The 72,089-nt window shown below is 48.4% G+C and overlaps 2 long non-coding RNA genes across 2 annotated transcripts; one reads left to right on the forward strand and one right to left on the reverse strand.

Annotated features, from left to right (window-relative positions):
- Positions 1–40,902: 40,902 nt before the first annotated feature.
- On the reverse strand, positions 40,903–58,542 carry LOC130708997 (uncharacterized). Its single transcript, XR_009009403.1, has 3 exons — positions 57,888–58,542; positions 57,611–57,757; positions 40,903–42,753 (listed from the first exon to the last, which is right to left on the reverse strand). It is a non-coding gene; the product is annotated as an uncharacterized LOC130708997 (long non-coding RNA).
- Positions 51,811–58,081, forward strand: LOC103002177 (uncharacterized). The gene is made up of 4 exons (XR_450294.2): positions 51,811–51,879; positions 56,425–56,512; positions 57,160–57,184; positions 58,026–58,081. It is a non-coding gene; the product is annotated as an uncharacterized LOC103002177 (long non-coding RNA).
- Positions 58,543–72,089: the final 13,547 nt, after the last annotated feature.

A 72,089-nucleotide genomic window follows, 5' to 3' on the forward strand; every position in this document is an offset into this window, starting at 1 on the left:
TGGGGCAAATCCTTCCAGGCCGTGAGCAATCATTTCCCAACACTGCTGTTTGAAAGTTCAGACTTTCCTATTTGGCCACACCTGGAATATGTTAAGCTGAGAAATAATAAGAGTATCACGAAGGCATTTCACACCTTCATCTACAACTCCAAAGCCAAGAACTCACCAAATATTTATTTGGCCCCTATTAGCATACCACTAGGTGGAGAAGTATTGTGTTTATTTTTACTCTGCCTGTCTCTAAAAGATATTTGTGCTAACTTTACAAAGAAGTAGAAGCAGAAGACAAGGCTTCCTGTTGGGAACAGTATCTTTTCCTCTTTGAATCCCTGGTGCCCGGCACAATCTGAGGGACGTAAGAGTCCCTCCACCCAAAGTTCTTTCAAAGAACGAATGAAAAATCTATAATCAATTCAGCTGGGGAGTCAGGACACAAAGCAATTATATATATACTATAATTTTATAAATCTAATGGCTGCCGAAAGAGGGATAGAGTAAGAGGAGGTGTGAGCCAAGGGGGCGGGGCCAGCATGGGTGAACACCTGCCCTGCCCCCAGCACGTGCACATCCTCTTCTTGCTCCAGTGAACCTGAGACCATTGTCACAGAAGAAGAAACACAAGGTCAGAGAGGTTTGTGTCTTGTACGAGGTCCACACAGCCAGTCACAGAAGGATGGCTAAGTAAGAAAGAGGAAGACTCTGGGATTTCAGTTCCATTTGTAAGTCTCAAAGTCCCTATCTTTCCCCTCTGTTTGCTAAGTGCATTAAAGGTTTTTGGATTGAAAAGAGACCACCTTGGGGCTGGTGTCTGGGAAGTGGAGGGGAAGGAGAGGAGGGGAGACTGCCAGCAGGAGAAGACGGCTCGCCGGGAGAGCAGGAGGCGGCTGTCCTGGGAACGAACCAGATTGTTACAGCCTTGAGGGGCCTCCCGTCCCAGGCCAGAGCTGTTCCCTAACATGATGCTTCTGTGGTCAGCCCCACAGTGGAGGCCCTTAAATGCCCGGCCAAGGCTGAAAATTTATCCTGTAGCAGCAGGAGCCCGTTTAGATTCAAGTCTGATCAACTGCAAAATCATCGTAAGGGGAGGCTGCGCTATTTAATAAGAATAAATAGGAAGGGCATGGGAAAGCCGAGGCTCCTTTGCTGAGGAAGATATCTGAAACACAAGCTCGTCCCTCCCATCCTGCCCCACCCCCAGCCTTTCTGGCCCTTGGCACGTGGCCCTGGTGTGACAGGTGGCCCTCGTGACTACGGCTCAGGCCTGTGCAGGACGCACCTCGGGCATCTCGTCCCGTTTCACTCCCAGTGGCTGCGGCAGGTCTTTCTGTCCATCTCCCTGCATCCAGGGTGGCTCAGCATGTGCGGAGTGACATGCAGTATGAGGCAAAATGACCCGACTTCCCTCCCACAGGCTCTGGGCTCTGACCTGGGATCACCAGGCAAGTCCCAGAGGGCGGGCCGTCCTGTCCCGGGAAGAGGCTCCCCACTGCCCACCCCAGGGCCGGGACCAGGGAGGGAACCCTGGATGGAGGTCAGTTAAAGGACTGGCTTTCCTGTACCAGCATCACGGAGATATTGGTTCGGCCATATGGATGCCAGACAAGACTCTAGATGGTCTCAGATGAGCCGTTGCTCAGCTAAAGCCAGAGAGGGAGGCTGGGTACACGTTTTGAGAACAGACCTCAAAGAGCAAATACTTCCCAGGGGGTAAAAAAAGTCTATATTGATGTGCTGACTTTTCATGTGAAAACCTCATTATTTCATCTATGAAATTCTGCTGACCTGGGGTGTCTGAACCCCGACAAATGACTGCTGACCCCAGAGGCTCCCCCAACTCCCCACACCCTCCCCCGCCCCCAAACCAGCCCTTCAGCTGCGGGCTCACACCCACTCAGGTGCTTTCCCTCCTGCCTCCCCTGCCTTCTCTCATGCCTGGGTGCTCTGATGAGCCCCCTCTAAACCCAACACTGGGAATCCCTTCCCTCCCCGTTCCAGCAGGGCTCACCCACCCCACCAAGCCCTGGGTCAGTCTGTTTGCGTCCCTGCATTTGCCCACACACAATCCAGTTGGAAGAAAACCACGGCGTCACTGAAGGTTTATTGTGTCTGGTCACAATTCGTCCCCACTGCCAGCAAGGCTTTTCCTGTCCCTGGCCAGACCCCTTTCTAGTCCTAGAGGCCCGATTACAAATCCACCGCACGCAGAGGCGCCCGAAGGTCCGGGTGGTGGTCAGCGCACAGGCCTCTGCGGGTGCCCGGGGTCCAGCGGGCGGCCTGGCTCGGTGCAGAGCTGAGCTCCGAAGCAGGGCATCTCCCACAGTGACCCGGGGCAGGAGCCAAGCACCAGGGCAGGTGAGGACAGGGCAGCGGGGCACGGGGACACCCCTCTGGGGACTCACCAGCTGTTTGGGGGGAATCTGAGTGTCCTGGGTTCCCACCCTCACCCTACGCGGGTAGAATCAGAGCAAAGGAAATAGTTTTGTTCCTATTGAAACTCTTTTTATTACCTAGATGTGAGGCCTGGGAGACTCAGAAAACACACAGTTTAAGTAAGAGGCTCTTCATAAACTTGAAAAAGGAAAAATACCTCCTTTATTCTTAGGAAAAAAAAAAAATCTACCAATCCATGTAGTTTGTTTCTTAAAGGGAACAAACTAGTGATTTCATCTTTAAGTCAAAGGCCCAGAGGGTGGTCGGTCATTTCTATAAATTGGCGTCTTTGAGTGCAAATGAGTGAGGGGTGCAAAAAGCCAAAAATTGATATTTCTGGATTTAATAAAGAAGTAATGTTTTTATAATCGAAATACAAAATATGACAAAACCCCAGGGGTTTCCCAGTACCTCTGGGATAGTCTAGTTTCCTCAGGACAGGGTCCCAGGGCCTGAAAACCTAGGGCTGAGCTGCCTCCTCACCCGTGACTGGCCCTGTCCCCCCAACCTCTGCTCCAGCATATTCTGGAAAAGGCCATGATTTCCTGCCTCCCTGCCCTTGGAGGATGCTTCTCTCTTTAATGGGCTGAGTGCTTTGTCCTCCACTAAATCTGTATGCTGAAGCCCCAACCCCCATTGTGATGGTATGAGGAGGTGGGGCCTTTGGGGGGTAATTAGGGTTAGATGAGGCCATGAAGGTGGGTCCCTCATGATGGTATTAGTGGCCTTGGAAGAAGAAGACAGACCTTGCTGCCCCTTCACCTGCACACATGCACCCAGGAAAGGCCGTGTGAGCACCCAGCCAGGAGGTGGCTGTCCGCAGGCCAGGAAGGGAGCCCTCACCAAGAACTGAATCAGCTGGCACCCTGCTCTGGGACTTCCCATCTTCCAGAAATAAATGTCTATTGTTTACACCACCCAGTTGGTATTTTACTATAGCAGCCAGAATGGACTCGGACAGCTGGCAGATAGCTACTCAGCCTGTAAGACCCAGTTCAATCACTGCTCCTCCCCATAGCCCTCCTCCGCCTACAAGATCCAGTGAATCAGTCCCCTTCCTGCGCCAGCAGAGCACCCTGGTCCCGGCACTTCTGCAGCTCTTATTTGATTGCGTCAGACCCTCTGGTTCCTGTCTGTCTTGCCCAGCAGGCTGCACACTCACGGCCGGGGTCAGGTCCTGCTCACCTGTATCATCCCCCCACCCAGCCAATCACCGTCTCCATCACTGTGTTGATGTGTCATAGTGACTTGATAAATTAGTCTTTTGAAGAAACAGTTTCTTTTTATATCTCTGAACTTCTTGGTCATCATTAATAGTGTCACAGAGATAATCTTCGTTATTAAGAAGAATGGCAGGGACTTCCCTGGTGATGCAGTGGTTAAGAATCTGCCTGCCAATGCAGGGGACACGGGTTCGAGCCCTGGTCCAGGAAGATCCCACATGCCATGGGGCAACTAAGCCCACGAGCCACAACTACTGAAGCCCGCGCGCCTAGAGCCCGTGCTCCGCAACAAGAGAAGCCACCACAATGAGACGCCCGTGCACCGCAATGAAAGAGTAGCCCCTGCTCGCCGCAACTAGAGAAAGCCTCCACGCAGCAACAAAGACCCAACACAGCCAATAAATAAACAAATAAATTTATATATATAAAAAAAGAAGGAGAACAATTAGAAATATAATCATCATTAAAACAGGATTTACCTAGTGCCCATGGGCGTGGGGACAGAAGAGTTAAACAGAATTTGTGTCTAGAATAAAATTGACATGTAATCCCTGATATCAAGGACTTTGTGGTCGGATCAGGGTGGCAAGACATGGGATTTAGAACCATGGGATTTTGAGGTTGAGCAGGTGTAGTTAGACAAAATAAAACAACAAACTAACAAGTGTCCAGCTGGTTTTGATGTCGGGGACCTGCTCCAGCACGGTTCCATCTCCTGTAGCACGGCCACTGCAGGCCTGGGGGGTGGTCTCCACTGGGAGCACGTGGAGGTCTTAGGGGGCCCAAGCTGGGCTCAATGTCAAATTTGGGGGAATGGCTTCCCCCACTGGGTTACACTCAGGTAAAGGGCCCCCCCAAAGTGTCACAAAGTGTAATGAAAGTTTTGGTCTTATTCTCTGACCTCAGAACCCAGACAGGAATCCGGGGAGATTGGCCAGGATGGCTGCAAGGAAAAGATGACTTGCTGCACTCAGAATCCCTACTTCTCTCTAGCGAGGTCGTTCCTGGGCCAAGATAGTCGCGTCATTTCTTCTTTCCTTACAGAGTTCTTCCCAGAGAATCCCCTCATTCTCCCTTGTGTCAGTTCAGGTCCTTTGAGACACAGATGCCGAGACCAGAGTAAACATGCGAGAGATTCACTGCATGAACATTTGTGACAAAGGGGAGGGGGGCGCAGGGGTGGGCAGGGAGGGCCTTCACCTGCAACACAGGTGTGACACCTGGGCGGGGGAGCGGGGGCAGGCGGAGCCTCAGACCTGAGTCCTGAGGGTCCCGGCTGGGCCAGTGGGGAGTGGCTGGGCCGGAGCTGCACGATGAGGCCTCCCTTAGAGGGCAGCCTGGCTCTAGGACCCCCTGGGCACCCAGAGCAGTGGGCCAGGCGTGCCGGCACCGGTGGACCCAGAGGTGCAGCACCTGGAGGCCGTCAGTTAGCCGTGCTCCCCGCAGAGGTCCTTCTGGAGGACTGCCCCTCCCTTGCAGCTAGGGCTTTGTTGGAAGGCCTATGAGCGGTGTCAGATCCCCAGCAGTGAACATGACCTGACTTCCCTCCCAGGAGGAGGCAGACCCCCGAGCAAGCCTCAGCCCCCGGCTTAGCAAGAGGCCCACCTGAACCGTAGCAACGAAAAGCAGTAAGGGGGCAATCGAACTGCAAACACCATATAGCAGGCAGGAAGTCCATGGTCACAGGTGTGCAAAAGTAAATTCCGTGATTTACTTAGGTAGTTAAGTAGCTTCTCCGTCAGCTCCAGCTTTCTCTGCCCATTTGGGGCCACCTTCGTGAATTCAGAGTGTTCCTACCCCTGCCCGTCTCCAGGGTCCCACACACGTTCCGTATCCCACCTGTCGTCGTGACACTGGGGGAGGAGGATGGCCTCCCCTGGCTTCACTGGGGGTGGTCTCAGACCAGCCGGCCTGGGGTCATCAGCCTCTGTCTTGGCTGCTCTCCTGCTGCCCCTGGTCCTGCCCAAGGGGTGGGGCTCAGACAACCCCCCTCACAGCCACTGCTGGAGCTTCGGTTGTGAACGTAGCTGACCTGTCTCCCTCTCTCCACCTCCTGCAAGTATCTTCTGCATCACGATGCTTATGCAGCGGCCTCAGGAAGGGCCGTGACCTGGGGCGAAGCAGCTCTCTTCAGCTGTGGCATTTCCGGGAGAGAGCCTGCAGCTGGACGTCTGCTGGTGACACTTCCAGTAGCTGGGGGAATAGATCCTTCCTTCCGTCCGGGACGGATCTCCCTGGCATGAGAATACTTGGGTGCAAACACTGTGGGAGCGTGGACCACTGCGCACTCCCTCATGTGCTGTGAGGGTGTGAAGGTAACCAACGCGGAATTAACACCAGCGTGGTTCGGTCCTGCAGACCCATCCCTCCCCCTCAAGGGAGGGCGTGTTCACGTGACCTCTCACCCATCGGGGCACCATTCACTCCGAGGGGAGGTGTCCCACCCGCCGGCCTCTTGCTTCACTCCCTTACCTGTTCTCCCCCGGACCACAGGCTGTCAGGGGAGCAAGGCAGGGAATGCAAACAGCCCGTAGCCAGCTCTGGCTGAGGCTCAAGTGCCAGGAGGCAGCAGCTGCAGCGTTGGCTACATCGATTTGGAAGGGTTCCCAACAGCCTCTCGCTCCTGTTTCCCTGGATAAGCCTCGAGTCGCGTGGTTACAGTATCTGTGCAGGGCGTTTTCCCAGCATTGCTGCTGCTGAAGCAGAAAAAGGCTCTGGTTCCCTGGGACGGCCCACCTCCGCCCATGCGGAGGAGAATCACGTACTCAGACAGTGTGAAACCCAACCGAGAGCCCAAACCGAGACCCTTCCCTGATACTCTGTGGAATCCGCGTAGCAGGGGTACGCACGTCTCTGCTGTGGGCACAGATGATGAGTCAGAGCTGGGGTAATCTGGTAGCACCCCCAGAAGTGCTGCAAATAAGCCCGGGAGAACTCGGCCTCTCCTCCTGTGCCAGACTCACGGGGGCCGTGCTCTGTGTCGTTTCGGCTCTAGAAGGGCTCCCCTCTCCTCTCCAGCGTCTGTCACAGACAGGACCGCCCGAAATCCCCACCACCAGCAACTCACCCCTTTTGATGATAAGGAGAGTCCTTCTCTCATGGCCTCTTGGTTGAACGTGGAGATTCCCCTGGCAGGGGGCTGCCTGGAGACACGGAATGTAAGAGCCGGCGGGGGGGATCTTGAAGAGAACCCAGTTCTGTGTGCTCAGCACACGGGCCACTGCAGCCCCCACGGAGGCACTGGACAAACGCCTTGCCACAGGGACTTTCCTGGACTCTGCACAGGGAAATCTCCCTTAAGCTGGAGTGTCATTTAAAATGTCATTTTTCTAGGAAAGAAAAACCAGGATACAATGTGGTGCAGAACGCCAACTTTGTGTGAATTTTTAAAGACATTGTGATGTGTTGGCCCCTTTGGACAACTGCTCCTGAGGGCTGTTGAGCGTGCTTTGCCCCAGCAATGCCTTTCCTGGGTGTTTGTTAGGATTTGGATACAAATAATGATGTGGGTTTTTTTCCTCACACCACCAAGCAGTTGGCTCAGTTCTGACACTCTCCACCTGGAGAGAGCATCAGGTCCCACAGACTGCCCTCTGCCCCCCACTTCAGACACCTATCCCAAGCCCGGGAGGTCACCTGTGCTTCTGACCTCCCGGCACAGATCAGAGGTTCCCATGACCCCGTCCTCAGGTCCGATTAACTAGAGTGGCTCACAGAACTCGGAGAAACGTTTTACTTACTAAATTCCTGGTTTATTGGGAAAGGATGTGACTCAGGAACAGCCAGATGGAAGAGGTGCACAGGGCACGGTGCGGGGAGGGGCTCAGAGCTCCCACGCTCCCCCTGAGCAGCCCGTCTCCCCAAATCTCCAAGTTGTCAACCAACCTGGAAGCTCTCTGAACCTTGTCCTTTGGGGGTTTTATGGAGGCCTGATCACATAGGAACTATCGAGTAAATCATGGCCACTGGTGGTTGAACTCAACCTCCAGCCCCTCTCTCCACCCCAGGGGTAAAAGTTCCAATCCTCTAATCACGAGGTTGGTTTTCTCGGCAACCAGCCCTCATCCTAGGGTTACCTAGGGCCTTTCTAGAAGTCACCTCATTAACAGAACAAAAGACACTTTTATCACTCCCAACACTTAGGAAATTTCAAGAGTTTTAGGAATCCTGTGCCAAGAATCAGGACAAAGACCAAATATATATATCTTATTATAAATCACAGTATCACAGTATACACCCAAAAGAATCAAAAGCAGGGACTCAGACAGATATTTATACACTTGTATTCATAGCAGTGTTGTTCACAATAGCTGAAAGGTGGAAACAACCCAAGTGTCCATGGATGGATGATGGGTAAACAAAACGTGGTCCATACATACAGTGGAATACTATTCAGCCTTAAAAAGGAAGGGAATTCTGACACATGCTACAGCATGGATGAACCTTGACGACGTCATTCTAAGTGAAAGAAGACACAAAGGGACAAATATTCTGTTCTTTTGAGGTCCCTAGGGAGGAGGGGTGTTGGGTGATTACTGTTTGATGGGGACAGAGTTTCAGATGGCAAGAAGAAAAGGGTTCTAGAGAGGATGGTGGTGATGGTCAAACACAATGTGAAAGTACTTAGCACTGAACTGTACGTTTAGAAAGGTTAAGATGGTAAAGTTTGTGTTATATGTATTTTTACCCCAAAGTTTAAAAGGTTGGGGAGCATGTGAGATGGGTTTCAAGATCGGGTTGTGCCCGCGTGTCCGTTCACAGGGGGCAGAGGCTGAGGTCGGCGCGTGGCGGTCCTTTCCCGGGTGCCTGGGTGGTTAGTGCAGGGCCTGAGCCCAGGGTCCCTGAATCCTGCGTCCGTGCTCTTTCCTCAACCCTCACTCTTCATCGTTCTTCTCCCCGCTGACCGGAGAGACGCAGGTGACGAGGGCAGTCAGTGCAGGTAAAGGTCGCAGCGTAGCTTGTGCCCGCTTCGACTCCCACCATGCTGTCCAGGCCTCTACCGCCTGAGTCACTGCCACAGCCCCGGCTGGTCCCCCCGCCTCTGGTGGACCGTCTCCTGCAGGTACTGCCACCACACAGCGACAACCACGGCACGGCCCTGTCCCCAGGTGGTCCAGGGATTCCCATTTTCAAAAACAGAAATGGCAAAAAAGGTTTCAACTTCAGTGCACCTCAACCGGTCAGGCATGGTTCCTGCCCTCCTAGAAGCAGACATCGAGATGGGATCAAAGGTCTAGGAGACCAAAGGGGGAGAGAGATTCAGTACCTTGAAGGGTAAGCAGGTGGGAGCGTGGTAGGCAGGGGGGCCTCTGACCACCACGCCGGTCTGACCCCTGTGGAGGGGGAGGGGAAGAGCCTCAGACCTCAGAGTCCTGCGGGTCCCAGCCAGACCGACCGGGAGCCCTCGAGCCGAAGCTGCCGGGTGCCAGTGGCCCTGCCGTGCCTCGTCATGGCCCAGGAGCACCTGGAGGACGCGTGGCCAGCTGTGGACACCGTGAGCACCCACAGGCCGACAGGGAGGAGGGGTGAGCCACAGCCCAAGAGGATCCCTTCTCCTAACCTCTCACGCAGAGACAATTCCTCCCTCTGCCAATGAAGCTCTCCCGTGACCTGGTCCCATGTCCGCTGAGATGCTACGTAGCCCTCAAGGCCAAAGCCGCCTCCGCCTCGCGTCTTTCCTCGAGGCCCCACGCCCTGTGAGCCTATCGTGTGGCACCTGCTACATTCGCCCAGATCTTTGCCGTGTGCAAACTCTACCCACTCCTCTAGACAGCCCCCGGGGGCCGGCCAGCCCTCGCCACCCTCGCCGGGCTGCTCTCAGCACGGCATCTTCTGTCACCCCATCAAGGGCGTGGGTGTGGAGTCTCTAGTCAAGTCAAATTAGCGTCCTCACATTGATGGCCTCGCCGGAGGGGACGCCCAGTCCAGAGCCAGTGCTGGGCCAATGACCGGGCGAGCCCAGCCGAGGACACAGAACGGGTCCGCCTGTGCCCATCCCGCGAGGGACCGCATCCGCGCCTCTGTGCGCTGACCTGTCATCTGATTCACATGGGGTGGACACAGCGAGCCGTCCGGGGCTCAGGAAGAACAGACCTTGGGAGGCGGCCTTTACAACTTAGCATGACACGGAGACCAGTTAAGTAACTATTAAATTTTAAAAACCCTAGCAACATGTAAACAGTAGATAATTAATATCCCTTCAGGAATAGATAAGGAACGCCAAATTTTGAGGCTACAGAGGAAGCGGGACACGAGTCTGAAGACAGCGTTTGCTGCTCCACGGTGTTCCCTGGGCCAGCCTTGCCCCACGATGAGCCCCAGGTCATTGGGTCTGGACGGAACGTCCTTTTACCTCCGTTTCCTCTGCGGCTCTGCTGACGCTGCTCACAGGACTCGGTCTCCCTCTGCTCTCGGTCATCCGCTAAAATGGAAACGCAGCGGACCCCTCCTAATCGGGCAGAAATGGGCAGAATGCGCTAGTGACTTGTTCTCCCTTTAAAAGGAGAAAAGAAGAGAAAGAGAGGAATGAAAAAGAGCCAGAGCCACTTGGGGAAGAAATGAGCCATCTTCACGGAGGCATGAGATGATTCCAGAAATAACCTCTGAAGCGGAAAATTGACGACCGCCTTCTTCACAATATTTACTGGGACTGAAAACCCACTGTCAGCGGGTTACAGAGCAGACAGTTGTACTTTGAGGGAAAAAATAAAGCTTCATGAATAGGAAAAATATTTTTAAACGAGATATTTTCAATAAAACTGAGGTGTCCCTGATTCATCATTGATCTAATTGCCCTTATCTGTTCCTGTGACGCACTCGATACATCCTACGCACAGGGGTGCCCCTTCGCTGCCCACAGCTGCCCTGGACCACGTACAAAGGCGCTGAGGGTGAGCCCTCCAGCACACACCGTGGCAGAGCCTAGACGGGGGTCCTGGCCGCCTGGGATACAGCCCTGGGACAGCCTGGGCCTCCCCTGCCCATTTCCCCGTGCACTGAACAGAGGGCAGCTTCTGGGCTGCCACCTGCAAACGACCCCGGCCACCCTGGCGATCCGTGCTGCCCGGTCACCCGCTGAGCAATCGAGCTGAGCCTGCTGGAGAGCCAAGGCAGAGCAGGAACCCCAACAGGCGGGGTTGCTCTGCTCCCACGCCCCCTCTGCTCCTACGACCCCTGTCCTCGCCCGCTTTGCTCCCCAGGGGCCAGCGCAGCAGTGGCACAGGAATCCAAGGAGGTCGCCCAAGTCTATGGGTGGGGAGGTCGGGGTGGCCCCAGAAGGACCACACCGTGCAGTGGCTGTCACCCCGTGAGGTCCCCTTTCCTGCTGGCGGCCCCTGCTGCCAGCAATGCCTCGGGGACCCCGTGGCAGAGTCAGGCTAGACCCTGACCCCAAAGGAAAACCTAGATGAGAGGGAAACAGAGACAGAGGCACAGAGAGGGAAGGACAGAGACAGAGGGAGGCCGGGAGAAAGCAGGTGAGCAGAGAAGCAGAATAAAGAGAGCGTGGGCAGGCGTGGGCCACGGGGGCAGGCTTTTCCTTGTTTTCTCTCTGATGGCTTGAAAGTTCCTTTCAAATGATTCATTCTCCTCCCTCTCCAGAGGGCAGCTGCCGGGATGCCACGTGCCTCGAAATGTCAGGAGAGAAGTGAGTCCTGTGCTCAGCTGACCCTGCAGGGCCCTTTGGGGGGCACCGCCGGGCCCAGTGTCCACTGGGTAACCACTTCTGGTCAGCAGGTGACCTGCAGTCACAGCACACCCAGTTAGGAAGGCGTCAGGGAAGAGGTCTTCCCGCAAAGGCAGACCCAGGCCTGGAGTACCCGTCGCGACTCTCGCAGCCCCTCCCTGAGGCCCCAGGGTCCAGAGCTCACAGCTGGCACACGGGACGGTGATGAAGGCCTTGAGGAGGAATCAGTTCCCCACTCACAGGCAGAAGTGGAGGGAAATGTCCAGATGGCCAGATTGGGCCTTGCATTAGCTAGACCCAGTCTTGACCATTCACGCGTCCACTTCTTGAGTAACCTCGTGTGACAAGTCCCCCAGCCTCTCGTGACATCTGTGTGGAGAATGGCAATGCCTGTCCCACCGGGTTGTGCTGATATGATCAGAGAACGATCATTTGTGGGAGGACGTTTCATCTGGTGGCTGGAAGTTACTCAAGAAAGCAGAGAGCTAGGTGTGCGGTGGCGGAGGGGAGGCATACTGGAGGTCTGGGGGCTTGGCTGGGGGTCAGGAGCTGAAGCTCCTAGTTGGAGAGGTGGTGCTTTCAAGGCGCCAAACCAGAAGGACACCTGGAAGCTGACAGATCCCACAGACACAGAGGGAGAGCTCCGCAGAGGCCGCGCCTTCACAAGCCGATGCGCGAAAGGACAGATTCTTGGAGTGGCCTTTGCCCACTTAACAAACTTGTTTTAAAGAACAGCCTTTCTGATGATAATCACTGAATTTTAACACCTTCCTCTTCCGCCTTTGACCAAAATTTCAGTGCTTTGCATGGAAAACTTTCTGGGTTTACTCATTTCTTTCTAATCCTTTGTAAAGCCATTTTCTGTCTTGCCAATATTTTAGCATCTTAAGGACCCTTTCCCCAATTTTACTGTCTACTGATTTATCAAAAAAAAAGAAAAAAGAAAAGAAAAAAGTTCTAGCTTTTTATAATGTTTCCAGCAATAGGTTTGGAATGTCTTCAGCAGATCCGGTTTTCGCTGACCCGTCCTTGTTTCCAGGGCTGTCAGGTTGCTGCCTCTGCCCCCTGCGGCTGTGGTTGGACGGGGTTGCGGGGTGGAGGGGGCGCGGAGGACCCCCAGGTGCTGATCACAGAGAAAGGAGAGGCCGCAGCGCAAGGCGAGCGTCAGAGGCTGCGCGTCTGAGGGAGGGGGACTGTGGGAGCCAGCGTCCCCCACCCAGGGCAGTCAGTCCCTCCCACGCTGGGTTGGGATGACGCCTGTGCCCCAAAGGACTGACGGTGCAGCTGCTCCGCCTTGCTGTGTTTCCACCGTGCTCCCCCGGCCCAGCCCGACGCCGTGCGCGGGACACCCGAGCGGTCCTGGGGAGAGGTGCGAGCGGGGAGGACCCGAGGCCTCCTGCCAGCGGCCACGGAGGGAGGGTCTGCGTCAGTCTCAGCCTGCGGATCCATCGTGATGTTTCCAGCTGGAACGCCTGGGGCGCTCACCTGGGCCCCCCTACTTCCGGGAGGCCCCGCAGACATTCCCCCATGGATCCCGCGGTGAGGCTGGCCGCGGGAGCCCCGTCGGCCTCAGCCAGCTGGGCCCTCGGAAGGAGGGTCACGACTCTCGGGTCCTGGAGGAGACGTGGCGCGCCCGGGCCACACATCGAGGTCTTGTGGGGCGAGGAGGGAGAGAGTCTGCGGTTCTGCCTTTTTGAGGGCCCAGGGTGGGGTGCCTAGGGTTTTGCTGGTTCTCTCTTTATGGGTGAGTTTAAAACATAAGAGCAGGAATTACAGCACAGGAAGGGGAAAGCAGGCTTAATTTTATCTTTTATCTTTTTTTAATGTGGGTCACCCTGGCTTTCTAGTAGGGGAGTTTAATGGGTGGGGTGGCGGGCTCTTTAGCTAACAGTGAAGCTGGGAAGGTGTTTATTCGAGATGGGTGTCTTTGAAGTGGAGGCCTCGGCAGTCAACTTAGCGTAGGGCCACTTACATTACCATCAGAAAAGCTAATTGTCAGGCGCTTGCGCTGCAGGGAGCCTGCTGGGATGTAGCTGCTCTCCCTGGGGTCCGTGGATGACAAGTCATCCAAGAGACCCCAAGCCGGAGCCACCAGCCTCACCCACGCTGAATTCCTGACCCAGAGGAGCCCTGTGAGGTCATCCATGGTCCCGTTCCTCTAGGCTGTGACATTTGGGGATGATTGGTTATGTAGACGGAGGAGGAGGAGGAGGCCGACAGCGGGGGCAGGAGGCTGAGGCCCAGATCCCAGGAGCCTGTCCCCGCCCCCGGGGGCCTCTCGGGCGCCAAAGCTTCTGGAATGGATCCCTGTAAGCTTCATAAGCAGGTAGAAGGAACAGGTATTTTGTAAGTTGGGACATATGACAAATTAGTCATTATGGCAATGATCCTTAGATGAACTGACTTTCAGTGCATTGATTTTCTGTGAATAGCCTAGAGCTGGGATACCTAGTGTGCTTAGACTTTGGAATCTTAGAACAGGGTTTTAGAGAGCCTTTCCATTGAAATGTGCTAAGGTGGGGCTTCTTACGAATGAGGAATATTAAGGTAGTTCGTAGCTGAGTTACAAGCCTCGGAGACAAATCACCTCTCTCTCTGTCTCTCTCCCCCCTCCTCCCCCTCCTCCCCCTTCTCCTCCCCTCCTCCTCCCCCTCCTCCCCTCCTCCTTCTCCTCCCCCTCCTCCTCCCTCTCCTCCCCCTCCTCCCCCTCCTCCTCCCCCTCCTCCCCTCCTCCTTCTCCTCCCCCTCCTCCTCCCTCTCCTCCCCTCCTCCTCCCCTCCCCCTCCTCCTTCCCCCCTCCCCCTGCTCCTCCTCCCCCCCCTTCCCTCTCTCTCTGTCTCTGTCTCTCTCTCCATGTATCTGGGTCATTGTAAAAAAAAGGTAATCAATTCCCTATCCAGAGGTGACAGTACTTCTACTTTCAGCTTTCTGGTAATCTGTGATTATGTTTGGGAATAAAGTCGCCTCTACAGGATGATGGTAAGAATGTAATTTACAGGTAGGCTAAAAAGAAATAGAATTCATAAATAACATCTCCACAGATGCTTTAAAAATGACTTTTCCACTCTCCCAACGATGTGGGTGCCTACTTCCTCTTGTAAACACCTAGGATTGCCAGCGAGAGAGCCAGCTGCCACCGCTACGAAAGGTTTCTGCGAAGCACAGTCTGAAAACTCCAGGTTCACCCACTGCAGGAGGGGTGAACCCCGGCCCTTGGTCCCGCGGCTCGCGGTCACCACGTGAGGCCTGCTCGATGGCAGTGTCCCCCCATCTCTGAAGTGTACAGTGGTGAGCGTGCAGTGTTGGCGGCCAGGAGCAGGGCCGCCCCACTGGCCTGGGGGTCTGGGGGGGAAGAGCAGCAAGCTGAGAACTGCGTTAAGGGAGGAGGACCGTCTGCGACAGCTCAGGGATCAGCTCTGCGACGTCTTCAGGAACTGCAGGCTGGGCCCGGTGTCTGACTGCAGCCCCGGTGGGTCTGTAGCATTAGGTTTGTAAATTCTCTGTTTACATCTTCCCCAATCTCCTTGAGGGCAGGGCCATGGCCCAGTTATCCTGGCGTCCCCGCCCAGCACCCAGCCCAGGGCTGGCACGAGGATGGGACTCACGGGTGACTGCTGAGCTGATGGGAGGGGTTAACTCATGGCTCCAGGACAGAAGGCAGAGCTGGGGGTTGGAGGGACCACTGGGGCTGCCCCGGCCTGGTTGATGGCCGGGGACGGCGGCGCTGGGTGGTGGCTCCGAGTGATGAGCCTTGTGGAAGCGCCAGGCCCGGGCAGGTGTAAAATCCGCACCTGTCCCTGTCCCGAGCCGGATGGAGGCTTCCGGGGGCCCTCCCGCTCATGACAGGGTCACTGGGGCCTGGGGGAGCCCTGCTTCGTGAAATCACGGGGGCCTCTGCCTCAAACACATTTCTAGTAGGATGCTCCCAGGCCTTTCCTCCCTTGAATCCCAATAAAGGAGTTGTCTGTGCTGCAAAATACACGCCTGGTGTTTAACACGCCATCTCCTGCAGCCTGTGAACCAGCCAATCAAGACGCCCACTGACAGGTGCCCGGCAGCTGGGGGTGCCTCCCTCCTGAGCTGAGGACCGGATGCAGGGAGAGGACAGACGGAAGGAAAGGACCGGCGTGTGGGGTAGCGCTCAGTCCACTCTCTCCCTCTCTGCCTGTCTGTCACCATCCCTGTCTATGCTGCTCCTTTTCCACTTTCCCCATCTCTGCCTAACTTCCCTCTCTCCTGCCTTCCTGCCTGCCTGCCTGCCTTCCTTCTTTCCTTCCTTCCTTCCTTCCCTCCTTCCTTCCTTCCTCCTTCCTTCCCTCCTTCCTTCCTTCCTTTCCTTCCTTCCTTCCTTCCCTCCTTCCTTCCTTCCTTCCCTCCTTCCTTCCTTCCCTCCTTCCTTCCTTCCCTCCTTCCTTCCTTCCTTCCCTCCTTCCTTCCTTCCTTCCCTCCTTCCTTCCTTCCTCCTTCCTTCCTTCCTTCCTTCCTTCCCTCCTTCCTTCCTTCCCTCCTTCCTTCCTTCCCTCCTTCCCTCCTTCCTTCCTTCCTTCCTTCCTTCCCTCCTTCCTTCCTTCCCTCCTTCCTTCCTTCCTTCCCTCCTTCCTTCCTCCTTCCTTCCTTCCTTCCCTCCTTCCTTCCTTCCTTCCTTCCCTCCTTCCTTCCTTCCTTCCCTCCTTCCTTCCTTCCTTCCTTCCCTCCTTCCTTCCTTCCTTCCCTCCTTCCTTCCTGCCCTCCTTCCTTCCTTCCTTCCCTCCTTCCTTCCTTTCCTTCCTTCCTCCCTTCCTTCCCTCTTTCCTTCCTTCCTTCCTTCCTTCCTTTCCTCCTTCCTTCCTTCCTTCCTTCCTTCCTTCCTTCCTTCCCTCCTTCCTTCCCGTCTGCTTCTCTGCCTTCCTTTCTCGTCTCAGGAGCAAACTTTATGTCTAGTCATTCTCCTCATTTCATAGCCCACTCTCTCCACCAGTCCCTGAGTTTTCATTCTATTTTATTATTTTTATAATACATTTATATGCCATCCTCATATCCTCTCCTCCCCTCAGAAAGGACCTATTCTAAAAGGCTTAATATACGTCCTCAAGTAAGTAATGATCCCTGAATATATGGGATTATGCCATATATACGCATATTTCTAGGCACAATAATTTTCTTTCATTAGATACACAGATCTGTACAGTTTGGTGCACTCTTGATGAATGCGTGCATCAGCATAATCACCCCGTCAAGATGTGGTGGACAACATCCTCTTCTCCCCAGAAAGTCCCTTCATGTCCCTTTCTAGTCATCCCCACCCTCCAGAGGCGCCAGTGTTGTGATTTCTACTCCTCACATTAGCTTCCTCTTCTGGAATTGGATTCACTCGGTGTCTGGTCCGCTACATCCGGCTGCCTTCATGCAACATAATGTTTTTAGAGTCACCCCTGCAGTTCACTCCCTCGCTTTGCTGAGCTGTGTCCCATCATGTGAGTGCATGGACTTTATCCATCCATCAGTTGGCAAACGTTTGGGTTCACTCCACATTTGGCTATTACGAATGAAGCTGCTATGAACGTTTGTGCACGTCTTTACATGGGCATATGTTCTCGGTTCTTTTGGATAAATACCCAGCAGTGGGATCGCTGGGTCACTGGGGAAATGCATGGTCAACTATGTAAGCTGCTTCCAAATCGGGTGCCGTTGGACACCGCCAGCGATGCTGACGTATATCCACTTTAGCGGGTGTGTGGGAACATCTCACTGCAGTTTTACTTGACATCCCCCTGAGGGCTTATGATGTTGGTTATCTTTAATGTGTTTATAGGCCATTTGCATGTCTTCTTCTATAAAGAGTCTAGATCCCTTGCCCATTTTAAAAATTGGGTTGTTTATATTTTTATTGAATATTTTTAGAAGTTCTATACATATTTTAGATTTCTGTATTATAAATATTTTCTCCTACTCCGTAACTTACCTTTTCATTTTCCTAATGGTGTCTTGACAAGCAGACAGTTCTTATTTGAATGAAGTCTATTGTATCAGGATTTTGTTGTGTTTTGCTTTATGGTTGGTGTTTTTTTTTTTTGTATGACCTAAGAAAATGTTGCTTATATTCACCAAAGTTCAAGAAGGTATTCTCCTCTATTTTCTTCTAGAAGATTTATATTTTAATCTTTTGTGTTTAAATCTATGACCCCTCTTTAGTTAGTCTTTGTGTGTAGTATGAGGTAAGGGTTGAGGTTCATTTTTCTTTCCATACAGTTGTTCCAGCACCATTTGTGAAAAGACTTTTCTTTCCCCCACTGAATTTCCTCGAAGCTTGTGTTTATAATTTACATTAATAGCCTTGTACTACAGTTTCCGTTGTTTCTTCATTTTTCTTAACACAATGTTTGTAAGATCCGCCCGCGTTGCTATAGTCAGTCATTTATTTGTCATCCATTCATTCATTCAATCATTCAATAAATGGTGGAGAGAACAGAAAATGTCTCTATTCTCATGAAGTTTATAATCTAACGAGGCTATTGACCAAAGTAAATAAATATATATAGTCAGTAAGAGCCATAAGGAAAAATAAAGCAAGATGAACAGAAAGAGGGTTTTTGATATTGAGTTGTATGAGCTGTTTATAGGTTTGGGATATTAACCCCTTATTGGTCACATCATTTGCAAATATTTTCTCCCATTCAGTAGGTTGTCTTTTCATTCTGTTGACGATTTCCTTTGCTGTGCAGAAACTTTTAAGTTTCATTAGGTCCCATTTGCTTATTTTCACTTTTGTTTCCTTTGCCTGAGGAGACAGATCCCCAAAAATATTGCTATGAGTTATGTCAAACTCTTAGGTTTTCTTCTAGGATAATCTTTTATTTTTAAATAGATTATTTATAGTTGTTTTATACTTTGTTTCAGATAATCCCAGTGTCTGAAGTCTTTGGGGTATAAATCTATTTGGGGGGAATTCCCTGGCGGTCCAGTGGTTAGGACTCCACACTTTCACTGCCGAGGGTCCAGGTTCAATCCCTGGTTGGGGAACTAGATCCCCCAAGTGGTGCGGCGTGGCCAAAAGAAAAGCATAATAATAATAAAATAAATCTATTTTGGGTTATTCCCTCTAACTCTCATTTAGGGACGCTTGCTTCCTCATTATTTTAATATATCCATATATTCAGGATATATTAAAATAATGTTGCAGGGCTTGGGCTCCATCAGAAATCAAGCAATCAGAAGTCCCCACCCCGTGGAGCTTACATCCTAATGTGGGCAACCTTCATTTCCACTGAGGTCACTTGATTCAATGCTTCATTTGTTGAGGGCAGACATACAGGCTAGACTTACTTGCTTAGGGATTTGACATGGTACTTTAAAACATTTAAAAATTTATTGAGCCTCAAGATGTTTTCCATGGGAAGTTTTCCAGGATGTCTAGTCTGCAGTACTCCTGGAAGCAGTCAAATATTCTCTTTTTAAAACCCAGTAACTTCATTTGGTTCTCATTATTTCACCTTCATAGTTTGAGTATCATTGCTCAGATACTTGAAGATATGTATAAGCTTATTTAAATGTTTTGCTCTGTTTGGTCTGTTAATTCTTATTTGGTATAATTTGTTCAGTTTATTATGTGACTTTATGGTATTTGCATTCTTTAAATATCTCATTATTTGTTCCTCTGAGCTCATATTTCCTTGGTTCTGTCAAAGCTAATAATTGCCCCTCCTACCATAAATAATTAGAAAATTGGAAAACAAATGGGCATCATTGTAAAATCTACAAACAACAAATGCTGGAGAGGGTGTGGAGAAAAGGGAACTCTCTTGCACTGTTGGTGGGAATGTAAATTGGTACAGCCACTATGGAGAACAGTATGGAGGTTCCTTAAAAAACTAAAAATAGAATTACCATATGACCCAGAAATCCCACTACTGGGCATATACCCAGAGAAAACCATAATTCAAAAAGACACATGCACCCCAATGTTCATTGCAGCACTATTTACAATAGCCAGGACATGGAAGCAACCTAAGTGTCCATCGACAGATGAATGGATAAAGAAGATGTGGTACATATATACAATGGAATATTAGCCATAAAAAGGAACGAAATTGGGTCCTTTGCAGAGACGTGGATGGACCTAGAGTCTGTCATACAGAGTGAAGTAAGTCAGAAAGAGAAAAACAAACATCATATATTAATGCATATATGTGGAACCTAGAAAAATAGTACAGATGAACTGGTTTGCAGGGCAGAAATAGAGACACAGATGTAGAGAACAAACATATGGACATCAAGGGGGGAAGCAGGGGTTGGGGTGGTGGTGGTGGGATGAGTTGGGAGATTGGGATTGACATGTATACACTGATGTGTATAAAATAGATAACTAATAAGAACCTGCTGTATAAAAAAAATAAAATTCAAACAACAAAAAAGAAACTTAAAAAAAATTGGAAAACAAATATACTAAACAAGTGTTTTCAAACGTTGGACAGCAGGCAGCACAAGACTGGGACCCTCGAGAGAAGGAAACAGTGAAGTGAGTCCTACAGTTGAACCAGCTCATGGCTCTAAGCTCGAGTGCAGGAGCCCAGCAGCCTCACTGAGTGGAGATGGAGGTCAGGATTTGGGGAGAAGAGGCAGCTAGAATTGGCTGGACTCGTGGCCATAGAGGAACAAGAGCTCCAGAGGGCAGAGGAGTCCCCTGGAGTCTTTTACTGAATAGTGACCAGAGCCTCCATGGCACCAAGGAAGGAACCCCTGGAGAGCAATAGGCTGAACAATCCCTGGCGTTCTCACAGGGCCGGGAGGGGTTTACAATCCACCAATCGCGAGAGACCTTATAAGACAGAGGGCACTGGACAGAGTGCTCAGCAGGGCCACACCTCTGCAGCGAGGCTAAGCGAGCCCTAGAATAAAGGTTGCTCTGGGTCCACCCTAGGAAACCGGGAAAGCAAGCCCGTAAAGGATCAGTCTGCTCTGCAAGCAACTCAACAACAAGCCAGGACACAGACCAACACCTTCTAAAGGAACGCAGCAAAATCCAGCCTTCATCAACCTAAAATTCTTGCTGTTCGACACTTCAAATTTGTTTATAATTTGTATCAATCAACCTTTCTTGAAATCATACATCTTGAGTTAAAGGTCAATGAGACTAATTCTCTCTGCTAGAATCTGATCAATACATAGGAAATTTAGAGAGATTGGGTGCCAGAATACTCAGCACAACACTTGTATATTTTAGTGGCATACATCCCAGAAACTATGAACACATTCTAAAGCAGTGTTTCTCAATCATTTTTTTCATTATCATCCCCCTAAGGAGCCCTTTCAAAAACTTTTTTATAATTGTTCCATCCCCATGAAATTTTAATACCACTGTTACACTGACCCCTTTTTATGTACCAGTGTGTGTGTGTTGTGTGTGTGTGTATTTATTTAATAGATTAAAATTTTTCTGCCCCCTTGGGGTCAGTATCTTCTCCACTGAGACCGTATGTGGTTTATTCCTTCAGTCACCTCAAACATTGAAAGTAGCACCTTTACGGTTATTTGCCTGCATTGCTATCTTCTAGCAACAATAAATTAGAAATTAAAGAAAATAATTTAAAACCTTTCTAGTAGCATCCAAAAACATGAGATATTTAGGGATAAGTCTGACAAAAGATGTTGAAAATTTGGACAATGAAAACTATAAAACATTGCTGAGAGAAATTAAAGATATAATTTCAATGGAGATGTACACCATGATCACCCATAAGAAGGCTTCAATTTTATTATGCTATCAATTCTCCCCAGATCAATATATGGATTTGATATCATTCCAATCAAAAGTCCAGCAAATTTTTTAGTAGAAATCAGCAATCTATTTCTAAAATACATATGAAAAATAAAAAATCTACAATAGAGAAAACAATTTTGAGAAAGAACAAAGTTGGGAGACTTATACTGCCTAATTTTAAGACTTACTACAGGGCTTCCCTAGTGGCGCAGTGGTTGAGAATCCACCTGCCAATGCAGGGGACACGGGTTCAAACCCTGGTCTGGGAAGATCCCACATTCCAAGGAGCAACTAAGCCCGTGGGCCACAACTACTGAGCCTGCGCTCTAGAGCCCACGAGCCACAACTACTGAAGCTCATGCGCCTAGAGCCCGTGCTCCGCAACAAGAGAAGCCACTGCATTGAGAAGCCCACGCACCACAACAAAGAGTAGCCTCCACTCGCCGCAGCTAGAGAAAGCCCGCGTGCAGCAATGAAGACCCAAAGCAGCCAAAAATAAATAAGTAAAGATTTATATTTAAAAAAAAAAAGACTTACTACAAAGCTACAATAATCAAGACATTGTGGTAATTGTGTGAGGATAAACATATATATATCAGTGGAACAGAATAGAGAATCAAAAATAGACCACACCCATATGGTCAACTGCTTTTTGGCAAAGCTGCCAAGGTATTTCAATAGGGAGAGGAGAGTTTTTCCAACAAATGGTGCTGGAATAACTGGACATCCATATGGAAAAACATGGGCCTCGACACTTACACCATATAAAAAATTAACCCCAAATGGATCATATACCCAACTGTGAAAGCTAAAACTATAGAATTTCATGACAAAAATCTTTGCCATCTTGAATTAGGCAGAGAATTCTTAGACATGACCCAAAAAAAGAACAAACGTAAAAGAAAAAATGATAAATTGGACTTCATTAAACTCAACAACTTTGAATCTTTGACACTGTTAAGAAAATAAAAAGACTGAGAGAACATATACATAATAAAGTACGAGTATTCAGAATATATAAAGAATTCTTGCAACTCAATAATAAGACAACACAGTTAAAAAAATGGGGAAAATATTTGAACAGTGCCTTCACCAAACAAGATACACAATGTCAAAAACACACAAAAAAGGATGCTCAACATTAAATCACTAGTCACAAGAGAAATGCACATTAAAACCACAGAGAGGACTTCCCTGGAGGGCACAGTGGTTAAGAATCCACCTGCCAATGCAGGGGACACATGTTCGATCCTTGGTCCGGGAAGATCCCACATGCCGCAGAGCAACTAAGCCATGTGCCCCAACTACTGAGCCCGTGTGTCACAGCTACTGAAGCCCACGCGCCTAGAGCCCATGCTCCACAACAAGAGAAGCCACCGCAATAAGAAGCCCACGCACTGCAAAGAAGAGTAGCCCCCGCTCGCCACAACTAGAGAAAGCCTACGTGCAATGAAGACCCAATGCAGCCAAAAAATAAATAAAAATTTATTAAAAACCCCACAAAGATACTAATATACACTATTAGAATAGCTGAAGTTAAAAAAAAAGGAAAAAAACCCTGATCATACCAAGTGTTGACTAGGATGTGGAGCAACTGGAACTCTCAAACATTGCTGCTGACACTACAAAATTGTACAGTCACTGTCAGAAGTCCTTTGGCAGTTTTTTAAATAAAGTTAAACCTCTATGTTCCATATGATCCAGCATTCTGGCTCCTAGGTATTAACCCCCCAAAAGGGAAAAGTTGTACATAAGTGCTTATAACAGCTTTCTTACAGCCAAAATTTGTAAACAACTCCAAAGTCTGTAAACTGAATGGCTAGTCAAATTTTGGTGCATCCGAACAACGCAAGACCCCTCAGCAATAAAAAGAAACAAACTACCAATCCACTCAGTGACAGAAGAATCTCAAAATCATCATGCTCAGTGAAAGAAGCCAGACCCCAAAGAAGCCATATCATATGATCCTATTTATATGAAATTGTAGAATTCTAGAAAAGGCAAAACTATAAAGGTAGAGAGCAGAACTAGCTTTGGGGGCTGGGGGTCAAGGGGGAGTGGGGGGGATAGGGGAATCCTGTAAAGGGTCACTGATGAACTTTGTGAAGTGATGAAATGATTCCATATCTTGACTGTATTGATGGTTACACAAATATACCGATTTGTCAAAACTTAAGTCAATTTCATTTTATGTAAATTAAATAAAGCTGATTTTTTTAAAAAGCTAGGGCCCTAGCTTTTGTGCTGCTTCCTAAACTTAGGAATGAGTGGTAGGGGGAGGGTCTGGAAGGATCTTCCGGGGTTACAATGTGGGTTCAACAGCCCCTGCCCGCTGTTTGCCGCAGGTCAACCTGCGGGGGGTTGGGGAGCTCTTCCGTCTTCCAAGATCCGCCCCGCGGAAGGGTGGCAGACAGGAGGGGGGACAAGGAGGGCTTGGAGGTGGGCGGGGTCCTGCTTCTTCTCCCACTGTCGGCCCTCCTTCCCTCCTTACCCCTGCCAGTCTCCGGGATGTCGCATTCTATCTTCTCACCTTTGACTGGCTCTAAGCTGCTGTTATCGTTCTTACTCCCCATCTCCCCCCGCCCCCCAATAAAAGTGGGAGTGATGCTGGAGAAAAGAAGGGGGCGGGCCATAACGCGGACGCTTTCCACAACGCGCCCGCGCCCCCGGCTCTCCCACTCTGGGTCCCAGGGCCCCGGTTCTGTCTTCCCAGAGGTAGATCACAATTCTTGCTCTCAATTCCGGGAACCATCAGCTTTCTTCTGGCTTCTAGGGTAGAGTTCCAGGGGGAGAGCCAGCCACCTGGGCTCGTCCGTGGTCACTGCAGTCAGCAAATTTCAGGTTAATTTTTGGCCTTGAATCTTCTTGTTTGGATAAAACCTGGATTTGGATTATACCTGTATGAAACAGTCACGGGTGGCTCTGTGGGAAGTCGAGGTGGGGTTGGGTCTCCGAGTGCTGCCCCAGGGGCAGAGCTCAGAGAAGTCGAGAAAGGAGAAGGAGGCACCCGGGCCCAGAGGAGAGTGGGATGAAGGGCGCGGCGACAGAAAGGGTTGCCATGCGCCTGGGGCAACAGGAGCGTTTGGCAGAGCAAAGGATGGTGATGAAGTTGGGAAGGCGGGGTGGGGTCAGTTCAGGGGCTTTAATGACAGGTAGGAACGCTGGCTGCTCAGAGCAAGAGCAGAGCCTACAGCTGATGGGGTTCAGCTCCTCCTTTTACAGCTGAGGAGACAAGGCCCAGGACAGTCAGGCGCTGACCCGTGTCACAGTGAGTTAGTGGCAGACGTGACCCCAGAATTCTGTTCTCCTGACACTCAGACCAGCACTGATGACAGCAAGGCCTTCTCATGGTGTGCAGACAAGAAGTACCAAGTTTTTCTGAAAACGTCTATCCGCGGAGGAAGGAATATGAAGTGATCAGATCATGGGAAAATGACATCGCAGTTGGGTCTTTGAAGCCAACTGGGTAAAAGAGGCTTCTTCGATCAAGTGGATTCACCTGCTGCCTCACCAATAAATTCTTACACAAGCTTCAAGAGTGGGGAGTCAACTTGGTCACGTCCCCAAGCAGGCTGCTTCCTGCCTCAAAAGCAGGTGAGCAAGCATCCAGCCAGGTAAGCACTTTGGCCCTGAAATATACAAACACTGGCTCGACCTCTGGTCTCCGTTTCTCACTGTCAGGTTTGGTTGATGTGCAAAGAACACACTTTCCACCAGTTTGGCCATCGATTAATTGCTCTGGTGGAAAACTTTCGAGAAGTCCTCTTGCCCTGTGCCTCTAGTCTCTGGCCATTACGTTTTTCAGGTCACAAAGACAGAGCTTTAGAGATTGTTTTGCATTCTCAAGCTGGGAGCCAAGTATCTTATCCTATTAATTGTTCTGAAACATTTCATTCTGCCCTTTCTCTTCCAATACAACAACTTTTTGTCACAAACCACTCCTTGTGGCCTGCAGAAATTAGGCACCAAATTCCCAGCTTGGCCATTCATGTCAAATAAGAGACCGTTAGTAGACTTCGATTAACTGAATACTCCTGGAATAGGTCAAGAATGCCGACTGGGTCTCTGCGGGTCTGCTGCAGAAATGAGTCTGGAGACGGAACAGTCCACGTCTTGATTCCGAGCCAGACATCTTCGGAATGACCATGGTGGGCAGTCAGCTTCTCAGCTTCGTGAACAAACGCATCTCCATTATCTACTCATCGATCTGCTATCAGAGGTCTAATGTTGACTGTTTCAAACCTTTGGACTGACTGGAGAAATCAAAATGAAATTTATCTTGGAGGCAGCAGGTATGAACGGTGTGTGCGCCTGGGTGCACGTGCACTAGGTTTATTAGGTTAAAAAAAAAAAAAAAGAGCCCCCAAACCCTTTGCTACGATATGCTCATACACGTCTCCCCACCACACACAACGCGCTTTTCCCCAATACGAAACATGAAAATATAGTGTCAGTCACCCTGGACATGTATGGTGGAAAGAAAATGGACACTCTAGTTAAGATAATCAGCACAGATGACTACTTTTCTAAATGCTTGTGAGGTTTCGCATTCCTTCCATCTAATTCAGTATCAGAGGTCACGGCACGTCCTAGTTCCCTCTGGTACGGAAGCACCTCAATTCTTGAAAAATTCTGCTGCCTTCAAGACTGCTTATCTGCTGCAATAATTACCGATAAGTCTCTCAGCGTGAGGAATGGTGCGGCTGCAGGGCTCTGAGATGGCAGAGGGCGGTCGGCTCCTCTGCATTCATCTTGATAATCTTCATCACTCCGTAAACAGTGAGACACGTTATCATGATTCATGCTCAAGTCGCTTCCCAGCTCAGCACTGATTCCAGAGAAATCCTCCCTAATAAACTGCTTTATTAGGGCTGAAAGGCGACAGCAAGAAAATGTCAAAAGACCAGGACAGTCTGGACTTGGCGAGGTGGTGATGGATCACTGTGCGATCAGACACACGGAGCGGCGGATGTAAACATCCTGCTGAGAACGGGTCACTGACAGCGCTTTTAATTATGCTTATCGGACTCCGTGTTAACCTGAGTTAGCAGACACCAGACTCAGAGGGTAAATTCCAGATCTGTGTTGCAAGTACTTCCTGTTTTAACATCCTAAAACTTACAAGAATTAAATCAGCATGTCCCTGGAGGGCTACTGAAAGGTTGGGGTTAGCGAGTTACTCTAAAAATATATGAGCATGAATGGGATCATATTCCCAGACAAGTCCAGACTTCTCTCCTCTCTGCCCAGTGGGAAGAAAATCCTCAGCGTAGGAAAATGATTCTCAGGCTGGCACCTGGGCGAATCTGTGATTGCCAAGCTGTTTCTAGCGAACCACTTTCCCTCCTGGGAGAGAGGTAATGTCCAGATGCCAGAGATGGGACCAGAGCCTATGAGACGTGCCTGTCTGTTCCAAGCCCAGAGGAAGCCAGACCCTCCCAAGGTTCCTCTCCCTTCAGGACTGCATCGGTTCTCACTGTATGGGGTTATTTTTAAACACTGGTGTAAAATGTACTATGGCCCAGCTGCTCACCATCACGACCAACATAAGGTCAATTTTATACAGTTGCTCTTTCTTGAAGAGCCAATGTTAAGTGACCCAAAAGGCCAATTTTCCCCACTAATAAAGGTATTTGTTCTAGGAAAGCTGCCATTGTGCTGTGAAACTTCTGTGTCCCTGTTTTACTAATGCAAACTTTGAACCTTGAAAATATTGGTGGATTTAATTTTCATACTTTCGGGGCTCGGATTACAAGGTACCGGCATGGCTCAATTATGTCCATTAACAACGAACTGAGCCTGGATAAGTCAAATCCACTGAGAAGCCCCAAACCGTGCAGAGCCCAGGTTTAACCAACCACACTTCTTTTCAGTGTGGTTTGAAACCTTTCAAATGGTAAGAATTTTCATCTCACCCGTGAAATAGTCAAGGGAAAAGCTGTTGCAAAATAGGACGGCGAGGAAGGGAGGGATCCCGCCCAGACCAGGCAGCCAGACTCCCCTGGGTTCATGTCCAAGTCCTGCCACTCACTGGCTTAGCTGAGCACGTGCCTCGGTCTTGTCCTCTCTGGGTGGGGCGGGAACTTTGCAGGACTGCTGTGAAAACTGGACAAATCGCATACGTAAAGCTTCTTAGAAAGGGCTGCCTGGCGTCTGCCTTTAGCATCGTTACAAATGCAGAAGCTCTTTTTTGTTCGTTGACCGTCACCAAGTTCCTGTGAAGAAAGGCTCATTTTACAGATGAGGAAACTGAGGCTTAGGAAGGTTAAATAAAGGACTCAGGGCGACGGAATCAGGAGGGAAGAGCCGGGTGTGTTTGCTGCAAAGCCCCATCTGCAGTAGGTGTTCTACTTCGCTTCTTTTCTGAGCTGAGCAATGTTTATTTCCAGTGCTTTGCATGATCTCTTTTCGCTCCTTCCTTTCATCCCTTCTTTGTTTTCTCCCTTTCTCCTTTCTTCCCACAGAATATTTTTAGCATCTCCCGTGGGTAGAATGCCCTCTTGATCCTCAGGAAACAGTTACACATCATTAAAACGTGGCTGAAAGCTTTCAACTGGCTTTTCCTTGGGGCTCATTCAGTGCCCCAAGGCACTGTCAGAAACTCGGAAGTCACGAGTCCATTCACCCGCCCCCAAACGAAGTTGTCCCAACTCCCTCATCTAAAAGTGGGCCTCCTGTCTTCCAGAAGACACCCGCCTCCGGTTTGGTTCACCCCCAAAGGAGTGTATTTTTTCAAGGAGACACGAAACCCTGCAGGGTTTTCAGCAGCTCAAAGACACTGTATGTTCCGGAATTCCCACAGACAGTACTGATGTCCGTGTCATTTTATTCTTTTTGGGAAAGAGAATGCATGAAATGTGAGCCCAAAGGTGATTTTTAAAGACGTGTGTAACTGCTGCGTTTCCTTAAAAAAGAAAAAAAATGAATGGATAAACAACAAGTTCCTACTGTATAGCACAGGGAACTATATTCAATATCCTGGGATAAAGCATAATGGAAAGGAATATTAAAAAGAATATATACATATGTATATGTATACCTGAGTCACTTTGCTGTACAGCAGAAATTAACACAACCTTGTAAGTCAACTCTACTTCAATAAAAAAGAAAAAGAGGAAGAACATGAAAAGTAACCCCGCCCCAGAATAGGCTCGGGCTGGAATCACGTCCCCGTGTGATCGGCACGGTTCCTTCAGCGCCCACGCTGCCCCGAGATCTCCGCACGCAGGCCCTGGATGTCAGTGTAGCCGCAATGGACTCAGCTCGCCTGGACTCAGCACGCTGTGAGCGTGGGGCCGTGTGCGTTTCCTCCCAGCGTGGGGACCTGCAGGGACTGGGCTTGGAATAGAAACCCCCTGGTTCTCACGGCAGCAGGGCTGCCTGGACACGCTGTGTTGACGGGAAGACAGCACTCCTGGCCGAGGGGGTTACCGAGCCCCTTCTGCGATGTCCCTGCCACTCCGAGCTCTTGAATAACAACGGCAGATGCTGGCTGACTCAGGCCCTCCGGGGGTCCAGCAGGGCGGCGGTGCTGAAACCAGAGGAAGCCAGTGGCAACCACCACCTCTCACCCTGGCCCTGCTCCTGCGCTGCTGTGTGGACAGACGCGGGGCTGGTTTTTCATGAACAAATGCCATCCTTGGGGGGTTTGGAGCTGCTGGTCATCCTGAGGGTTCTCGCCTCCCTCCCACCCAGAGCCCCAGCAGATGCCCAGCAGGAAATGGGGGCTCTGAGCAGGCAGCCGTGCCCAGGGACCGGCCAAGCGATCGGGGGACTCAGAACGGCCTCAGGAACCTCGGATAGAGCTTCAGGGCCAGTGATGATGAAGATGGTCTATCCTGACCCTTGTGTTTCCCTGAGGAAGAGCCTGGCCTGGCAGCTTGTTCTCCTTCCTTGTCCCGCCAACAACCTGGACTTGTTTCAGGATGCTCCAGGCAGGACCAGACGGGATTTAAATGTAACGCGTGTCAAAAAGGAAATGGATTGAAAGTTCTTCTGCTGGATGGGGAGGAGGACAGGGAGAGGCTTTTAAAATGCATCTCCAGAGGCTCAAGGACAAACGTGTGGACAGGTGGCCTGCCAATCCCACCCATGAGGTCGACAGGTCACTGTGACCCCCAGGCTCCACCCAGAAACCTTCCTGGAAACCCCAAATCTGTGAAACCCTGGCTCTCGCGTCTACTGCACAGGGCATCACCTGGGGGGTTAAAAGAGTGCAGATCCCTGGTCTTACCGCAGAGATTTTGATTTAATAGGGTGGGTGGGTCTGGGGATTTCTCAAGGCTTCCCCGGGGGATTCTGAGGTTTGAGAAACGTTGTGAAAGCATGAGCTTCCCTCCGTCCTTCTCTTGTCACCTGCCAGGCTTCCCGAGCTCACCCTCCTCCAAGTTCATCATCCTTGCGACCGTGGGGCTCCCAGGCACGTCCGCAGATGCGGCCACACACCTCCTCGGTCCACCTTCCTGGGCCTGAGCCCTGCTTCCGAGGGGATGGATAGATCTGTAGCAGGGAAAGTGGTTCTTGGAGAGACACGTGATGACATGGCCAAGCAACCCCTCACGGCTCTAGGGGGGATCAAAGCATCCTCGATCATCAGTGTGTGCAGTGTGCTCTCAGCCTCTGCCCCTCTTGGCCTGGCTGGGCTGTGCAGGCTGATGGGCCACGACCACCTTCCCCAGCTGTGGAAGGTAAAGAGAGGGACGGCAGAAAGGACCATCTTCAGGCGAGGGGGCACAGGGGCAGGTTTGTTTTCAGGAAAATGACTCCAGTGTGTTGGCGCAGATGATGGATGATAACGAGGAGAATGGAGTCAGGGAGGCCAGTTTGGAGGCTATTGGTGAGGCTAAAGGTGAGGGAAGATGGGGCCTGAGCTGAGACTGGGATGGGGAGGAGAAGATGGATGTGAGACTTGTCTGGAAGAGAATCAATGATTGGGTGACAGATGTGAGAGGCAGACTTGGTGATGGGAGAATTTAGAGAGATTTTAATGTCTGTGCCGGATGACTGAGGCTATCATGACCTAGCAAAGGTTAAGAACCACTGATCCAAGGGAACTGACAAAGAAAGAACCAGTGACCAGGAGAGAGAGTTGCCTTAGAAACCGCGAGACGCTCTGAAGCTTATTTTGCAAAGCCCCTGCTATTAACACGGGAATTTTACATATAACTCTGACAACTGTCAACAAACTCTAGCCCGTGCAAGGAAATGAAGACAAAGAGTGAAATAACTGTCTTTAATGGTTTCTGGTTTGAGAGAAACTGTGGTTTCTCCACAGTGGGGCTTATGCCTTCAGCCAAAACGAAGAGTCGCATGGCTGTGAAGGGGACAAACGTGAAACCGGCCCTGAGCTCTACTTATAATTCCTTAAAATTTTCACAGTGATGAAATAAATATTAAATAAGTATTAATATCTCTAAATAGCTATTATTATTGGATTAGACAGCTATTAAATAAATAAATAAATTATGAAGTTTTGTAAAGGCTTTATAATTATGGCGGTCATAACCATTAATGTAATTTACCAAATGGCAGAAACTAGAGCAGTTTGCTTGATTCCTGAAAAGACACAGGAAATTGGTAGGAAATGCCCAAACCATGTAATCATTTTTATTACAACCCAAGAAAACAATGGAAGTATTGTTGTCTGACATTTAAATGAGGCAAATAAAGTAAGTAAAGAATTGCTCTTCTTTTACAAAATAATATTTCCTCTGATTGTAAAAAATAACACATGGTCATTGCAAAAATATAAAACTGTTAAAAAAAAAGAAAGAAAATGAGAGTTGACCGTAATCCCAACAGCCACGGATAATTATTACAAACATTTTGGTATATTTTTCATCTTTTCCTATAACTAAATACATGTTTTTTTAAACATATTTGGGATCATGTTGCATGTAACATTTTGTATCATAAGTTCTTTTGCTTACTATTATATTTAAGGTCTTTTCCGCTGTTATTAAATAGTCTTCAAAAACATGATGGTAGTAGCTCTTTTCTCTTTAAATTCTCCTTCAGTAGAAATATTGTGGTGAGTATAAAATATATTGCTTATGTGCTCAAGATATATCATTAATTGTATATTTAAATGTAATCACGGAAGCTGGGCTTTCTTGTCTCCTCCTTGTCTCTTTTATGCAGGTCTTTTAGTGGAAGTTCTCTTAAATGACCTTCACTTAACTAACTCTCTAGATTAGTCTACCCTTCATTTACTCTATTTTTCCATGGGCATGGTGAATCCTTGCAGCTAGTAGACTACCGTAGTTCACGACTACTAGACCACTGTGATACATGGACTAAGAGACCACACTGTCATACACAGACTAGGAGACCACTGTGATACACAGACACACCTCTGCCCTCACCAGTCGAGGTGTATGCTTACCAAGAGTTGGCTGAGTTTGTTCCCGAACCTGTTCATACCAATTGTACATATTATAATAATTACACAATTTAATTGTATGCCATACAAACCAATAATATCATAATGTGAAAAGAGTTGTTATTTCCATGAATATAAACTAGAATGCTTTGAAAATACTCTATAAAGGCAAGTTACGTAAAATATTTTTTGTTTAAAAATAAGTGTGGGAAAAATAAACCATCTCTATATACTAGCAATCTATAATTTGAGGCCACATTTTAAAAAATAGTATTTATAATAGCTCAGAAAAAATGAAATATTTATGTATAAGTCTAACAAAACATGTACAGGATCTGTATGCTGAAAACTACAAAACAATGAAGAAAAAATATCAAAGAAGATGTAAATAAAAGGAGAGACATACCATGCTCATTTATTGGAAGACTCAACATAGTAAAGATACCAATTTTCCCCAGATAGATCTATAGATTCAGTGCAATTCCAGTCAAAATCCCAGCTGTATTGTATATAGACAAGCTGATCCTAAACTTTAAATGGAAAGGCAAAGGGATTGGGATAGCTAAAACAATTTTGAAAAAGAATAAAGTTGGTGAATCACACTACACAGTGTAATCAAGACAGTGTGATATTGATGAAGGGATAAATCAACGGAACAAAATAGTTTAGAAATAGACCCACCCACACATGGCCAACTGATCTCTGACAAAGGTAAAAAGCAATTCAATGGAGAAAGGATAGCTTTTCAACAAATCTGCTGGAACAATTTGATGTCTATAAGCAAAAATATAAATTTCGACCTATGCCCCACATCTCATACAAAATTTCACTCAAAATGGATCTACATGTACAGTGTAAAACTATAAACCTTCTAGAAGAAAATCTTTGTGACTGGGGGCTAGGCAAAGAGACATGACACCAGAAGTATGAGCCATGCAAGAAAACATTGATATGGAGACTTCCCTGGCGGTCCAGGGGTTAAGATTTTGCCTTCCAATGCAGGGGGTGTGGGTTCGATCCCTGGTCAGGGAGCTAGGATCCCACATGCCTTGTGACCAAAAAACCAAAACAAAAAAAAACCAGAAGCAGTATTGTAACAAATTCAATAAAGACTTTAAAAATGGTCTGTATCAAAAAAAATCTTAAAAAATACATAAAACATTGGTAAACTGGATCTTTGCAAAATTAAAAACATACACTTTGCACAAAATATTGTTGAGAGAATGAAAAGATAAGCTACAGACTGGGAGGAGATTCTTGCAAATTGCATATTGACATGGCTTTATTCAGAATATATAAAGAATTTTCAAAATTCAATAATAAAAAAGTAACAACCGAATTAAAAAATGGGTAAAAGACATGAATGGACACTTCACCAGAGAAGCTATAAGGATGATAAGTGAACACATGAAAAGATGTACAACGCTGTTAACCATTAGGAAGGCCCAAATTTAAGCCATTATGAGGTAGCACTACACCCCTATTAGAAAAATTAAAATTAAAAATACTGACAACACCAAGTGCTGGTGAGAATCAGAGCAACTGGAACTCATATATCACTGACAGAAATACACTCAGGAAATTGGTTTGGCAGTTTCTTATAAAACTAAACATACACTTGATGTATGACCCAGCAATCCCACTCCTATATATCTACCCTAGAAAAAGGAAAGCTTATGATCACACAAAAACCTACACACGAATGTTTATAGCAGCCCTATTCATAACAGCCCAGACTGGAAACAACCCAAATGCCTTTCAACAAGTGACTATATAAGCAAACTGTGGTATATCCATATGATGGAATATTGCCCAGCCCTAAAAAGGAATGACCTATTCATGATACAGGCAACAATTTGGTGAATCTCCAAAGATTATGCTGAGTGAAAGCCAGGCTCAAAAGTTGATATAGTCTATGATTCCATTATGAACATTCTCAAAAAGGCAAACCATAGTGATGAAGATCAGATCGGTGGTTGCCAGGGGTTATGGGGCAGGGAAAGGAAACACTATAAAGGGATAGCATGCTGGAGTTTTTTGGATGGTGGAACTGTTGTGTACCCTGATTATGGTGGTAGGTACATGAATCTATACATGTGTTGAAACCTACAGAACTGTATACACACACACAAAAAAAACCGTTAATTTTACTGTATCATAATTAGAGGAAATCTAATCTTACAAATCTAGAAGTTTTCTGCACTCAGATTGTTTTGAAACTGCTTTAAGTTCTACCTCCACTTGAAGATGCTGAAAACACATTATGGGCAAGATTTATTCAAGAAAGACTACCCTGGTGGCGCAGTGGTTAAGAATCCGCCTACTAATGCAGGGGACACGGGTTCGAGCCCTGGTCCGGGAAGACCCCACATGCCATGAAGCAACTGAGCCCGTGTGCCACAACTACTGAGCCTGCACTCTAGAGCCCGTGAGCCACAACTACTTAGCCCATGAGACGCAACTACTGAAGCTCGCACACTCTAGGGCCCGTGTTCTGCAACAAAAGCCACCAAATGTGAAGCCCATGTACTGCATCCACAACGAAGAGTAGCCCCCACTCGCTGCAACTAGAGAAAGCCTGTGCACAGCAACGAAGACCCAACGCAGCCAAAAAAAAAAAAAAAAAGATAACAAGGCACTCCAATCAGCAGACCATACAGAAAGAAAAGACCTTGGCCTTACACCAAAAGATTACTGAATGAATGTTTACATATTTTAAATTCAGTTGGACTATTATCATTTGTTATGATTCCCTACATATTTTTCTTAACCACCTAACTCAGGCTATGACCTCACTGAATAAGAATTTTATAAGAGACCTTTCATAGCATTTATTTACTTTTTTTTAAGTTTCTAACTCATAGCCTGTTCATATGAAACACTTTTTTTTGGAATAAATTTTCCTAATCGTATTTTGTTACATCTGACCCTTCATCTTAAGACAAGGAAATTTGGATTTTAGGTGTGCACCATATTCCCTCGATACAAATGGATTCTGTGGGTAAGACGTAGTGTTGTTTGAATACGTGGTCATGGGAGATACATGTGGGTGGAGGAAACACGACGTTTGTTCCAGTTGAGTGCCCTTGCTGCCGTGCAACAGGTCAAGACAATGGCAATAAGATTACTTATTGATGTAAGTTCCCATTAAGTAACCTTTGTTAGTAGGACAGCTCTCTCCACCCTCTTCCCATTAAATTACTTAGTGTTCACACATTTAAATTATTAACACAATTGTAGTGTATTTTTTTAAAATAAAAATCCTAGGCTGAACTAAAAGGAAAGAAAATCTGTAAACACATCAAAGATGGAGAGGATGAAATCACTTTTAGTCTTGTTCAAAGCCTTGTCCACTGCACACAGCCATCCAAGGGTACCAGATCATCTTTGTTGCGGCCATCACAATAGCAAAGCCCAGAAAGGGTGGTGTTTCCGTGCAGAAATGTCTTCCTAGCATTTCTCGGGAAATGTATATGTTTTAATGAGTCCCAAGAAAAATCAATCAAGAAATTGGGAAAATTGGAAAAAGTATTATAATTCTCCTGAAAGGATTAAAGCTTAACAATCTACGTAGAGATGTTGCTTGTTCCAAGCAACCCACTGACGTCAGGCAAGAGCCGAGTGGGGGGAGGAGGTGAAGGCTGACCTTTCCGGGAACCAGGGAAGGAACTCAGGGTGGTCACGATGTCATCAGCTGCTGTACTGTGGCTGTACGTGTGCTTACGGTTTGTCTGCTGCTGACGGCGAGTCACTCTTGCAAATAAAATAAATATGGATGTTTTTATGCATTGTATACTTTACAAGTCCTATGAGAAGTGTTCCAAGAAATAACAAGTTTTAGGAGCAAAATTAGTTCTTTAACTGGCAACTTCAGAAGTGATTCTGTGTAGTGTTATTACCTTTGCTAGGAGAGCCAAGTGTTACAGTATTCAAACACTACACCCAGTATTTGCTGGTGTTTTCCCGTGTGTGACTATTCTCTACAGCTGCCCTAATATACTATCCACTGCCTGCATGTGTCTATTAAACACTAGAAATGGGACTTGTCCAAATTGAGATGTGCTAGACGTTGGAGAATGAGTATGAATAAAAAGAAGCAAAATATCTCATTAATAGTTTTATATTGGTTAAATATTGATATAATAACCATTTGGTTATACTGGTTTAAATAAAATATAATTACAATTAATTTCACCAGTTTCCTTTTACTTTTTAAACATGGCTACAAAAACACGTAAACTACGTGTGTCTCACATAGTATTTGTATTGGACAGAGTTGGTCTATAGGTCACAGATATTTGTAGATACAGCTAAACTCGATGTTTTGTTTTGTTTTCTTTTTACAAAACAAGATTTTATAATGAGTAAAGAGTATGAGGGGTGTTGGAATTATCTGAAGCTCAGCATGATTTCTGGATTTCCACAGTCCCGGAGCTGACTAGCAGTCAGGAGCTCGGAGGCGCTAGTTTCCAAGGGCACCAGCTTTTCTGTGGATTGCTCACGTTTCTGCCCCAACTCCTCTGACACTGGACTTCCGTATGTGTGACGTGGGGATGAGAAAAAAAGGCCACACAGTGTCATGAGGGATTAAAACATAATACGAGGCACCATTCCTCCCCTGAGCTTCTTCAAGTTTGCTGGAAGCCCTGTGGCCTCCTTGCCTCTGAGGCCCGGAGCCTGCTGTTTGCAGCGTCCCGCCCGCTCCCCTACCAGCCAGGTGAGGCGGCTGCGGTTTGAGCACCCTTATCCCACTTCTTAAGACGAACAGTCAGCAGTCCTGATGGCCAACTTAGGCCAAGGCACTGTTCTGGGAGCTTTGCACAGCCCATGGAGTAGGTACTATTATTACTTATGCAATTTTACACACAGGCAAATCGAGGCACAGAGAAGTTAATTAACTTATTCTAGGTGATCCAGCTCGTGAGTAACACAACCTGGATTCCTCCCTCCCTATTTTATGGTTTAAAACAAAGGGACAATCTTTTTTTAAAATTAATTAGTTTAGGGGGTTCCCTGGTGGCGCAGTGGTTGAGAATCTGCCTGCCAATGCAGAGGACACGGGTTCGAGCCCTGGTCTGGGAAGATCCCACATGCCGCAGAGCAACTAGGCCTGTGAGCCACAATTACTGAGCCTGCGCATCTGGAGCCTGTGCTCCGCAACAAGAGAGGCCGCGATAGTGAGAGGCCCGCGCACCGCGATGAAGAGTGGCCCCCCCTTGCCGCAACTGGAGAAAGCCCTCGCACAGAAACGAAGACCCAACACAGCCATAAATAAATAAATAAATAAATAAACAAACCCCCCCCCCCACAAAATTAATTAGTTTATTTAATTTTGGCTGTGTTGGGTCTTCGTTGCTGCGCGCGGGCTTTCTCTAGTTGCAGCGAGCGGGGGCTACTCTTTGTTGAGGTGCGCGGGCTTCTCATTGCGGTGGCTTCTCTTGTTGCGGAGCTCAGGCTCTAGGCACGTGGCCTTCAGTAGTTGTGGCTCGCGGGCTCAGTAGTTATAGCTCGTGGGCTCAGTAGTTGTGGCACACGGGCTTAGTTGCTCCCTGGCATGTGGGATCTTCCCAGACCAGGGCTCAAGCCCATTTCCCCTGCATTGGCAGGCGGATTCTTAACCACTGTGCCACCTGGGAAGTCCCACAAGAGGGCAATCTTATTTTATCATTCCCAGAGATCATCTCCCCACCATCCACCAGTTGTAGGCTGTTGGGAAGTATAAATAAGACAGAAATCTGTATAAATATAGAGTATGATGATTATTGGAATTACACACGTTGACGCAAAGAAGCCAGACACGTTTTTATGTTTAATTAGTGGAGATAAGTCATTGGTAGCCAGCTGAGAGTTCAGTAACTCTTTTCAGTAAGATTGTTGTAAGAGTTTGGTGGAATATTACTCAGCCATAAAAAGAAACGAAATTGAGTTATTTGTAGTGAGGTGGGTGGACTGAGAGTCTGTCATACAGAGTGAAGTAAGTCAGAAAGAGTAAAACAAATACCATATGCTAACACATATATATGGAATCTAAGAAAAAAAAAAGGTTCTGATGAACCTAGGGGCAGGACAGGAATAAAGACACAGACGTAGAGAACGGACTTGTGGACATGGGGAGGGGGAAGGGTAAGCTGGGACGAAGTGAGAGAGTGGCATGGACATATATACACTACCAAATGTAAAATAGATAGCTAGTGGGAAGCAGCTGCATAGCACAGGGAGATCAGCTCGGTGCTTTGTGACCACCTAGAGGGGTGGGATAGGGAGGGTGGGAAGGAGATGCAAGAGGGAGGGGATATGGGGATGTATGTATATGTATAGCTGATTCACTTTGTTATAAAGCAGAAACTAACACAACATTGTAAAGCAATTACACTCCAATAAAGATGTTAAAAAAAAAAGAGTTTGGAGAAAATTCTTTGAAAGCTGAGATTTTAAAAAAGAAAAAAGATTTTCCTTGACTCTAGGGCCTGAGATTTCCTGAATAATTTCATGCAGTATTCTATTGGTTCAAAAACATTTTCAATTAAGAAAGGCAAAACTCGTTATCCCAGATTAATAAAAAATCACTTTAAGTGACTTAGATTAGCAATAGGAAAGGAAGCTTCATCAACTTGAAAATTAAGCGAAGCAACATTCGGTTTATTATTTGGAAGGACAAATCGAAGGAAAATTTGATAGAAATGTCTTAATAAAACCGCATGGGCTTTCCATTTCCTATTGCAAAATTCAATAACACGTGTCATATTAGACTGGGTGTCAGGAGGCATGGTTCAGAACACACCTCTGGAGCATCCCTGAAGCCCCATGTGAGGCAGATGTGTCCTGATGTTGCCCTCTTCCTTTATCCAAGGGGGGTACTATTTGCTATTTCCCCGTGAAAGCTTTGTTTCCTTTGGTAGCTCGTTCCCACCAGCTCCTCCCTGCCATGTGGCTTTGTGCATGCTGTTCCCTCTGCCCAGGACACCCTTCCACCCTCTCTTCATTTAGTTCCCTCCTACCGTCTTCACATCTCAGTGCTTTGTAACCTCCTCAGGAAGGCTTCCCGACCTCCCAGACCACACAGACCACAGTGCCATCGCCCCTCTGTCTGTAGCACTTGTCCAAGTGGCATTTCTGGGGCAAGATCCAAGTCTTCAGTCTATGCTGTCTCCCTACTGCCAGCTCTGCAAGGAATATTTGTTCAATGAATGAATGACATGAGGAATTCGTACAATCACTGGAAGGGCAGCTGCTGTGGAAGCACTTGAACTAGCAGGTGCAGATGTCCTACCTGGGGATTCTACTTTATTGTGATTAAAGCCGGAGCGTCAACGCTTTTCTACTGCCCAGATGATTTTTGGTTTTCCTTGTCTTTTGATCCAAGTTCTGATGCTGTCAGAGCAAGTTAAAAACTGCTGATGGGACTTCCCTGGTGGCACAGTGGTTAAGAATCCGCCTGCCAATGCAGGGGACACGGGTTCGAGCCCTGGTCTGGGAAGATCCCACATGCCACGGAGCAACCAAGCCCGTGCACCACAACTACTGAGCCTGCGTTCTAGAGCCTGCGAGCCACAACTACTGAGCCCACGCGCCTAGAGCCCATGCTCCACAACAAGAGAAGCAATGAGAGGCCCATGCACCGCAACGAACAGTAGCCACTGCTCGCCGCAACTAGAGAAAGCCTGTGCGCAGCAACGAAGACCCAGCACAGCCAAAAAAAAAAAGAAAAACTGCTGATGGAGCTGGAAACATCACCTTCAAGTGAAGTCTGGAGTTTTCTACTTTGGACAACGTTGTAATTATGGGAATGATGTTGTTCTCATGACTAGAGGCACCAGAAATGGCTTGGGACCTGCTGAGACTTTATCCAGGTCCCAGGGAAGAGCCAGCCCAGAGAGGGGCTTCCAGGACCCCGTGGGAAGAGGCCAGCCCTTGGGGACAGTGGCCTGTGGGGTCCAGCTCCTTCCTATACCAAGTATCTTTATTTATAATGCCCCGCCACCCCTGTCCCATATCTAGAAGTAGACTTTTTTCTTTTGATAATCAAAGCTCACATTTTTGTGCATTTTACTGTACTCTAAGAACTGGGCCAGTCACTCAAATGTACGTTTTCTAATTTAATCCTCAAGCAACCCTATGAAGTATCATCATCTATTTTACAGGCGAAGAATCTGGAGGGTGATTATTCAGTTACCCGCACAGATTACGGATGGCACAGCTGGGATTCGAACCCAGGCAGCAACAGTGGTTCTCAGCCAGGGGCGGCTTTGCCTCCCCTGCGGTCAGTCGGCAGTGTCTGGAGATGCCCTTGGTTCACATCTGTGCCCATGGTGTGTGCTCCCAGCATGTGGGGGGACAAGGCCAGGCTGCTGACATTCCACAGCACACAGGACAGCAGAGAATTCCCCAGCCCAAAACATCAATAGTGCTGGAGCTGAGACAACTGCCTTCTGTTATTTGTTTGCCAAATGAAAATAGCTGTTTTTTTCTGATTGTATATCATAATTTAAAAAAAAACAGTCCATTGCAACAAATAGACATTAGAACATGCAAATTACCTGAAATCTCATCCCCAGAGACAATGCTGGTTAATGTGTTTGTTTATATACGTCCAGGTTTATTCCTCTGTGGACACACACGCATGCACACACACACATTGTTCTTTCACGGAGTCTTTCCTTCTTTAGCTTATTCCTTTTTCAAAAATGGAATCATGTTGGAGCGGCTGATCCTGAAGATTTTGACTTAACCGTACATTGTACTGAACTACACATCGTGGACTTTTTTCCATGTTAATAAATACAGATGAGTGGTGACAGATTCTCAAGGAGGTCATTCTGCTCCACAGCGGGAGTGTGTTGGAAATTTGTGGGGACTTTTTGCTTGGGGGGCTCCCGGCATTTAGCAGCTGGGGGTCCAGGGATGCTGAGTGTCCTATATTGTGCGAGGCAACCCCCCACGTGGAGAAGTAGCCCTCGTAATTTTGAAATATCACCCCAGTCGTTCGTGTAGTTGAAAAGCTTATTTAGAATAATCTAAGATCCAAACTTCATTTTAATTTAGACACAAGCAATTTTGCATGGTTTTAACATATACCACATATTCCAGGAACATGGAGGGATATTGAGGGTGGCTTGTACCTCGCTTTGTTCATTCTGGGAAACCCCATCATCCATAACAATGCAGCTAGAAGATCTGAACTCCTGGCGCCCACAGCTGAAGGGTCTGCCTCCTGCCCGGGTCGTTGGTGGGGATTCCCTTAGCGGCCCACCTTGACATTCCATGTGTCTCCACGTGTACCCATGCCTGTGTGTTTACATATTGAAACAATTCATTACCAATTCTTCTCCCTTTATTTCTTTTATGTTACAATTAAGGCAATATATTGATTTTTTAAACTTGTATGAGTCATTATGTCATTATATCGATTTAAAAAAAATCATGTGTGTAGGTTATATTATCTATGAATTTCATTTCAGGATAGTAAGGGGAGCATTATAAACATTTGTTATAGAAAGGGGACATTTGGGTCTGACATTTATTATAGAAGGGGTGGCCTTTGGATCTGACCCGAGCTGAAAACCACCGATTTATATCATTACACTGAACGTAGCCTCACGCTGGGCACACTTGTATCACGGTTTATTTAGCCCATCTACCACTGATGGATAGTGAGGTGTCTTGGTTCACATAAGCAGCACTCTGATAAACACACGTGTTTACAAAGATATGTCTGGGCACTCCCTGAATTATTTCCTCAGGGGGAAAAAGTCATAGGAGTGGAACTGCTGAGTCAAAGGAATGCACATTTTCCATTTCAACGTAGTCCTTCCAAATTATTCCACTAAGACAGCGTGAGACACGTGTGTGTGGGACTCTGGGAGGAGCACGACACGCAAGGCAGCAGGCGCTGCGCGACGCACCGGGGGCGGAGCCAGATCCTGCACCTGGGGCGGGGCCAGAGCCTGCACCGGGGGCGGGGCCCGAGCCGTGTCCTGGGAGCTGCGCGTCTGTGCCCAGAAGTGGCGCCAGGGCCTCCGCTAGAGCCGGGCCTCCGCGCAAAGTGGGTGGCCTTCCTGAGGTGTTGGCCCCTCTGCAGTTAGCAAGCATCCTTTGATAAATCCCTTTCCACCCTAAACTGGCCTGAGTGGATTCTCTGGTAGGCAACCATTATTCCTGACAGATCAGAAACCTAACTCAGTTTCAAGTGACTTTGGCTCATTTTAGTGGCGTTTTTCCCTTGGACCTTGCTATGTGTTGAACTGAATCCTCTAAAAATTCATATGTCGAAGCCCTAACCCCCAAGACCTCAGAATGTGACCTTATATGGAAATAAGGTCATTGCAGGTATAATCAGTCATACTGGATTAGGGTGGGTGCCACCTCCTCTGATACGACCAGTACCCTGATAAAAGGGAGAGATTTGCGCGCGCGCACACGAGCACAGCGCGTGAAGATGGAGGCGGGGACTGAGGCGATGGGCCTACAACACAAGGGGCGTCAAGGACGCGCAGCAAACCCCCAGGGGCTGGGGGAGGGGCCCGGAGCAGCTTCCCCTCCCGCTCAGAAGGAAGCAACCCTGCCAGCACCTTGATTTTGGACTCCCAGCCTCCAGAGCTGTGAGACCGTCAAGTTCTGTCGTTGAAGCCCCCAGTCTAGGGTACTTTGTTTCTGTAGCCCGAGAAAACGAATACAGACGTCTAAGCCTCCATGACTGAATTTGCCATCTCCTAATGCCACTGCTCAGCAGAACTGTTGCGTGACAAAGCCCGAGGCCAACTCAGGAGTCGTCTGTTCCGCCCGACACCCCCCCTGCTCTGACACACAAAGAAGTAAAACCCAAAGAGGCCGCAGGACTCGTCCAAAATCTGACAGCTGGCTGGCAGCAGGGCCAGGCATAGAAGCCCTGCCTTTTAGGTTCTGCCTAACATCCTTCCTACCGAGATGCGAACTTCAAGGACACAAAGCTCTGGAGGTGGGTCGGGACAGAATCCACCCTGCAAAGCTCACAGCTACTCTGTGGTCGCTTCCCAGCCGAATCGCCCCGGAAGTCTCTGAGAGTAGAGTGATGGCCTCTCCCCAGCATTTCCGGGAGCGCGGTCTGAGAATCCGTGTGTTTTAGGAGCTCAGCGGCCACACGTGGAACACTTGCACACTTCCTACCCCACGTCGGCGAGCGGGAGGGGTAGGGCCTGGGCTGCGGGGACAGACCCGGGCTGAGGACTGCCAGCTGCGTGACCTCGAGCACATCACTGAGTTCTCCAGGGCGAAGCTTCCTCGTCCGTGCAAGGAAAGTCACGTCCTTCACGGCCTCGTTAGGCTGCATGGAGTTCAAAGAGAAAATTCACATACGGCTCGTACCAGGGTGCCCGGCACATAGTAAACGCTCATTGGGATTCAGTGATTATTATATCGTCATTCCTACAGAAGCGAGCATGACCTTGACAATCCCTGATCTTCAGGCCGCACCACGCCTGACGTCAGCGGCCAGGCCTGCGCTGTTATTTTTTAACCCCTCTAATGAGGTCATAGGCTCACACGGCTCCCTCCACCTGGATGTCTTTCTGCACCTTTCAGAATCCTCCTCCCTCCTTAAGGTCAAGTGCCACCTCCTCCTGACACCTGCCTTGGTTTTAGACTCCCAGCCTCCAGAGCTGTGAGTCGGTACATTTCTGTCGCTTAAGCCCCCCGTCTATGGAATTTTGTCTCAGTCACCCTAGAGTCCAGTCCCGGTCCCCTTCCTGTGTCCCCAGCCCCGTCTGAGCCTCCGGAGGCCTGGTCACGGGCTTATTCACGGTGGTGGTGCCTGCTCTGTGTCTGTCTGGCCCCATGCAGAGCCCCGTGTCTGGTGCAAAGGAGATGCTCCGGGAACCTTCCCCGAACGGGATGAAGTATGAACGCTCATTCTGGTCCCAGCAAAGCCCTACTGGGCTTCTCTGGGGGCCGTGAGTCCCGCCCAAGTGATGCATCAACGCACCCCTTACAGGAGGACAAGGGCTGACTGGGGGAAATGCCCAGGTCAAGGGTGGCATCAGCCTCGCAGGTGAATACCAGGAACAGCCAAAGGACTCCAGTCACGGTTTCTGAAAGATGCTTCTGAATCCGCAGCAGCTGCACCAGGCATCCCGCTGTGACCCCCCGGGAACCGCACACAGAGCCTGACACCTGGAGCCCTGATCCCCCAAAGGAAAGGATGGTGGTTACGGGGTGAAAACCTCACTTGTGTGCGGCTGTATTAACCCCGGTGCCACTGGGGAGCAGGCCCTGCCGCTGAACGCGGTTTGCGCCCACGTTTCTTATCCCGGACGTTCAGGGTATCAGGTCAGGTGAGATGAAAGAGGCAGAGAGAGAGAGAGATGAATGGTGTACTGCTGAGTTATTTTTCTCTTAAATATCTCCTCTTTTTCATCTCTTTGACATCCTAACCTGAAAGGAAATTTCTCTCTCTCTCTCCTCTTAATGAAATGCGGCTGCACGGGTTTGAAGGAGGCCATGTCACTCCTGTCACCTGTGAACAAGAGAGGCAGCTCTCGGGGTCGAAGTAATGATGACACCGATGATTAAAACCCACCGAAAATCTCTGAGCTTCTGTTTACCATAATTTTCGACGTCTCTCTCAGCTTCCCCGGGTTCACCAGCCCTGCTGAGGATTTGGCAAATGCTTCGGAACTTGGTGACTTGAACTTTTCCTGCCGTTGTGCAGTGAACTAGTAGTCACTAGCGAGACAGAGGTTTTCCGTTTCTTCCTAGAGCTCCTCTTCCTCCTGAAACCCAGACTCTACACTTTGCTTCTTCTTGCCTTTCTTGTCACTCTAGATGGCTCTCATTAATCACTGCCTGTCCCTCCTCTGGGGCGTCTCTGAAATTTATTTCTTTTTCTCCCACCTTGGTCCCCACTTTAGCCTAGAATGTCATGCCTGGATCACTGTAACCTCCTTTCTGCTCCCAAACTTCTCACATAAACCTCAGCCATGAATCTACACTCAGACACCAACAAAGTGTTTATCCTGACATTCAACTCCCTCCCCATCCTGACCCTTCTGGGCCTTGTCTAATATTCCTCTCTCCCTCCCTCCCTCCCTCCCTCCCTCCCTCCATCCATCTCATTCATTTATCTATCTATCATCTATCTGTCTATCATCTCTATCCATCTATCTATCATCTATCCATCTCCCTATCTATCCCTCTATCTACTATCTATCAATCTATCATCTATCTATCCATCTCCCTATCTGTCATCTATCTATTACCTATGTGTCATCTATCTATCTATCTATCTATCTATCTATCTATCTATCTATCATCACCCTCTATTCTCATACATAGGTCTTTACCTGAATCAGGACCATGTTCCTTCTGGCCTCAGAACACTTCATTCCTGAACACATGCTGTTTTTTCTAAGTCCTACAAGATGCTTCTCTAATAAATCAGAACTCTATGTCAGTACATTTGGGGACTGCACACTTCAGCCCCTCTTGGGGTTCACAGTGCACCTTTACACTTTAAAAGCCCTTAGAAGTCCTATAGCCAAATACGTGCTATTCTCTCTACCTAGAACATTACCCCCAAGCCCCTCCCCCACTGACTAATTAAATCTTTACTCACCTTTCAGGCCCTGCTTAAATGTCGCTTTCTCAAGGAAGCCTTCCTTCACCCTCCTCCCAAACTGTGTGCGGCCCGACACAGCTTCCAAGCACCTTCTATCCCTCCTGCAGCCCAGCCATCCCACTATAACCAGCATGATATCTGTACTTCCTGCTGGAACGCAAGTTCCACAAAGGCGGGGCCCCCATGCTCGCTCGGCGTCTCCCCAACACAGCACAGCACTGACACCAGTGGCTCATACACATTTACTGACCCACTAAGGAAAAAATAAAACTTTGGGAAACATTACACCAAACCATATTCTGGACGTGGGAACTTTCCCCCTTGTTATCTGACAGGCTTCGCCGCAGTGGCTACACATTGGGAGGACGCTCCCCTTTCCCCTTGCCTGAGATGCTTCCCCTCCTTGCCAGGGAACAGATCCCACCCACTGAGATCAGTTAGGACTCTTTATGTTGCAAGTCACAGAAAATCCAGTTAAAACTAGTCTGTATAATAAAGGGCACTAAAAAATCAAGGCCTGGGGGCTTCCCTGGTGGCGCAGTGGTTGAGAATCTGCCTGCCAATGCAGGGGACACGGGTTCGAGCCCTGGTCTGGGAAGATCCCACATGCGGCAGAGCAACTAGGCCCGTGAGCCACAACTACTGAGCCTGCGCGTCTGGAGCCTGTGCTCCACAACAAGAGAGGCCGCGATAGTGAGAGGCCCGCGCAACGCGATGAAGAGTGGCCCCCGCTTGCTGCAACTGGAGAAAGCCCTCGCACAGAAACGAAGACCCAACACAGCCAAAAATAAATATAAATAAATTAAAAAAAAAAAATCAAGGCCTGGGACTAGCAAGGGATTGTGCGGCAAATCAAACGCTGTCGCCCACGGCCTGGCGCCCCCCTGGCTCTGTCCGGCTCCCCGATTTGCGTTCCGTGGGGAGGCTTCCCCCCAGCACCCACACCCATGCTCTCAGCCCCGGGCTCCCCCTCTGACGTAGAAGCAGCTTCATTCCACACTGGGCGTCTGCTGGCGTCCTCCAAGAAAAAGGCAGGAAGCTTTTCTTTCCATGAAGTCCTAGGCATGCATGTGTGGCCTCCTTGTCTCTGAACCGACCACGGTTTAATCCAATCCCAGTCCAACGGGCCTGAAGCATCGATGCCAGGCAGACGAGCATGGGCGGGGAGAGGTCTGTCAAGGGAACTTTGTTCTGTTTGGAAGAGGAAGTGACTGCAGGGTGGTCACCGTCTTTCAAGGCTGGTTCAAGCCTGAACTCTAAGAAAACTCTGGACAAGTGTGAAGTCTCCTCTCTGGGACCTTCCACGGGGTGCTTGTGGTCTGTAGCACAAACTTTGGGCCTTTATACATGGTGTGAGATTGTCCTCTAAGTGACTCAGCTCTGTGAATAACAATTTACTCCAAAACTCAGCGGGTTATTACAATCAACTTACCCTGCTCCCGGATTTTCTGGGCCAGTAATTCGGGAGGGGCACAGTGGGGAGGGTTTATCTCTGTTCCATGAGGTCAGAGGCCTGAGCCAGGAGGATTCAAAGGCTGGGAGTGACTGAACGGCTGGGGGCAGGAATCGCGTGACAGTGTCGTCACTCCTAAGTCTGGCGGTCGATGCCGGCGCTCAGCCCGAACCTCAGCTGGGGCCGGAGGCCACAGCCACTCTTCATGCGGTCTGGGCTTCCCCACAGCATGGCGGCCTCAGGCTTCTTACGTGAGGGCCCAGGGCTCCCAAGGCAAGCATCCCTGGAAAACCGAGGGGAGTCTTGCCTCTCATGACTTAGCCTCAAAAGTCACATAGTATCCCGACCACAGTGGCCGCAAGCCCATGCGGTTTCAAGAATAAGAAACACAGGGCCTACCTCTCACTGGGAGGAGGGCCAATCCTGCTGCAAGAAGAGTGTGGGCTGGGGGACATCCTTGCAACCGTCTATAGAGAACACAACACGCCAGAGCCCATCACATATTTTGAGGATCTTAAGGGACTCTTTATAAATACTGCTTGAACCAGCCATTGAATCTAAGAACAGGAATAGTTTGCCAATTATAGGTTAGTTTAATCTGTAACAAAATCAGATAAACCTTTGTTAGGTTTTCTGTTTAAAAGGTTTAAAAGGTTCTGTTTTGTTAGAAATACGTGGAAGAGAACAGGTTGCGCGCAAGATTAAAATAGAGAGGAAGATGCTAGAGACAACCACGTAAGGACCTGAAATAGTAACTGGAAGGGGATTTGGTCTTGGGAAGAAGCTGCCTCTAGGAATCGTCCAAACAGTTTTCTAAGTTCTCCATCACGGGGCCTCTCCTCCTGAATCCTCACCTCGAACTCTGTAACCCTAGGCAATGCCAAATTTCTCGTAGTTTCTCAGAGTTTAGCACAAACTCACTCTCCTCAGAGCCTCTGCACATGCTGCCCCTCCCAACTGGGGCTATTTCTAGTCCTAAGGCAGGTCCACCTTAGATGTCACCTCCTCCAGGAGGCCTTCCCTGACACACTTCTCTTTTCTGCCATCACATAATATCCCGCCTTTGGGGCACAGCCTGGTTACTTGTTTGTCTCCCCCACTAAGCTGTAAGTTCTGTGAAAACAGAGACAAAATCCATCTCAGTAACCATTGTATGACCGTGCCTGGCACACAGGAAGGCCTCAAAGGACACGCAGCAGGTGCTGTCACTGCCTCCACCCAGAGCCTCTGTTCTGATCACTTTAGTCCAGGCTGGTCCCACTTTCTGCTGCCAGCACCTGCACCCCTTTGTCTGAGCACTTCCTCTGGCCACCAAAGCCTACCCTGCCTACTCCAGCAGCGGGGCAGAAGTTCCAGGAACTCACGCTCCCTCGGCATGATTGGTTCTCAATCAATGACTGATGGGAGTTGGTGTACAAATATCCCAGCTCCCTCCCCCACCTTGGGTGGGGTAACTCTGAGGCAGGTGCTCTGCGCTGGATCCCAAAGTTCCCCAGCATGACGAAGCCCCACGGCGGCAGCTGACTTGCCAACGCACGCTTCGTTGGCTGCCTTCTTTCTCTGTCTTACTTCCTCACTTCAGCTCCTCGGTAAAGAACGTGCTCTCAAATCCTTGGCTCAGGATCTGTGTCCCCAAGAAGCCACACTAGGACAGAGTGCTTGTTGAATGAATGAGTGAGTCTCTGTCCCAGGCCCCACCTCCCCGCCGGTGCAGGTAAACTGACTGCCAGCAGCCTCTCATGTCCTGAGCCAGGAAGAGCAAATACCCCGCAGGGAATTTCAGACCTTCACTTCTATCTCTACTGACATTTGTAATCGAGACACACACACAGGAACATTATCTTACCTAAAAGTGCCATGTTGAGACAACGGCACCGAAAGAGATGCTTAAGTCAGTAAACAACACGGCCCCTACAGATGAAATCAGCTCCAGCAGTGGAGGCGTGGGCTAGCGAGATCAATAGCCGGACAAATCATACCACTGGCTTTCCATTTGCTTGGCCCTTGACTGGCATCACACCATCTTCCTCCCCTCCTGCTGCAGAAAAAGAGACGCAGAACCACTCTGGGTGTGTCGCCCAGCAGTGGAGGGGAAGCAGAAGTTGGAGACAGGTCTCCTTTCTCTCCTCTACAAGCTGTTACCGTAACTTGGATCACATACGGGTCCAGGGTCAGCCTTTTATTTCCCCACCACGCTTCCCCGACAATTCTCTATTTTTCTTCCTTCCAGAGCACTAATAGGTGTTTGCCGGGCGTGGGAAGGATGCAGCCCAGCTCTACAGGGAATGAGCACTAGAGCCGCTGGAAGAGTATGAGGCTGAATCCTGCAAGCGGCCTTCTGGGGTCAGAAATTCAGCAGTCCAGGATTTGATGTTCTCCTCAGGCCAAACCCAGCTCCATCTCTGAGAGGGGAGGGGGACACAGAAGGGAGAAGTGGGCCCTGGGAAGAAAGACACTTGTACTTCCCTCCCCCCAAAAGAAATAATCTTTAAATTAAATTTAAACAAATGTAGATGGGGTAAAGAAATCTTAGGAAATCTAAGGACTCCAAGTATTGAAGAGGGAGCTGTTTTGCCATATTTAAAGTGTGTGTGTGTTTGTGGCGGTGGGGAGATATTTCCTCTTCCCCTCTAAGCTCCTCTGGCTGGTCTAAGAATTAAATTGACATGAGACAGATTAACAGGAAAAAATCAAAAAAAGTTTAATAACACATAACATGGGAGAAACCCAGGAAAACTGAGTAACTCGCCAAAATGGCCGAAACCCTCACCTTAAACATTTTCAGCTAAAGACAAAAGAAGATGCTGGGGGTAGTGATTTGAGACCTCAAAGGGTAGGAAGGCAGTTGACGTGGAGATGGAAAAGCAAAGGCCTGGTAAGCAAACGTCTGCTGGGCCAGCAGAGACAATGGGACACAGAGAGGAGTTTTAACAGACAGGCTTTGCACATCTAGTTCATACTATACTGATCTATGGTGATGGCTCCTTCCTGGAACAGGTCTTCTGTCAACACACTTTAGGCAGTTAAAGAGAAGGTCAAAGTTTCTTCCTGAGTCTTTGGGCTTTAAAAATAATAAGCCTAGATTAATCCTCATGCCAAAGAGATACATTTTGGGGTGGCAAACTTTGCTCCCCTACTGTGTTTCCGATACAACTTAAATCTGTCTGCTCTAACACTGACTGACATGTCTCCCTGCTTCCAATGGCCTCCTCTCAAATCCAATCACCTACCAATCATATTACTCCAAATCCTACCATTCAACTCTCCTACCTAAAACCACTGGCTCCCAGTTGCCTCTAGGGGGTGTACTGAAGTGCCTGCAGAGCCCTGGCAGTTTCCTGGGAGACATAAGGGAGTGGTGGGGACTGAGGCAAACAGAGAGCCCGTGCCTGGTTTAAAGCCGGCAGCAGTCACCTGGCACCAGCCCCCCGCAGGATCACGAATCCAGTGATGCCACATCTTCCCAGTCTTCCAAGAGATGCTAGAAAGGTACTGACTTTTAAAACTTTTTATGAATTAAACAAACCAAGTTCCTAGGATTAAAAAATAATAATAATAAAAATCATCTCATGGCCACCAGCTTGCAAGCTCCAGCCCACAGGATAAAGTTTAAGCCCATCAGCATGGCATCCAACGCCTTTCATGGTCTTGTCCATTCTTGTTTCTGTCCCAGTCAATCCCTTTGTCCCCAAAGCTCCACACCACCCATGGCTGCTCAAGGTAATACATAGAGTCCAAAGGGGAGGGGACAGACATACCTTGAAGTGGAGCCCACAGAGCAAGCTCCCCGTTTCTGCTGAGATTGCTATTGAAGGTGGCTCTGAAGGAGATGATGGGGCACCAAGCTCCCCTCGGACTCCTTCTTGGCTCACACCCCCTCCAGCTTTAAAGACCCAGTTTCCTGGGGGCTTCCCTGGTGGCGCAGTGGTTGAGAATCTGCCTGCTAATGCAGGGGACACGGGTTCGAGCCCTGGGCTGGGAAGATCCCACATGCCGCGGAGCAACTAGGCCCGTGAGCCACAATTACTGAGCCTGCGCATCTGGAGCCTGTGCTCCACAACAAGAGAGCCCGCGATAGTGAGAGGCCCGCGCACTGCAATGAAGAGTGGCCCCCACTTGCCACAACTGGAGAAAGCCCTCGCACAGAAACGAAGACCCAACACAGCCAAAAATAAATAAATAAATAAATAAAAAAATTAAAAAAAAAAAAAAGACCCAGTTTCCTCTCAACGGGATGCTCTGCTCTGTGTTTATCCACCCCGCAAACTTAAACTCGCCTTAGGCCTCCCTGAAGACGCTCCAGAAAGCATCCCTCCCTTTCACTTCTGCACCCTGCACGCATCTCACTAAAACACGTGTCACAGAGTCGTGCATTTGGCGCTTCTCCTGAACTCCCCGGGTCGGGCTCTGTCATGTGGTGCCCATGTCCTCAGGGCCTGGCCCACGCAGCCCTCCTGCTGCTTCTGCACTCCGACCTCTCGAATCACGTATCCCACCTGCGCGAACACCCAGACACGCAACGGCTGCGTGTTGAAACGAAACCACATGGAGATCTGAGAATCCACGTGGCCGGGCTCCCGGCTCGCAACGCCCTCGCCCCCGTCACCTGCCCGCCCCGCTTCCTAACCCAGGTTCCCGCTCCTCCGCCGGGAGGCTGGCGAGGCGCGCACCCGCCGCGGGGGCGCAGGTGGCGGGCGGAGCGCAGGGACGCACTGCCGCGTCCGCCGGCTTGGAAACGGAGCCGCCTCGTCCGGGCGCCGGGACCCGCCCGGGAAGCGGCGCCGGCAGTGGAGGGGCGGGGCCTGCGCGGTGCAGGGGCCCCGGGGAGGCGGGGCTCGAGCCGCGGCCGGGATCGCTGCGGAGGAGGGGCCTTGGGGGAGGCCTTGCTCAGGGGTGGAGGAAACAAGCTTCCGTTTTCGGCCCAAGCCAAGGGGAGTCCCAGGAAGGACGGGCGTAGCCCGGGGGTCTTTCCTGGAATCACAGGCCTGGGGGCTTTTCCACTGGGACGGCAAGGAGTATTTGGAAAATGTGCTTTTAACTAGAAAAGGGATCTTGTCACTTTGATATTTTAAAACCCTCGGGGAAGTGTCTTCTTTGTACCAGGGACTTGGGGGGGGGCATTATTTTATATTTGTTTTGCATTAACTTAACGTACTTTTATTTGCATTACTTCCGTTAATCCTCATGACGCCTCTGGGGGTAGGCACCGTTTTCAACTATCAGGAACTCATGCTTGCAGGTGCCCAGCCCTTGTTGATGAGATGCCCCCAACACGCGTGCGCGCGCACACACACACACACACCCTTTTCTCCAAGCGGGCTGGCATTCATTCACGCTTCTGTCTGGCGACCTGGGAGGGAAGAGGACGTTGGGATGAGGCGGAGGTAAATGGAAAGCAGAGGAGAATGGTGGCAGTGGAGGGCCGCTGGCTGGAGTATGGTAAGAGGTGAAAGGGCCGGAGGCTTACTGGATTTTTCAAGAATGACTCAGAGAGACTCCGGAACTGGACAGAGTTGCTGCATTTAAGGTGGAGAAGCCCATTCTCTTCATCTGTATAGAAACAGCATTGCTCTGGTGCCCCACGGGGCGTGGAGACTTAAATGAATCCCAACGCGGTTTTGGCAGTCCGATGAGGGCGTCTCCTGGAGACCGAGCATCAACGAGGCGGGGCGGTGGGGGGGGGGGGGCGGTGGGGGGTGGGGGGGAACAGGTGCAGAAGAGGCAGCAGGGGCAGGTGTGACAGAGCAGGTAACTAGCTGACAGGCTGGCTCTGGGCACGTGAGCCACCCTCCAGGGACTCACAGGAGCAAGTGGGGGACAGTGTGAAGGGGCTACAGGCCTGGGGGCGCTCAGGCAACTCTGTCATTAAAGGTAAGTGTGACATATCACAGACACAGGCTCAGGAGGTCCCCTGGGCACCTGGATCACACCCCTATCATAAAGAAGAAAACACAGATTCAAAGACATTAAATACTTTTTAAAATATGCACCGAAAAGCAGAGGAACGGAGAGCAGCTGGGATTTGAAAGCGGCTCTTGCCGATGCTCTGAGCGAGCACAGGAGCGTGAGAACCAAGAACCCTCCGCTTTCATCCCAAATCCACCTGCTCTTTTGCGGCAAGTTGCGCAGGGGTTTGCATGAGCGATTTCTGCCTTGGCTTTTCCATCTTTTAGGGACATTCTATGGTATTCACCCCTACTAACTTTAGTGAAACAGAATCATCATGGTCTAATAAGGAAATATACATAGTTAAGCTTGACTGGTAAAAAGAAAATGATTCATTTACAAGGGCAAAGCATTTCATTTTTAAAAGTAGCTGGAGGAAATAAAGAGCTGTTACAGAAAAACCTAATAATTGTTGGTCATGTGAGCTAACTGTTGAGGTTTGTGGTTTGTTTTGCTTTTTAAGAGTAACACCGTGGAAGAATAATGTTAAGATGGCAATACTCCCCAAATTGGTCTACAGATTCAACACAATCTTTTTGAAAAATCCCAGCTGCTTTTTTTTGCATAAATTGGCAAATAGATCCTAAATTCACACAGAATTGCAAGGGACCCAAAATAGCCAAAACAATCTTGAAAAAGATCAAAGTTGGAAGACAGACTTCCCAATTTCAAGACTCACTCACGACAAATCTACACTAATCAAGACAGTGTGTACTGGCATAAGGATAGACATATGTTGAGAGTCCAGGAATAAATTCAGATAGGTAATTGATTTTCAACAAGGATGCCAAGACAATCTAATGGGGAAAGAATAGTCTTTTCAACAAATGGTGTTGGGGTAACTGGATATCCACATGCAGAAGAATGGAGTAGGACCTGTACTTCATACCATATGTCTTAAGTGTTAAGTCTTAGAAAAAAAAAACAGGAATAAACCTTTGTGACCTTGGGTTAGACATGACACCAAAAGCACAAACAACACAAGAAAAAATAGATCAATCAAACTTCATTAAAATTAAAAACGTTGGGACTTCCCTGGTGGTGCAGTGGTTAAAAATCCACCTGCCAATGCAGGGAACACGGGTTCAAGCCCTGGTCTGGGAAGATCCCACATACCGTGGAGCAACTAAGCCCATGCACCACAACTACTGAGCCTGCGCGCCTAGAGCCCGTGATCCGCAACAAGAGAAGCCACCACGATGAGAAGCCCGCGCACTGCAACGAAGAGTAGCCCCCGCTCACCGCAACTAGAGAAAGGCTGTGCGCAGCAACGAAGACCCAACGCAGCCAAAAATAAATAAATAAAATAAATTTTAAAAAATTTATTAAAAAAAATTTTTCTAATAAAAACTTTTATGTTTCAAAGGATACCACCAAGAAAGTGAGAAGACAGCCCACAGAGTGGGGAAAATTATTTGCAAGTCTATATGATAAGGGTCTAGAATCCAGAATATATAAAGAACTCTTACAAATCAATACTAAAAAGACAATCAAATTTTTAAATGGGCAAAGGATTTGAATATACATTTCTTTAAAGAAGATATACAAATGACCAATAAACACATGAAGAGATGTTTCACATCGCTAATCATTAGGAAAATGCATATCAAAATCACAATAAGATACCACTTCACACCTAGTAGGGTGGCTATAATAACAAAGATGGAGAAATAACAACTGTCAGTGAGGATGTGGGGACACTGGAACACTTATACATTGCCACTGGGAATGAAAGATGTGTTTCCCCTTTGGGATACCATTTGGCAATTCTTCAATAAGCTAAACATGGAGTTAAACAGCAAGAGAATTGAAAACATATGCACACAATAACTTGTACACAAATGTTTACAGCAGCATTATTCATAAAACCCCAAAAGTGGAAATAACCCAAATGTCCATCAACTGATGAATGGATAAACAAATATGGTCTAGCCAAACAATGGAATATTGCTTAGCCATTGAAAAATGAAGTTCTGGGAATCCCTGGTGGCACAATGGATAAGACTCCATACTCCCGATGCAGGGGTCCCGGGTTCGATCCCTGGTCAGGGAACTAGATCCCACATGCATGCCGCCACTAAGAGTTCACATGCCACAACTAAAGATCCCGCCTGCCGCAACTAAGGAGCCCGCCTGCCACAACTAAGACCCAGTGCAACCCAAACAAATAAATAAATATGTTTTAAAAATGAAGTTCTGCTACATGCTGCAACATGGATGAACCTGGAAACCATTATGTTAAGTAAAAGAAGCCAGGCACAAAAGGACACACATCTAAATTCCACTTATATGAAGTCTGGAATAAGCAAATCTATAGAGACAGAAAAGTAAATTTGTTGTTGCCAGGGGCTAGGGGGAGGGGACAATGGGACAGTGTCTGCTAACATGTGTGGGTTTCTTTTGGGGTGATGAAAATGTTCTGGAGTTAGATAGTTGTGATGGTTGCACAACTTTGTGATCATATTAGAACAATTGAATTGTACACTTTAAAAGAGTGAATTTTGTGGTGTGTTAAATATAGCTCAAATTTTTAAAAATGCTTGGATGTGGGTAAAAATAAATAAGAAAAACACTCAAGAAGTATGGCCTGGGGCTTCCCTGGTGGCGCAGTGGTTGAGAGTCCGCCTGCCAATGCAGGGGACACGGGTTCGAGCCCTGGTCTGGGAAGATCCCACATGCCGCGGAGCAGCTAGGCCCGTGAGCCACAACTACTGAGCCTGCGCGTCTGGAGCCTGTGCTCCGCAACAGGAGAGGCTGCGATAGTGAGAGGCCCGCGCACCGTGATGAAGAGTGGCCACCACTTGCTGCAACTAGAGAAAGCCCTCGCACAGAAACGAAGACCCAACACAGCCATAAATAAATTAATTAATTAAAAAAAAAAAAGAAATATGGCCTGGCAGTGCAGTCATCAGCTCATGAGACATGAGCCCAGACTCTCCCAAGCAAAGGGGCTGGCCTGGCCGGACCCTCAAAGAGAGAGAACTGGACAGAGGAACCCGCACTGTCCCTCACACGCAGGCAGAGAGCACCCCTCCCCAGAGCTGTTGCAGAAAAGAATTTCCCTCCAGTCTCCTTCAAGAATCTCAGCCACCCTCCCCAGGACCTCCTGTAGCCCGCATCACGCAGGTGACCACCCCATACCGTTACCTTCCAGAAACCAGGTTGTGTCCAGTGCATTCGATGGTTTCCGCATATTACCCAGGTCTAAAACCTGAATGGCCTTTAAGAATTCAGACCGCAAAGGAAGCAATCCAGTGCTTACAGGTATGGTCATTGTAGCATTTTTTATAACACTGAAGAACTGGAAACAACTAAATATCCAACAATGAGGAATGGGTTAGAAAAATCGTGGTACATCCTCACCCTGGAGTATTATGGAACTCCCGAAAGTAACGTCTAATAAATAATTTTTAGTGACATGGGGAAACACCTATGATAGTGGCAAGCAAAAAAATGCAAGAGACAAAATCGTACGGGAATTATGTTCTCAGCTATGATAAAAATATACTTAAGAAATATGCCATGCTATTAATAATGATCCTCTTTAGTGGGCGGATATTTTCATTCTACATTTTCTTTTCAAATTGTCCACCGTAAGTGTGTAATACTTTTGTTATTTCAAAAATCATTTGAGGTGAAATCCAGGTGGCAAGAGAGAGAAGAGAATTTTGACACAGCCTCGGATGAGCCATGGAGGATAAGCAGGACGGCGTGGCTCATCTCACGGCTCCTCCGCGGCATGCACTGGGCAGAAGCAAAAGCGGGAGGCGTGGCATCACCCTGGACATCAGCCGGGCCCACCACGGGGCGTAAGGCGGTGGCTTGTGGTTCCAGGACCCCTTCTGCTGGGGGAGCCTGGCCTAGTGTTGACCCAGGATCTAGTGTCATTAGCTCTGAGACTAGGCTGACTAATAAGATCGACGATTAGGGCTTTTAGAGTTTCTCTGGTGATTTCCAATAAATTATTTCTTTTGGTTCTATAGCAGCTGAGATAAGGACCACCATTACCCCCTGGTACTGACAGAGAAGATGAATCTGTGTTGGTAAAGGAAACACTGGACGCAGTAACAGGTAAGCCCAGAGCTCTCAGTGGCTCGGCACAACAAGAGTTGATTCCCTGCTCACATAGCAGTCACGTCCACAGACCACGTCTGGCGTGGTGGCCTTTCACGTAGCATTGCGGGACCCAGGCCCTTTCCTCTGTGGCCCTGTCCTCTTCTAAGTGCTCAGAGCTTTCTCCCTGCCGGCAGGTAGGGAACGAGGGAGTGGGAACCTGTTGCCAGCCTGGACGCGGCGTGGCACATGGCGTGCGTGCCTTCCAGGTACATCCATTGGCCGGAACCCATCCCAGGGCCACTGCTAGCTTCTCCTTTGTGCCCAGGGGAAAGGAAATGACTTGAGGAAGACCTAGAATCTCTGCCAGAGGTGTGACAGCGAACGGGCATTGGCTGGAGGTCAGGCACTGATCAGAGGCAGAGCCGACATTCAAACCAGGCAGAGTCTGGTCCTGTCCAGCCTTGGTCCTGCCCTCCTCCAAGGCCTCCAAGGCCTCCCCTCGGGAATGTTCTCTGGCCTCCTGCTACCAGCATCCCTCTAGGGCATTGATGCTGGAATGATCGTCGGGAAGGGTGAGAAAGTCTGATGAAAACATTTATGTGAAATAAGCTGTGAGCCTTTCCAGACCCATCGATAATCCTTGTACTGTGTGTTTTTTCCAGGTTTGTGTTTCCGTGATTAACTTCTGTAAGTCCCCACTAAACGTTACAAGGGGGTCAGACACCCATTTGAAGGCAGTGATTGGCAACCACGCCGTCATTTATCGGTTTGTTTTTGCAAGAGCAGGACTTCAAAGGCCCTTCCCTGCCTCCTAGGGCCTCTGCCACCCAGAGGGATCGGCTGCCGCGGGCGCAGGGGTGCGGGGGTCCTTAGCTCCACCTCCTCCCCTGATGGTAACTTTCCCCAGGAAGGTCTTTACTAAACAGGCTGAGCAGCAGCATGAACTTGGTAAACTACTCATCATCATTAAACAAAGGGTCTACAATTCACACATGCTTTAAAGAAATGCAGATACCTGGATACACTTATTAACTCACAAACATTTATTAAAAGAAATGAGAAGGGATCTAATTAACATCATCTCGACACTTCAACCACATTTTCTTATCTTACCGTCACATGAACTCTGCTGGGATGGGTCCTCCTATCCCGCGTTACGTAGCTGGCAACTGGTACATTGGGTAGTGAGTGAGGGGACCAGGGTTCATCTCGGCAACCTCTTGCTCCTGGCTTTTAACCTCCCTGAACCCCTTTCCTTGTCTGTACAGTGAGGAAGGAGTAAAAATTAGTAAATTAATAATAATAATTCCTACTTTTCAGAGTTGGGGAGGATTGAATGGGATCATAAATCCATAGCAGCCGAGGGATCATTATGATGACTATTTCTTACTTAGAGATAAGGAAATGTAGGCACAGACAGTATTTTTTCAAAGCCAGACAGCCAGGAGTGGCAAGGCTGGGTGAGCCTAGGAGCCTCTGGGTCGAATTCCTGAATCTTCCTCTTCCTCTTGCTGCCTTTATTTTCCAGGAGACGCGAGGAAGCAGGCACAGACACCTACGCTAGACCAGTCCATAGTTCACAGGCAAGAGTTCGTTCCATTTAATTCATCAAACGTCTCAATCACTGTCAAGTCAAACTCTGCTACTTTTTAAATAGTTCTTTATTCCGGCTTCTTGAATTAAAAGCATAGGTCATTTATCTTCACTCTTTCTCACCCAGGATGCATACTCAGCTGGGCATTCTGGAAGTTCTGGGGCCATCTCCTTAAAATTTATCACCAGCTCCACCCACCTCATGACCAGGGCTGCAGGACAGCACTGTGACGAGAGAGGGACCTACCACCTGGAGTCACAAGACCCGAGGACCCATCCCACCACATACTGGCTGTCGCATGCACGCAGTTTCTCCTCTCTGAGTCTCGGGTTCCTCAACCGTAAACCGGAGACACCTCTTACCTCACAAGCCCGTGGGATCAGATGAAGTAAAGCCCGTTGCAAACTGTAACGTTCTGTGGGATTGTTTTTACTGCCCAAACCACCGTCCATCGCCAGACAGTTCTTCAAATAGGAGACAGATTTCTTTCCCCTGGCAAGAAGAGTGACTAATATATTCCAGGATGCTTTGCATGTTCCTGGCCTTAAAATAAAACTGCACCCAAACAAGAATGCAGACTCAGCGCTTCATTCTCTGGCTCTCACCAAGCCTCTCCTCTGGGCCAGGCTCTGAGCCCCGTGCTCTGCGGAAGGCAAGGATGAGTAAGGGTTAGTCCCCACCCTCGCCTCCTTCACCATCCACTGCAAGAGGTCAGACGTTCATGTAAAGTGGCTCATACTTTAAGAGAGGAACAAAAAAAGTGTTAGAAAAGTTGAAAGGAGCAGGGGTTACGTTCAGTTTATTGAAATCGGGAAAAGCTTTTTGGAGGAGAAAATATTTGAGTTGCGTCTTAGAAGCTGGCTTATCTTCAGGCAGGTAAACGGAACCATGTGAGCGGGGGCTTGGAGGCAGGAAACAGCAGGCTCTGCAGGGAAACAGGAGGAGTATTTTGACTCGACTGAATCAAAGGTCCGTAAGGAAGAAGATGGGAAACAGGGACAGATGTGAGGGAGCTTGAAAGTCAGACCGATGGCTGTTTTCTAGGAAATAGGAATGGACCCGGCAGAGGTTCACAGAGGGACCTGGCGTGGGTGGAGACCAAAGGCAGGCAGAACTTTTCAGAGGTCGTTGCAGTGGTCCAAACGTGAGGACAGCAGCACCTGGAACGGAGAGACCCTGCAGGTATAGGATCCGCAAGCCTTGTCCGAATAACATAAAAGGTCTGGGACTCTACAAACTGGTAAGCAAGTCAGAGTTTGTTTCAATGGTTCAAAAACTCCACAAATTCATCCGTTTGACAAATCTGGGTGACGTGTGCTGGGGGCTGAGGACACAGCCAGGAGCAAGATGGATAGGACGTCCTATCCCACGAGGGGAGGGAGGTGGACCCTAAACAATTAACGCCATCTGGAGATGAGGGACCGAGGAACAGGGTGATACGACAGTGTCCTGATGGCAGGACTGGGGGGTAGAATTGCTGCTCAAGTAGGGAGGTGACATTGGGCTGAACTTTGAACATAAGAACCAGGGAAAAGTTGGGGGAAGAGCCATCTACACAACTTCGAATCCAAATAACCATTTAAGGGGTTATCTTTTGTCCTCAAGACACCAAAGTTCTGCTGTGGCCCCCAAACAAGGGACGGTCTCGTATTTTCTATCCTGTAGAGTAGATGCTTCACTTGTCTCTTGCATGTAGTAGATTCTCAACCTCTAATAATGTCTTTTTTCTCCCACAGTGGGTATGGGCCAATTTCCCATCTCTTCTTCCAAACAGCTGACCTTTGGGTGTCCAAATGGGTTTTTATTAAGTTTCTCTAAAAGACCAGCTTCATAGATAACATTCAGCACCACACAGAAGTGTCCCAGAAGCTCCTATACGTTGGATAATCAAGACTCGTCCATTGATATATGATAGAACCAATTTAATAGACCACTAGGCAGTTTTCAGAAAAAGAGGTGAATTTTTTAGTCCGAAGGGTGAGTCAACCCATCTGGTCTGACAAATGCTGTTTCTGGCTTGATTCCTTGTCTGAGACCATTGGCCAAAACCTTTTTCATGAATCAATAGTTAAGATAATCTAAGCGGTTCCCCATAGATTCAATAGTGCATTGGTTCCAGGCATAAGACATCAATTTGATTTGGTTATAAAATTTAATATTCTATAACTCACAGAGCATCTAACTCATGTACCATCAGGTTTTGGAAGAAAGACCTATGGAAAAATGCAGGGGCTTTCAGGCCGAACATTTCTCATCTTCTTCCTGATCTCACTCCAGACCTTTCCATTCACACTAAGAGGTAGTCATCTATTAAGGGTATTGCCCCTCATTTCAAAAATGATAAGTTCATTCCACCTAGTTTACTCTGTGACGGGTCCATGAATTCTCTCCTCCTCTTGCCCTAAGAGTCTCAAAGCACATCAGATATTCCCTGCTCCACAGTCATGGGCTGTGAGTGAATATACCCAGTATGCTATAACCTGGTTCATCTTCCTAAACCTCCATTTTAGCTCCCGTAACCTGGAAAAAGTTTACAAAACACCTTCTCTCATGTTATCTCACTTTGTTCTCATGCAGATGAGGCCATTTAAGCCCAGAAAGGTGACCTGTCCAAGACCCAGCACCCCGCCCGCCACAAACCTCCACCTGGTCTCTCTGCTTAGCTGTCCAGCCTCTTCCCCTCTCCTGTCTCAGCCATCGGTTCCAGTGGAGCTGGGGTTTCTCGTGTTCTCTAAGCCTGTCATGACCCAGAGGGCATTAACTGGCCTTCTTGGATCCACCCCACGAGTTGTGAGTGGGCTTCGGGGAGAACGAGTGCCCTGCGAGGATGCGTGTGGAACTTGTATTATGTGCTGATGTGAATCTGTCTGGGTAAGAGTCCAAAGTCTCCATCAGCTCCTCAAAGGATTCAGTGGTGATCCCCCTCCAAAAAAATGGTTAAAATTAATTTTATACACCGGTTTCCTTCCCCCAAGTGTCCTCTCTGCTCCTCCTAACCTACGACGTAATGCTCTGCTTTGTCTTTTCTCTTCAGAACTTAAAACCAAGTACTGACATTGGGACTTCGCAGATCTCCCTCCTCACTATAGTTTAATTGTTCTCTTCTTTCCAAGTATTAATTCAAAGGGGGAGAAGCCAGTGTATTCCTAGGGTGGCCTTTACAGATGCAACTAATATGTGATAACGTATTCCAAGTGATAGCGCAATTGTCTGTAAACCTTAATCATTCCCTTCGGGGTTGATTCAAATCCTCCCATTGGTACAGTGCTTCCTAAGAGATAAAGGGCATAAAGGGCTGAGGAGATATATTTAGCTACATTGATACAGATATGGTCTCAACTATGAAAAGAAAATCAGACTGTTATCTGTAAGGATTGCATGATGATATTCCAGATGAAAAAAATAAAATCAGTAAAGTTTCAACCACTCCCCAGACACCAAAACAGGCCAATCCCATGGCTTATGGGGACTTGTGAGCATCTGAAGCTTTGTAAGAACAGATCTGGTTTGGGCAGCTCAAGGCGAGGGACCAGGAGCGGGGAGGGAGTGGAACGTGGGAGGGGCTCTGGCAGAGGATGGTGGGGAGTTCTGGCTGTTGGTTCACAGCTTCAGCCTTGACCCCCTCCTGACCTCCCAGCCTCCACACACATTCTTTGACATTTTCTCACTCTGTTTGCCCGAAAGCTCTTCTGCTCCCCTGCACTAGCCCCTCTTCTGAACAGGGATGTAGAGGAAAAGGAACCCTTGTGCACAGTTGCTGGGGATGTGAATTAGTAGTCACTATGGAAGACAGCATGCAGGGTCCGCAAGAAACTGAAAATAGAACCACCGTATCATCCAGCAATTCCACTTCTGGGTATATATGCAAAGGAAATGAAATCAATATCTTGAAGAGCTGTCTGTATTCCCATGTTTATTGCAGCTTTGTTCACAGGATCCAAGACAATGGAAACAACTGTCCATCAATGGGTGAACGGATAAAGAAAATGTGTGTGTACACACACGCACACACACACACACAATGGAATATTATTTAGCCAAAAAAAAGAAGAAAATCCTGCCGTTTGTGACAACATGGATAAACCTGGAGGACATTTTGCTAAGTGAAATAATCCAGACACAGAAAGACAAATGCTGTATCATCTCACTTAAATGTGGGATCAAGAAAGAAGCTGAACTCATAAAACCAGAGTAGAATGGTGGTTACCAGGAACTGGGGGTGGGGGAAAGAGAGGAAGAAAGAAAGACAGAGAGAGAGAGAGAGAGAGAGAGAGAAAGAAAGAAAGAAAGGGAGAGAGAGAGAGGGAGAGAGAAAGAAAGAAAGGGAGAGAGAGAGAAAGAAAGGGAGAGAGAGAGAGGGAGAGAAGGAGGGAGGAAGGAAGGAAGGAAGCCACTAACCACTATCAACCACAGCTTCATTGATCTCTCATTGAAATGAGGAGGATGCAACTGTCTAAATTACTTCAAATTTTTCTTCATACGGGACCCACTGTGGCTTTCTGTGGCAAAAACCTTTGCAGTTTCCTGCCAGTCTTGGGACTTTGTTTAGCTAGGAAGGTCCCCTGACTTATTCCAAATACAGGGCGTTGTGTCGCCTTCGTAGAATTCCCCGCCATCTCTTTGACAACCAAGTGTTCTTGAAACTTCTTATTTTAGATGCTGATAAAAAAAAGGGAAACACAACCCCACCATCTATACCGATATACGCCATCTGGAAATCCAGTGATTTCCATGTTAAGATTATTCTTCCTAATCAGAAGGGAGTCATTTCCCTCACTTTCAACCTGGGCGATTTGCCCTGGGACGCTGTCATTTAAATGGATTCTGATATTTGAATCATCAGTAATTTCTGACTAACCCTGCTTTAGCAAGAAAGCTTTCAATAACAATGTGGGATTCTCCGTCATAACGCTTTATAACACGTTTAAAATGAACATAACAGTTTAAAACGTGGAAGACGTTTAGCCCAGCCCAGATTCAAGTTGGCACCCCGGGGAGGAGAGAGCTGCCTTTTCAGGCACTAACTGGGCCATCGTGGCTGGTGGGCTGGTGCGAGCTGGTGCAACGACACAGTTTCAGGGTGTGTCCCAAGCCCTTCATTATGGCCGCCTTGGCCTATACGACCTCTGCCATCACTCAGCTTGTGGCTACTCCAATCTCTGAACAGGCTGGGGCTGGACACAGGCGGCCATGATGCTTAAAATGAGCCCGGATGCAGTTAGAATGGGATGTTGCGACAGTCACTAGAATGGTTAATTCTATGTATCCACTCAACTAGGTGAAGGGATGCCCAGAGAGTGGGTAAAACAGTATTTCTGGGTGTTTCTGGAAGAGATGAGCATTGGATTCAGTGGACTGAGTGGGGTGGGTCACCCTCAAGTCCACGGGGGGCCCAAATGGACCAGAAAGGCAAAGGAGGGGTGATTTCACTCTCTTCTGCGCTGGGACATCCATCTTCTGCTGCCCGCGAACTTCGGAGCTCCTGGGCCTTGGGTCATTGTCGGGACCTACACCAGCAGCTGCCGGGTTCTCGGGCCTCTGACCCGGGCCTGGGGGTCACACCACCAGCTCTCAGACCTTCAGACTCGACTGAGTTACACCACGAGCTTTCCTTCTCCAGCTGGCAGATGGCAGACCAGGGGACTTCTCAGCCTCCGTAGCCAATTCCTACAATAAATCTCCCTCTTTCCCTCTCTCGCTCTCCACATGTCTCCTACTTGTTCTGTTTCTGTTTCTCTGGAAAACCCTGACTAACACAGTCACCATGAGGAACGATTGCTAGGGGAGCGTTTGACAATGACAATCTTGGCTTTGTCACAAGAGGTTGCTGTCCCAACGGGCCTGTCCCCACTGTTCTCAGCCAGGGGCCCCTGACAACGGCCAGGACAGAGGGGCAGCTTCGAGGCCGTCTCTGCAGCTCCGTGCGGCGACACTGTCATTCGTTTGGCCGAGAAAATACAACCCGCTACATCGCCCCCAAACCGATGTTCTCCTCGGAGGCGCTAACCACTCCATTATCTCCAGCCCCGCCTTCTGGATTTAAGAGCCTCAGAGGCCAGTTTGTAGCTTATACTTCAATGAGAGCTCAGCTCAGTCCCAACACGTCAGAAGATCCCATGAGAAGAGACGCTGAAATTCACATGTTTGTTTAAAGCTTGCGGCTGGACGGTTACATGCAGCTCACTAACGATCACGTGGCTTATAAATTACTAGCCACAGCAGGCGGTGGGTTTTTGAGATAGGGAAATGAATTAAGTCCCCACTGCATCTCGTGGCACGCGTATCTTGACAGTCCGAGACGGAAGCGTGAAGGCGCAGTCCCGGGGGGGCGGGGCTTGCTGCTGGCGTGTGTGTGTGTGTGTGTGTGTGTGTGTGTGTGTGTGTCTCCTTCTCCGCTTCCGCAGGAGGAGAGAATGGCTACCGAACAGGGTGCTGCGGTCAGTCAACCAACGGCTCTTCGCTGAGATCCGCTTTGTACAAGGCAGCGCGCTAGTCCCCGAGGGCTGCACGGAAGCCCAAGGCAGCCCCCTTTCAGGAAGCTGAACGTCCATCTGAAAACAAGGCACAAAACGGAACGTGCTCGTTGTCAAGGGAATCTTAGACAGTTGTTGGAGTTCAGAGGAGAAAGCTGTGTCCCTGTGGGGTGACCAGGGAGGGCTTCCCAGGAGGACGGCGTTTATTCTGAGGAAGGCAGGCAGAGATGGGGCGGGGGACACTCAGGAGGGGGGTCACCTGAGCTGAGGCCCAGAGCTGGGAGCACCCGTGCTGTGCTGGGGAAGTGACGGGGGGGGGGGAAATGGGGGGGTAGGGGGGGCGGGAGATAAGGCCGGAGGGACCCGATGCTGCTCTCCCTCTGTATCTGGAGCCGTGCTCTAACTGGTGCTGATCTAGACCACCTGTTGGAGCGCCTTCACGCTGGAAGGTTCTCTGGGGCACCTCCGGAGCCTCCTTCACTCCTCCGGCTTCTGAGAGACCCCTGGGCCCCGCACCATCCTGCTGGGCTAATCGGCCCCCTGGGGCCCTCGGTGGGTCCACAGGATTAAATAAGACAGCGCCTCCCACACAGGGGGCCAGTATCCAGGAATCCCACTTTCCCCTCTCTCCTTCACCACCGTTTTTAAGATGGAAACACCGAGAAGCTAAGAGAGGAAGCAACTTCAAAAAGCCTCCCCTCATGCACAAGGAACGAAAGAAGCAGGACACCAAGCATCTCCGCGCCAGCTCTGCAAGGAGAAGCACCAAGCACGAGGTTGAGCTCCCAGACGCTCGGCTGGGCCCCAACGACACGGCAACTAACCAACCAGACAGCGTCTAAGGCCTCACGGAGCTAACAAAGCATTGAGGAAGCAGCTATTAAACACAGGGAAATACACAGGAAATGATTAGGGAGCTACAGAGACTACAGCAGGGGCCCAAGGATGCCCATCTGAGGAGGGGGCTTTAGGCTGGAATCTGAACCACTGCACCAGCCCAGTGAAGAGGGGGTAGGGTGGGGAGGACCCCTTGCCCTTCACTCATTCTTCACCCTCCATGCCGGGAACCCTCCTCTGGTTATCTGGACAGCCTCTCCCCATGCCTGTGGCTCTAACTAATTCCCCGAGGGCTGATACAGTCTATGTAGATGAGGTGAGTCTGCAAACATTTTTTTTCCCTCACAATACATGGGCGCCTTCCAGATCCCAAGATGTAGCTCCACTGGCAAGTCCTGAGTATTTGCAGATGCTGTGAGAAGGCTTTTTGTATGCAATGGTTTACAGTTAACGTGGGATAGTGTGTACTTAAAGCCAGCAGTGACCCCTGAGCCGTCAGATATAGCGTCTTTGTCCTCAGGGTTCATCCCTGTCCATTCTGCGGGTTACCTCCTCTCTGAAATGCTGCCGTCCTCGGTTTCCATGACACGGAATCTCTCCTGTTTGAGCTCTCTGGCCGTTTCTTCCCATCTGCTGTTCCTTGTGCTGTGTCGGTTGGGATTCGTTTTGGCTGTAAGCCACGGAGACCCACAGTAACAGTGGCTTAAATAAGATAACAGTTCCTTTCTCCCTCGTGTCACAGGCTGGGGATCGGCAATCCAGAGCTGGTATAGTGACCCATGGAGTCATCTAGAGCCCTGGTCCCATGCCAGCGTCTCCTGCTCCATCCTTAGGTTATAGCACCCATTCTCAGGGTCCAAGGAGGCTGCTGGAACTCCAGCCCTTCACATCAGAAGTCCAGGAAGCAAGATGGAACTTGGGACAAAGAATAAGGGGACAAAGGGCCAAACATCTATTAAAACATGCTCCTGAAAGTAATTACAGGGCACTGATTCTTAAACTCTTGGACAAAAGTTAGCCCCTTGGCCACACCTAGTGACAAGGGAAAATGGGATATATAGTCTTTTTTTCAGACAACTCTGTGCCCAATTTAAAATATGGGTTCTGTTATGTTGGAAGAGGGGGAGAATGAGTAATAATGGACAACCTCTAGACTCTGCACACACCCATAGATGTAGCACCATAAGAGATTCCTGCCACACTTGGCAGTTCAACTTTTTTTTAATTCCACACGTAAGTGGTACCAAATGATATTTGTCTTGCTGTGTCTGGCTTATTTCACTTAGCATAGTGTCCTCCAGGTTTATACATGTTGTTGCAAATGGCAGAATTTCCTTCTTTTTGTGACTGAATAACATTCCATTGTGCATATATTGGGTTTTCTGTAAGAGCACACAGAAAACCCGAACGAACTTTTTGGCCAACCCAATATTTTCTTTATCCGTTCATCCATTGATGGACAGTTGTTTCCATTATCTTGGCTATTGTGAATAACGATACAATAAACATGGGAATGCAGATAGCTCTTCAAGATGCTGATTTTATTTCCTTTGGTTATATACCCAGAAGTGGGATTGCTGGATCATATGGTGGTTCTATTTTTAATTTCTTGAGGAGCCTCCATACTCTTTTCCATAACAGCTGCACCAGCTTACACTCCCCTCAACAGTGTACAAGCGTTTCCTTTTCTCTACACCTTTGCCCACATTTGTCATCTCTTGTCTTTTTGAGAATAGTCCTTCTAACACATGTGAGGTGATATCTCATGGTTTTGATTTGCATTTCCCTGATGATTAGTGATGTTTAGCACCTTTTCATGTACCTGTTGGCCATTTGTATGTCTTCTTTGGAAAAAATGTCTATTCAGACTCTCTGCCCAGTTTTTAATCAGGTTACTTGTGGGGTTTTGTTTGTTTTTCCTATTAAATTCCATGGGTTCCCTATATATTTTGGATACTCACCCCTTAGGTACGTGGTTTGCAAATACTTTCTCCTCTTCTGTTAAGTTGCCTTTTCATTTTGCTGATGGTTTCCTTTGCTGTGCAATAGTTTTTCAGTTTGGTGTAGTTCCACTTGTTCATTTTTGCTTTTGTTGTCTGTGCTTTGGGTGTCATGTCCAAAAAGTCATTGCCAAGACCAATGCCAAGGAGATTTTCCCCTGTTTTTTCCTATGAGTTGTGTGGTTTCAGGCTTTACATGTAAAGCTTTAATCCATTTCAAGTGAATTTTTAGGAATGATGTAAAATAGGGGTCCAGTTTCATTCTTTAACATGTGAATATCCAGTTTCCCAACACCATTTATTGAAGAGACTATCCTCACCCTATTGTGTGTTCTTGGTGCCCTTGTTAAAGATAAGTTGACCATGTTGAGTGGCTTTTTTTCTGGGCTCTCTATTCTGCTCCATTGGTCTATGTATATCCATTTTTATGCTAGTATCATACAGTTTTGACTACTGTAACTTGGTAGTATAGTTTGAAATCAGGAAGTGTGATACCTCCAGCTTTGCTCTTCTTTCTCAAAATTGCTCTGGCCATTCAAGGTCTTTTGTTGTTCCATAGGAATTTTAGGATTGTTGTTTCTATTTCTATGAAAAATGTTTTTGGAATTTTGATAGAGACTGTAGATTGCTTTGGGGAGTATGGATTTTTTTTAATTTTATTTATTTATTTTTGGCTGCGTTGGGTCTTTGTTGCTGCGCGCGGGCTTTCTCTAGTTGCGGCGAGCGGGGGCTACTCTTCGTTGCCGTGCACAGGCTTCTGCTTGCCGTGGCTTCTCTTGTTGCGGAGCACGGGTTCTAGGTGCGTGGGCTCAGTAGTTGTGGCACACGGGCTCAGTAGTTGTGGAGCATGGGCTTAGTTGTTCACGTCATGTGGGATCTTCCTGGACCAGGGCTCGAACCCATGTTCCCTGTGTTGGCAGGTGGATTCTTAACCACTGTGCCACCAGGGATGTCCAGTATGGATATTTTAACAATATTTATTCTTCTAAACCAAGAACACAGAAAAGCTTTTCATTTATTTGTGTTTTCTTCAGTTTCTTCCATCAATGTCTTATAGTTTTCAGTGTCCAGGTCTTTCACCTTCTTGGTTAAATTTATTCCTAGGTATGATATTGTTTTTGCTACTATTATAAATGGAATTGATTTATTAATTTATCTTTCAGATAGTTTGCTGTTAGTGTATAGAAATGAAAGTGATTTTTCTATGTTGATTTTGTATCCTGCAACTTTAGTGGATTCTTAAATTAGTTCAAACAGTTTTTTGGTGGAGTTTTTAGAATTTTGTATGCATAAAATCATGTCATCTGCAAACGGAGACAATTTTATTTCTTCCTTTCTGATTTGGATGCCTTTTGTTTCTTTTTCTTGCCTAGTTGCTCTGGCTAGGACTCTTAGTACTATAACAAATATAAGTGACAAAAGTGGACATCCTTGTCTTATTCCTGATCTCAGAGGAAAAGCTTTCACCTTTATACCACTGAGCAGGATGTTATCTGTGGGCTTTTCATATATGGACTTTTTAATGTACATTCCTTCTCTACCTAATTTTTTGAGAGTTTTTATGTTGAAAGGGTGATGAACTTTGCCAGTTGCTTTTTATGCATCTATCTATGATTTTTATTATTTATTCTGTTAGTGTGGAATATCACCTTTATCAATTTGCATATATTGACCTATCCTTGTATCTCAGGGATAAATCCTGATTAATCATGGTGTATGGTACTTTTAATGTGCTGTTGAATTTGATCTGCTAGTATTTTGTTGAGGATTTTTGCGTCTATGTGTGTAAGGAATATTGGCCTGTAGTTTTCTTTTCTTCTAGTGGCCTTGTGCAGCTTTAGTGTCTGGGTAATGCTGACCTCATAAAGTGAGTTTGGAAGTATTCCTTTCTCTTCAAGTTTTTGGAAGAGTTTGAGAAGGATTAGTGTTAATTCTTCTTTTAATGCAAAATGTAAATAATTAAATTCTTTCCCACATTCCCTCTTTTTTTCTCCTGGGTCTCCTACTTTTACACATTGCCATCCCTTCCCACCCCATTCCCATGACCCACAGTCAAACCTTTGCTGTCGTGTATGACTTCTCATCTCCCTCCACACGCCATCTGCGGCTGAGCCCCTGGTAGCTCTTGCCTGGACTCCTGCAACAGCGTCACCCTAGCCCTCAGGGCTACGCTCTTCTCCAGTCTCCCTGACATATGACTGTCTGACTGATATTCTTGACATCTAGAATGGGTTGCCACCATATCTTACTCCAAGACATTCAAGTGTCTCCCTGTTACTTACAGAATAAAACCAATACCCCTCAACCCTCTATAAAGGGACCTTAGCCTCTTTCCACACCACAAAACCGTTGAGACCTGAGTATGTGCCGGACTCTACCCCAGGTGTTCGGGGTCCATCATGAAACAGACAGATACACATGCACCAAACTCCTACTCTATGGAGCTTAGAGGCTAACGGTCCATTGTTTCCCCTAACAGCCTACTTCTATTTCCCTTCATTCCAGGCAGACTGAGTCATCTTCCGTTCATGCAGGGCCTGTCCTTTGCTCATATTTTTTACTCTTTCTGGAATATTCTTTTGCCTATTCCTTTATAGCAGCGGCTCTCCACCAGGATGATTTTTGCCTCCAGAGGGGACATTTGGCAAGGTCTGGACGCATTTTTGGTTGTCACCAGTGGACAGGGTCCTACTGGCTCCTCGTGGGTAGAAGCCTGGGAGACTGTTAAACATCCTACAATACACAGGGCGGCCCCTGCAAGAGAGAATTATCTGGTCCAGAATGCCAACAGTGCTGGGGCTGAGAAACTCTGTCCTAGAGCCAAGCTATTCCCATCCTTCATGCCAGCTCAGATTTCACCTCCACAAAATGCCCACAATTCCTTCTCCCACTCCTGTGTGCTCTAAGACACCCGAACCCCCAGTCCCCCTGAATGTGGATCTTTAGTGGCACCCTTCACTCTTCATAGGCTGTAAAAGTCTACAGGGATGAATTTACACCTGATTCATCTGAGTTCTCAGAGGCTAGCCTGGAGCTTAGTCCACAGAGAAAGGGCGCTCAGATATTATATGCACGAGTGGGGAATACCCAACGTCTATCTCTTCTCCCAGACTTCAGTTCCTAGGAATTAGGCAGACAGAAAGTTCTCCCTTCCGAGGGGAATCTGCCAGGCCCCTTCCAGCCATACCTGAAAAAGACTCAAGTGGCATCAAGCCACAAGAAAGACTGCCTCTACCAGCCTGGAGGAAAGGGGCCAGTGGAAAAAGAGACCAAACAAACATGGCAAGAAATACGACTCTATGTGCAAACAGAGGTTCCCTACAGAAATACTGAAATCAGGAAGGACATTTGGCTGCATGGGAGCTTGACCAGAAGTGGGTTAGGGCAACTAGTGACCTCAGCTGCCCCTGAAGTCCCAGTCCTAGCAACGCAGGGACCAGGAGCTCGGTGCAGCCACACGGGGGCTGGCCCCCCGCCAAGGGGCCCTGTGCCGTATCTGGGCCGGAGCACAGACGTGCTGAGCTGCAGGCTCAGGGCCGTGTGTCAGCTGCCACCCAGTCACTCAGCTTTTCCTGTCCAAGTCCTTGAGCTGTGCAGGAGGCTGAGTGTCCCCGCAGGCCTAGAAAACGGTGGCACCTAAAGAAACAGGCTCGGTTACCTCAGGCTCCTCCCGCACCCAGGAGCGCCAGCTCCTGCCTCCCCTCCTGAGTGCTCAGAGGAAGGGGCTCTGCTGGGCACTAGTTTTATCTGCCTGGCCGTTGCAATGGCAAAACGGTCTGTGGAGTCCTGGCCCTGAATCCCCGAAAACAGGCACAGGGGAGCTCTGCGGCTCTTGCAAAAGGACTGATTGAAGTCAGGTGGGGAAGAGAAAAACGACTTAAAGCTGCAGTCAGAGCCCAAACCCACAGAGCATTTGCTGAGCGCCTTCCAGCTCCATCGATTCCTCCTAGGAGTATCTGTCACTCAGCCAACCTAACGCAAAACCGACCTTACAATTAATAAAGCAGCATAACCAACCAGCCAGGCTAGTTCTCCCCTCCATCACCTAATCCTCTGCTTCCACGTGCTGTCATTCATGCTCCGTCGTGGGGCTGGATGCTGGGAGAAGCAGGAAGAAGCCTGCTGACATCGTTCCCTCACCTGGATTCCAGAGGCTGGACCAGAGAGCAGGGAAGGGCGTGACTCCAGAGGGGGGACACTGGCAAGGGGCTCCACATTCCAACTCTAGGCTCTAAATGTCCTCTCAGACCGAAATACCAGACCAGCCACAAACACAAGCTACATATGTACTTTTAAATTTTCTAGTAGCCACATTAAAAACACATACCGAGAAAATAAATTAATTTTAATAAAATATTTTATTTAATCCGAAATGTCCCAAATATTATCATTTTAAACATGTAATCAATATAAATAATATCATCAATGAGACAGATAATTCACATTCTTTTTATCAGACCAAGTCTTTGAAATCCTTTGTGTTTTTTACACTTACAGAATATCTCCATCTGAACCAGCCACACTTCAATGTTCGCCTACAAGGCAGATCTAGAATAATTCAGCACTTTCACAAAGCACCAACTGGTGCCCCAGGCACTAATGTATCATGTATACAGCGGGGGCTAAACTTGCGCCTGAAATCGTGAGATGGGAATTTTTTTAAATTTACTAGAACTTTCCCCCAAGGG

The sequence above is a fragment of the Balaenoptera acutorostrata genome, chromosome 10 (genome assembly GCF_949987535.1).
Source record: "Balaenoptera acutorostrata chromosome 10, mBalAcu1.1, whole genome shotgun sequence".
Classification (NCBI taxonomy): domain Eukaryota; kingdom Metazoa; phylum Chordata; class Mammalia; order Artiodactyla; family Balaenopteridae; genus Balaenoptera; species Balaenoptera acutorostrata.